The following is a 72,089-nucleotide window of genomic DNA, read 5'->3' as shown; positions in this document are numbered from 1 at the left end:
TATTTTTGGCAGTTTTTCGAGCCCTGAACTTTCGAAGCTGTTTTGAGGCCCTAAATGACGTCTTTTTAGAAAACGCGCCAATCCATAGCCCATGGGCAAGGTCTTTTGTGAGATTTTTTTTTACTTATATAGATATTTCTAACGAGGTATCATGCATGCAAACAAAGATCATATGGCCAAATTATGACCCCAAGAAGTTAGTGTTCCAATTAATCCCAATGGGGCTCACAAAATTTCAGTGCTTCATCTCTTAGGGTTAGGTTTTTGGATGTTTATGGTTTTCCATTGATTTTGAATAATAAAAAAGGCCTGTGAGCCTCATTGTAACAAAGTACATAAGGCATGTGGTTGTCACATCTCTTCTCTCAGAGGTAAGCTACTGTCACCCGAGATAGTTTATTTCCATTCTACATGTAAACAATTTCCCAATATTTTCTATTAATGAATTGAAGTTTAGCTTTTGATGTAGCTTCTATTTAAATATGTATTTCATTCATTTATGCATAAATATGGATCAAAAACTCTGTCTCTCTTTCTGCGTTTTCTACTACTCTAGGACATCGTAAAACTACAATCTGTTAGTTGGTTTGATCAGGACCAACTAATGACACTAGTGAGGGTCTTAATAAACATTGCCCATATAGTATACCTAGATTTATTTTCTATTCCACATGGGTATTCGGTAACAAGAAAACAAAATAAACAACAACAATAACATGAAATAAAGTGGTTTGTACCAAAAATATAAAAAATATGGGCTATGCGTACTCTGGCCTGGACTGTAGCTCCCGTGACATAATTCGTTGCATAATTCCTGAACCAGGAAAACTTTTTTTTTTCATTTTCTTTCCCACTAGAAACTGGGTATCACAACCTTCTACTACCACCACAATAGCCTTAGCGACCTCTCTCTCATAGTGAAAATGTCATAACACTGCCATAGATAAGGAGAGCCCCAGAAAAATCTAGAAGTAGCCACTGAACTAACAAAACCCAAAATTTTTTTGAGTCAAGAACCAATGATTTTGCATTCTTCTTGAAGTTGCAGGCTAACCAGACCCACAACCCCCCTTCCAACCACAATGTCTTCCTCCTAGGCTTCTCTCCATTGTTACTGCCACCCCACTTAAGAGGGGGACCGAACATTCCTGGTTGGCGCATTTGTTGGAGTGCTCTCGTTATGAGCGCCAACGATAGAAAAAAATGAAAAGAAAAATGAATTTTGACACACAGACATTGACAAAACTACATGAACATAAACAACTGCTACACGAATAGTGGTTGAACAGAGACAACTGCAACATAGACAACGATGCAAACATAGACAATGGCACAAACATTGACAACGACTGAAACACAGACAACTGCGACACCGACAATAGCAGAAACACAGACACTATGCCACCGCCATAAATAAAACCAAACACTACAAAAACACAACTATTGCAGAGTACAACACAAACAACTGCAAATGACCAAGGGTTGTTGTTGCAAATACACACTAAACTGGAAATAAGCACATAACGTTGATGTACTTAAAAAAAACATTGTTGCTAATAAAACACATAAAACTTTTCTTCTTAACCTCAACAAAAAAGCATTTATGCTAAACAAAATAAATGACACACAATTGCAAAAAATTGAGCGTACAACATCTATGAACAACAAAGTAAAACCAACACATTACATTTCATAAATTGTTGTACATAAAAACATGTTTCTACAACACAAAGTTGTACAACAAACTAACCCACCAATTCCTGCAATACCCACAAAAAATTATTGCAAATAAGAACATGAGACATGAATCCAGATTCATTTCATTGAGAGGAACAAAATGTACATAATCACGCAACCCTCGGTTAATTTTTGCAACTAGGGTCAAATTCCCCATTGGACAAATCAGATTACCAAGATGATGCTTGCATTAAATTCCCCATTTCGAGAGGACCATAATTGACCAAAGGATCACCTAATTTGTTTAAGCGGAAGTTAAGTTTTGAATTGTTATATTCATACATACGTTATGGAATGGGTCGACTCTAACCACATGTGTAACTTCTTGGGTCAATCTTAGCCCTAAATTAATCCTCGAGGAAGCCTATAAAAGGAAGCAACCTCAAGTTCATTTCAACATATCATATTTCTATTTTTCTATTTTGTCTTGGCTCGCACAAGTATGTCAGAAGGAGTTCACATAGGGTCTGAAACCACAGGCGAAAGGTTCTCTTTGAGTTTGGGTTTTACTAAATCTCAATCACTAGCCCAGAACAGGACATTTTCATCCCTAGTTACAGGCACATAGTAAGAAAGGGAGGGACTCTGGCTCCCTGGTCGCTCACACAGAGTAGTCCTGTGATCGACAAGACATCAGGGATGCTCGCACAACAACAATAAGGGAGCGACTTTGGGTTTTAGCTATATTATGCCACAATCGCATGCATAAAGGCTTCTTGAGAGCGACTCTGTAGCCATAGTTGCTTACATACAATATCTGAGAGAGCGACCTGGGAGTTTCAGTCGCACGCAGGCAATGTTGATGAGGGCGACCTAAGTTCATATCTAGGGTTTGACATCTTGGCTTCAATTTACTTTAGTGATATGGTAGATATGGATTTCTATCTACTATTACACATAACTATAGATCTGATTTGTTATTATCCGCTGCAATTATATGTATTGGGCTCATTGTGCTCTCTGTTGAAATATTTTTATGACGATCCACTAAAGAAGAAGATTTGAAAGGGTCCCCCCTTGTGGGGTTTTCCGTAGCCTGACCAATCTGTTGTCTCTTATGGTTGTGTTGTTGTCTTCTTTGTCACTACATATATTGTTCTTTCTTCAGTTACATTTATGATTGATTATACTGCTAATAATTAGATGCATTGTTAATGAAAAGATAAATTTGGCTAAAGTAACTGATACATCATAGAACAATCAGAAAATTTAACATGGTATCAGAGCTGAGGTGAAGGACAAGCCCAAAATAAGACAAGCAATGAAGCCCTCTCTTTCAGATAGCAGATTGTCTGGTCATGGCCAAGATGTCATCTTCTACCTTTAAGGTGCATGGAAAGTTGGGTGATGCATCAAATTTTTCTACATGGAAAGTCAGATTGGAGATCATAGATGACAACAATTATGTGCTGGAATACATCTAAAGAAGAATTCCCTAGCCTCCATAAAATGCTTCTGCTTCCCTCAAGAACAGGTACAAGAAAGGTGAGTCCAAAGCAAAGAAAATTATAGTTGATGGTTTACAAGATCATTTACTTTCATATGTAGGGAATTTAAGAAAGTCCAAAGATATGTATGACAAGATAACCGACATGTATGAAGTGAACAACTTGAATGAGATCATCACCTTGAAAGATCAACTCAAGGAAACTAAGATGAACAAAGGGGAAACTGTTCAATCCTACATTATGAGGATCTCTCGCCTTAGAGATCAATTGCAAAGAGTTGGAGAAAATGTGTCTGACAGGGAGCTAGTAGTTGTGACTCTTAGAGGTCTCCCTCCTATTTGGGAAATCTTCATTACTACAATTAGAAACAACAATGTCCTTCCGACATTTGATGAAATTGTTGGGAAGCTCACTCAAGAAGAGTCAAGAATGATTGCAAGAGGAAGGATTCAAAAACATGAAGAGGGAGAGCCCACTGCATATATCTCTTATGACAAAAGGAAGAAGGAAAAAGGAGGTCCATCAAGGAAGCCTCCTTCTTAGAATTCAAAAGGAAGGAATGAAAAATCGTTATCTCATGTTGAATGCTTCAATTGTCACAAGACAGGTCATTATGCTCGTCACTATCTCGAAAGCAGCAAAAGACCATGCTACAACACCAGAGGCAAATACAATAATAAAAGAAGAAATGACTATCAAAAGAAGAACAATGATAGAATATATGAAAGAATAAGAAGAGACTCCTCAAGTGACCGTGAAGAAAATCATCGAAGGCTCCAAGGTACGAAAGTAATGTTGTAAATAAATTTGAATACATTCTTATTTCTGCTCTTACTAGTTCTTCTCCACCGGATTCATGGGATAGTTGGTTGGTTGATAGTGGGGCCACTCAACATTTCTCTGGTTACCTTGAAGTCCTCTCTAATCCGGTAGAGAGGGAGACGAAGCTAAAGATCATTCTTGGAGACAACTCCACTCATCCCGTGAAAGGCTTTAGGTCCATCAAATTTTAGTTGAATTCGGGGAAATCAGTTCTGTTGCATGATGTTATGTATGTACTAGGATTAATGAAGAATATGGTATCTGTATCCGTATTGGAAGATAAAGGGATGAGGGTTTCCTTCATCAAAGGAAAAGTTTTAACTTGGCCTGTTGATTCACCTATGAAAGATGCATTCACATTAGGAACGAGATTTGAAGGACTCTATAGAGTCACTGGAAGACCTCTTCTAACATTGGTTCATAATACCAATCATTTGAGTGAATTATGGCACCATAGACTGGCTCATCTTCACTATGATGCACTTCCAAAATTGAATAAATTGGTCTTTGGTATTCCCGATGTTCAAGCTCATCATGATGGAGTTTGTCCAGGTTGTGCAAGTGGAAAGAAAATGAGGGGACCATTTCCCTCTAGTAAGAACAAGACAAATGACATCCTTCATCTCATTCATTCTGATATATGTGGTCTGATGCCTATACATTTTGTTGGTGGTAATCTCTACTACATCACCTTTACTAATGACTTCTCAAGAAATACATGGGTATACTATCTTAAGCACAAGGATGAAGCCTTCAAAACATCCAAGGAATTCAAAGCCTTGATCGAAAATCAATCAGGAAAGAGAATCAAAGTCTTCGGGTCAAACAATGGAGGCAAATACATGTCGAAATAATTCATAACATTTTGCAAGAAAGACAGAATCAAGAAGGAAACGATTGTGCCATATACTCCTAAACATAATGGTCTAGTTGAAAGGAAGAACAGGTCTATATTAGAAGTTGCTCGTGCTATGCTCCATGATCAAAAGGTGCCAAAGTTCATTTGGGCCGAAGCAACATCTGCTGTTGTATATGTTCAAAATGGGTGCCTCATCAAGCATTAGAAAACAAGACTCCTGAAGAAATATTCACAGGCATTAAGCCTGGTATGAACCATCTTCATGTATTTGGATGCCCCATATATTTTCATGTGTCGAAGGACAAAAGGAACAAATTGGAAGCTACTGGTAGAAAAGGTACGTTTGTGGGTTATTGTGAAAATTCTAAAGCATATAGAATTTATATTCCTGGTCAGAGGAAGGTCAAAATTAGTAGGGACGTAACATTTGATGAAGATGCAGCTCTTGGAAAAGCAAGAGATCTTCCTCCACCTCCTCCTCCCAAGGAAGAGAATGATGACTGGGATATTCTGGATGGTTTGTCCGTGCCTGAGTTTGATATGGTTGATGATCCCATAGAGCCTATGGATCTGTTAGATCCTCCTCCAAGTGATCCTCCCTCTAAAAAGAGACCACTTTGGCTCCATGATACTTTACAGGATACTGAAAGAAATGTCCCCATTCATAGATCATTTAGAGAAAAGAAACAACCATGAAGGTATCAGATATATGTTGTTGCCATGAGTACTATGATTCAAGCCGAACCATCCACATTTAAAGAAGTTATAAAAGGAAAAGTTTGGAAGGATGCTATGGGTGAAGAATATGAATCAATTATGAAAAATCATGTATGGGATGTTGTACCTAGGCCGAAGGGAAATCTGTTGTGACTTCAAAATGGCTATTCAAAATCAAACATGGAATTGATGGCAACGTTGAGAAATATAAAGCAAGGTTCATAGCTCGAGGCTTCTCTCAGAAAGAGGGAGAAGATTATGATGACATATTTGCTCCCGTATCTCGACATACAACCATTCGTATTATAGTTTTCCTTGCTGTGAGTTGGGGATGGTCTCTTCATCAAATGGATGTAAAGACCACATTCCTTCATGGCATGTTACAGGAAGAGGTATATGTTGAACAACCACATGGATTCGAAGTCGAAGATCGAATAACCTCATGTTTATAGGTTGAAGAAGGCATTGTATGGTTTGAAGCAAGCTCCCGCTTGGTATGCATGCATTGACAATTACTTAGTGAAGTTGGGATTCATAAGAAGCAATGTTGATCCCAACCTCTACTTCAAGATAGTTCAAGGAATGCCATTGATTTTTGTTTTATATGCTGACGATCTATTCTTGATAAGTAGTGAGCCTCTAACGATCGAGTGTAAGAGGAAGCTGGCCTCTGAATTTGAGATGAAAGACCTTGGTCTCATGCACTACTTTTTATGCCTTAAGGTGTGGCAAAGGCCTAGTGAGATTTTCCTTTCATAAGGAAAATATTTTGTAAAGTTGCTGGAAAGTTTTGGAATGCATGAATGAAAATCCATGGTTACACCGATGGAAATGAACTTCAAGAAGCTATGTGGAGATGTTTTAGGACCGACCTTAGAAAATACATCCTAGTATAGACCACTGATTGGGGCTCTGCTGTTCATTTTGAACAACCATCCAGATGTATACTATGCAGTAAACACATTGAGTCAATTCATGACCGAGCCCCTCCACGTACATTGGATAATTGTCAGACACATATTAAGATATTTGCAGGGCTTGATCACACTTGGCCTCAGAGATTTTGTCGGAAATGTTCAACTCCATGGATACACTAATGCTGATTGGGCCAGAAACGTTATCGACATAAAGAGTACATCTGGATGTTGCTTTAACCTTAGATCTGCCATCACATCCTAGATGAGCAGGAAAAAAAAGTCTCTAGCATTGAGCACAACCAAAGCATAATACATTGCTGCTAGCATGGCTAGCTGCGACGCAGTCTTGTTGAGAAAGCACTTTGGAGAGCTACTAGAGCAGGTCCTAGATACTACAGTGATATACTCTGACAACAAGAGTGGGATCCGTTTGGAAGAAAATCCCATGTTTCATGACAAGTCCAAGCATATTAAAATTCAATATCACTTCATCGGAGACATGGTTCATAGAGGAGCTATCAAGCTCCATCACATATTGACAGATGAACGGATTGCTGATATTCTCACCAAGGCATCACCAAAAGGAAAGTTATTGGTCTTCAGAGATCAGCTTGGACTGATAGATGTGGCCCCTCCAGATAAGGGGTAGCGCCGATCGAGAACAGTAAGCCAACTCTTCCCCCCTGTTTGAGCTCCCAAGGTGAGGAATTGAGGGAAAATGGCTCTCGGGATTGAGGGAACTTTGGACAATAGGGCACTCGCCTATTTGTTACCCATAGTGTTGACGGCTTTACTCCCTTGTTTGGTCTTTGCATAGTATACCCCAGTTGGCATCATACCCACAAGCAGGGCTTGTTGGGAATATTACTACTTCTTTGGCCAACGAGTTGAGGGTGTGCTTGGGGTGTACAAACCAAGGCGATTATGATGCAAGTGTTCTACATTATGACTAATAAGAATCATTGCTGGGAAGATTGATAGGCAATAGGATTCCGAGTTGATGGTAAATCTCCCCGATGAAATGCCAGGTCGAGGGTAAAGCGATGAGATTATAGGGTTTAGGGTTTACTTCCCTGTATGATGAGTTATCATATAGCTAGATAAGAGTGGAAGCTACTGATTCCCAATTCTTATTCTAGATCAAATAAAGTTTCAACAGATAGAGTTGAGCAAAGACAATCAAAGCATTACAACAACTTGACAGGTTGACCAACTCACAGATATTGACAGGTGGAATTCTTCCTAATTGAGTGGGAGTGTTAATTTTTTCAACTAGGGTCAAATTCCACATTGGATAACTCATTTTACCAAGATGATGCTTGTATCAAATTCCTCTTTTCGAGAGGACCAAAATCGACCTAAAGATCACCTAATTTGGTTAAGCGAAAGTTAAGTTTTGAATTATTTTTTTCATACATACATTATGGAATGGGTCAGCTCTAACCACAGGGGTAACTGCTTGGGTCAATATTAACCCCAAATTAACCCTCTGGAAAGCCTATAAAAGGAAGCGACCTCAAGTTCATTTCAACATATCATCTTTCTATTCTTCTATTTTTTCTTGGCACAAGGTCCAAAATCACAGGCAAAAGGTTCGCTTTGAGTTTGGGTTTTCTGGATCTCGGTTGTTGGCACAGAACAAGACATTTTCATCCCTGGTCGCAGGCACAGAGTAAGTAAGGGAGTGAATCTGGCTCTCTGTTCATTCAGAGCTAGTTTATTGAGAGTGACTCTGGGTTTAGAGGCAGATCAGAAGGTTCAGGTCCCCGGTCACTCGCACAGAGTAGTCCTGGGAGCGACCAGGACATTAGGGATGCTCACACAACAACAGTAAGGGAGAAACTCTAGGTTTTAGTTGTATTATGCCATAGTCGCACACATAAAGGCTTCCTAAAAGCGACTCTGCAGCCATAGTTGCTTGCATACAATATCCGAGAGAGCGACCCGGGAGTTTCGGTTGCACGCAGACAATGTTGATGAGGGCGACTTGAGTTCAGATCTAGGGTTTGACATCTTGGCTTTAGTTGACTTCAGTGATCTGGTAGATATGGATTTCTATATGCTGTTACACAGATATGTAGATCTGATTTGTTATTATTCGTTGCAATTATATGTATTGGGCTCATTGTACTCTCTGCTGAAATCTTTTTATGACGATCTACTAAAGAAGAAGATTTGAAAGGGTTTCTCCCTTGTGGGGTTTTTCCCTGGTCTTGGACCAATCTGCTGCCTCTTACGGTTGTGCTATTGTCTTCTTTGTCACTGCATATATTGTTCTTTCTTCAGTTACATTTATGATTGATTATATTGCTAATAATTGGATGCATTATTAATGAAAAGATAAATTGGGATAAAGTAACTGAGATAGTAATAGAACAATCATAAATTTATCACCCTCCTTACCATGGTGACTGGGAGGCTGCGCCCTCTCAAACATAGTCCTTACGCACACCAAAAACCCTATGCAACACACTACACCAAAAAGACTCTCCCCAAACCTTCCATATGTTCTCCTAAAAAAACCCCTATCCCTAGAGGGGATATTTTAATATTTTCCTAAAATTATCTCTAACTAACTTTCCCTCCGTTCACTTTTCATTACACAGGAATTTCACTTGTATTACATTTATGTTTTATTTGTTTCACATGTACATTGCACTGTGATTTTACATTTTCCTTTCACATTTACATTTATATTTTACATTTCATTTTATAATTAACCCAAGTTCATACTTGGGATCCAACACACCGCAATGACTCAGATTGCCCTGTCTAGGTGGTTAACAACTATACAACAACAACACAATGATTTGGTCATCCAGTGAGCCTCCCACTGACCACTCAAGCTTATACAACACAATCCAGTGGCCTCAAAATACAAATGCCCAAGGATTAACACCCAAGGTCATAGAGTACAGGCTCAACAATTAGATTCAATGTTTCCTAATCTTCTTTGTCATGCTCCGTAGCTCTACACCATCCAAAATCAATCTTGAATGCCTTCTATCATTTAGGAGAATGAAAGTGTCCACGCACCAAAAATAGAAAGAGAGAAATCTAATCTCCACACACACTCAATGATCAATCCTAAGAATATATATAAAAAACATAGAGTGCGAGCCAACAAAAGGAAAATATGAAAGCCTAAGAGAACCAAGACCCATCTCAGGACCAACCACCATGAGTTGAACAATGAATTGCTATTCAGATGAAGTCCAACCATTTACATTTATCTTTTGGTATACCTATATATAGATAACTTCCTCTATGTTCCTTCGTGTATCTCGGTGAGCATAGGCTTGGCTCTTCGATGCAATTTTAGAGGGCTTAGCTTGGCTCATTCTTTGTTTTATGAAGGGTCGTTCTGGTTGTCTCCATGATCTACGAGGGGAGAAGGGCGAATGGGCATCACCCTCTACTACCGCTTGAATCTAATCTTCATAAATGATTGTAAGCAAAATGTCATTCTTCCCAATTGCATCACAAAAATATATCAAGCAATGGCTTTTCCTAATTGCAAGTGGCTTCTGACATTAAATTCGGCTAGGCATGGCTTTTCAAAACATGCAAATAGGTAAGCAACTTCCCTTAGACTAAGGAGTCGTAAGTCCGCCATTCCTTCAATTAGTTTAATTAATTGTAAATAATAATAACAAATATTTAACCAGTGTATCAACCAATTATGGTTCTCCACGTTGATATTGCACACATTTAACATTACAAAAATCATGAGTAAAACGAGAGATATTACACATGCTATAATGAGAGGACAATAAAATAAAGTTAAAAAAACATGTAACAACTATATAAACCATAATGTCTATATCAACTCCTTAATAAATTCATCTTTATTGTATTTGTTTTCATATCCACAAAGAAAAGAACAACGCATAATCTTCACCTTATCATTAAATTTTCCCACATAAAATTTCCTTTATTCATCATATGAAAAGTGTGATAATTATTTTAGTTTCTTTTATTTCATTCTCAACTATTTCAAATTTTTAAGAACTTATTTCCACAAAGAAAAGAACAATGCATAATCTTCACCTTATCATTAAGTTTCCCCACATAAAATTTCCTTTATTCATCCTGCGAAAAGTGTGATAATTATTTTAGTTTCTTCTATCTCATTCTCAACTATTTCAAATTTTTAAGAACTTATAAAATAAAGAAAGAAGGGAGAAAAACAATTTTTTAAGACAAAGGCATAAGATGCCCATGTGCACATCCCATTTATTCTTCCAAAAAGAATATCAATTCATACTTATAACCATGGTACAAGCTTAAAATAAAAAATAAAAAACTACACACTTACCCTTTACAAACTTTTGCCTTGGAGTTTTGGCATAAAGTATCCAGTGCACATGATCTTACAAGCAATTCCAACGAAGTGATAAAAAACTCATGAGGGGCTAGAATTCAAGGATGATGTAGTGATTGTACCATAAACTAATAAGCCACGTGGCATACCAACTTATTTCCTTTATCTTACTCCCATGAAAACCCATGCTTTCTTTGAGTGTCGGTGGGGGGTCGTTGTGCAATAGGTTACACCCTTTTTATTTTATATATATATGTAGAAATTATACCATAATAAAAGGATAAAATTCACCATGAACCCACAATCGCTTTTATGCATCATATCTTATTAATCAAATACAACTCAATTACTTTTAAGACACATTTGGGAAGATTTGTAAACCTACTCCATTGCTAAATGATGTACACAGATACTAATAAAATAATTGTTGTCTTGATAATGTTTTCAGACAATATAAGTTTACAATTTGCCTTCATATTATATTTGCTTCAATTTTGTGGGTACTTATTATTCAAATCATTGAAAATTGGCTTGATAGGATCCAGAGACCTAATTATTCCCTATGCCCTTATATTTAAAAAAAATAAAAATAAAGTCGTTATATGCAAAAATTTTGATGGGCCCACACATCAAATCGAAAGCGACTCGCAACCCTGCGCTGTAGTTTTAAATGCTACGTCCGTCTGTAAAGTAAATGTCGGAGGTCATTGCTCCACAACCAGGGGGACATGGGTTTTCTACAAAGGAAGGAAAACACGAGTTTCAGTTTTCTATGTTTTCTTATTAAAGCAACAATGGTAAAACTCAATATTAAGCTTAAATTTGTTAATTTATTTGTAGCCTAGAGTTGTTCAACATTACAAGATATATACATTTATTAAGCGCAAAGAATGATTATAATGATGTATCTTAATTTTTGTTTTCAACCAATTTATTAAATATAAGACATTTTATCCTTTATCCATAGACAATTTTAGTTTTAATCCATTTCCTTTTAAAAATTAATATTATTGTTTATGTTTTTACTGGTTAATATTGATTTTGAAACTTCGCCAACATAGATGAAAGTGACAAAGTAATTCTGGTATTGCAGTTATTTTAATAAATTTTAATAATAAATATTATCTTACTTTTTAATATAAATTAGTGTAATTTATTAAAACTCTTTTAATATAAATTAGTGTAATTTATTAAATTGGAGTTTTAGTTTATTTTATTATTTATGTGTATATTCAAAGAAAATAAAGAGTATATAATTAACATATAAACTGTATATAATTAGCAAAGGATTTTCAGATAATTTTGGCTTTTTATAAAGTGATAAATAATTAAGTTTTAATCTTTATATAATTTTCTTGAGAAAAGTTTAAGTTGGTATACCTTCTCTTTAAAACAATAGAGTTTTGTTTCTTTCCATGCACTAACAATGTTGTAAGCCCCTTGTATTTGTTAAAAAAATAATGTTTTGGTTTCCAATGTTAAGAGATGTAATTATGGTAATTATATTGAGAGTGTATTTTATAGTTAACTTATGGAGGAGGTATTATGAATGAGTATATATTTATAATTTTTATGGTGTAAAAGTAGATAATACACTTTAATGTATTATGAATGGGTGAATATTACACTTATTTACGTCAAAATTTCATATTTAAAAAATTAATATATTTTAATTATAATTAATTTAGATTTATTTTTTTCTCTAAAATTATAAGAATCATATTTTTGAGTATGTATTTTTTTTTTTATAAATTTTTAAATTAAAAAAATGTTTGGAACTTAAGAAGTTTGATCTTTTTTAATGTTTGATTGATTCAAAGTTAAGACATATTTAGATTGAATAAAACCAACCTATATCTATTTTAATATTTGATCTACTAAGTGTATAGAGGTATCATATTTTTTTCACTTTAAAAGAAGTTTGCATCTCAAGAGATAGATTTGATTCTTCTCAACCATTGGTAGATTTAGAGTTAACATAGATCTAGATTGGTTTAATTATTAGCCTTTAAACGTGTCACATTAAAGAATAATACCATGGGAAAAATTATGAATTAAAAATACCATGGAAAAAAAACCATGAATTTTATGTTTTTTATTTTTATTTTTTAATTTTAATATTTTTTAATAGTGATTAAGTCAAAATGTTAAATATTACAACATCTCTACTATATTGAGCTGGAAAATAACTCTCTACACAACTAAAAACTTTTTCCCTCAATTTGTCTTGAAAATTGATGACAAAATTTCAAAACTTACTAATTTAGAAAAATACATCATTTTATTATAAACAATGTTTTAAGTTTAATTTTCTTTATCTTCTTTTATAATCTCACAATCTATGTACTTGAAAACCTTCAAAGCCATGGAAAGGTTATTCAAAATTGTTGACCATGTTTTAAGTTTAACTGTATTTGTGTTATTTTATAATCTCACAATCTATAAATGGTAAAATACTTGACAACCTTCAAAGCCATGGAAAGGTTATTCAAAATTGTTAACCATTAGATTTGGTTAGATTAAGTTAAAAAGGTTATCAACAATGGTGGACTATTGAGTGTGGTTAGATTTAAGTTAATTTGATGGGAAAAATAATTTAATAATTTGAACAACAATTTATTATTATTATTATTAATTATTTTAATGACGATAAAATTACTAATTAAAAATATAATGATTTTTTTGGAATGGATATTTATTTGGAAAGGGAAAACAAAAATAGGAGTTAGTTAGTTTAATTTTTTTTTATTAATAATTATTTTAATGACGATAAAATTATTAATTAAAGATGTAATTATTTTTTTTGGAATTGATATTTATTTAGAAACGGAAATAAAAATATGAGTTAGTTAGTTTAAAATTGGGAAACAAAAGTAGTATTTAAGTGTGACTTTTTGGAGTTTCAGGCGAATTTTTGGTTTGGATGAAAAAATTTGTGGCCAAATCTTAATTTATGTTGTTTAAATTGGTTTTGACTGTATATATGGATTTAACACCCTTTAACACCCTCAAACACTTAATGGGCACTTCGATTATGAAGAGTTCACTTATCAAATTTGTGATTTCAATGAATCTCTTAGACAAATATATGAAAAAATAAATAAGAAAATTTTCGAAAAAATCACATAGAAAAACTACTCCGAAACAAATTAATGGTAAAAATTTAAAAAATATATAACATATTAATAGGAAGAAAATATTTTTATTTTTATTATTGAAAATATAGTTTTTTTATAATGTAAATAATATTTGAAAATCTAAACTTTTAATAGAAACCTTTTATTATTATTATTTATTTTTATTAAAATTATTACCTTTTATAACGTAAATAATGATTTACTTTAAATTTATAAAATTATTTATCTAGTAAAAACAATTAGACCCGCTAATTATAAAATTGGATTACGTAAAAACAATTAGACTCCGCTAATTATAGATTACACTGATAATAAATATAGGTGAACGTGGATTGCGAATATGGGCATGGAATCTCGTTCAACGATGTTTAACTTGATCGGGGAGGGATTTATAATTAGAATTTTGTTGAGTTGGGCCATGTGGGAGAGAAGAAATGATTAGACAACTGTGGATAGGTGTCGCATCACATTCTCGTAAGATTGGCATCACATTCTCGTAAGATTGGTGAGGGGACAAGCGTGATTTTATAGACAATTTCTAATGAACCACCTATAATACAAAAGGTCTCAATGACCGAAACAAAAAGAACTAATGTATTAAATTAATTTTAATTATTATAAAAATTATAAGAGTTTCGATTGCATTTAATCAGAGAAGCTATAATTAGGGGCTACCTGTCTAGACAGTGGGAACCGGTAGTTCTCGGTGACACGTTGAATACATAGCCAGAAGCTTTTTCTTCCAGTGTCCTAACCTCATTCATTTTCTCGTGGTTTCGGACCATGTTTTCAGTTTAAATCCGCGGCGTTTTCGCAAATCGACCGCTAAGGCCTTGAAATTGCATGCGAGGACGTCCGCAGAGAAGAACGGGGCCTGTTTTACGGGATTCGGAGCTACGTTCTCGTACATTTTGTAGCCGCAGAGGTGAAGAATTTCTCCATTTTTTCCTTCGCAGATTTCTTTTACGTCATGGAGTTGCATTCCACAGATTCAGATGTTGAAGACTGTGATGGCTTCGATCCGATTTTCTTTCTTTGAGATTTGATGAATTAGGGAGCGTGGAATGTGAACGGCTCTGTTTTTTGTGAAGGTCCATGAAAATAAGAGGAACAGTTAAATTACTGTTCAAATTACGAATTTTTAGTGTCAGTAGCTCGAAATCTCACACTTTTTTCTATTGCTTGCTGAAGGTTTCATCACATCTTTGCTATTTCTTGCTGAAATTTTTATCCGTTTAGGAGTGTCAATTTCCAAATGTTGAAGTCTTTAAATCTTCTAAAACGATTGATTTAGCACTTTACATTTCCCGGTTAACATTTTTGGTCATTCTATGTAAAATTTCTTTAATTATTTGAAAAATTTAAGGCGATCAGTTCGTCGGAAGTAAGAGTAGAGTTTTGACGTGCTGTTACCGGATTTTCAATGGGAAACGGTAGAGACCTTGCTGTCAAGATCCGTGTTTTGTAGCTGTCTCTGGCTTACTTGAATTAGGAAACCTTGCGTGGAAAGTGTGACCCTGTTTTTTAGGCTTTTTCCTCGTTTTTGGCTTTGCATTTTGGTGTATTTTTCATTTTCCTGTTCGCTGATAATTTTTGGGGAGAAAACTGTCTTTGGTTAAAAAGTTACGCGTATCGAGATTTCTTGATAAAAGCTGAAAATTTGAGTCTTTACCTTATTTTTATTTTTAATTTTATTTTAGAGGAATAATTCGAAGGAACAATTGCAGATCAATGTGCACTGGCAACTGTGAAACGCTAAGATCCAGATCCACATATTAAAAGTGTTTGGATTGCCTTTTTTATTATTCTTTTTAGATTGATTTTCTTCTGGATTTGATCCTGCAGGGAGAAATAACAGTGTGCAGGAGAGATTAGGCGGAACTTCGAGGGTATCATGTTGGATCTGTGTGGCGGTATTTAGATAAAGCTTTAGGTAGCAATCAAAGTCGGAGAAGGTCACGGCTGTTTCATAGACGAAGTGTTTCAGGAACAATTTGTGTGCATTTATTTATTAAGGTGTAAGAAGAGACGGCAAAGCTGGCGGCTGCAGTGGCTTGGAGGTCTGGCAGTGGCAATGGCAATGGAGCCACAACAAATGGCATGGTATTTGTTCCTAACTCCTCTTTGCTCTCTTTTCAACTGCATTATCTCATAACATCTAGTTATATGTTATAAAATAACCGACGATCATGAGTATGGCAGTGAACTTCCTAATTCCACCATTTAATATAACTGTCTGAAGTCCGTAAGTGGCTTTGAAAACAGAAGGTAATCAGCTTGCTTTCTTGTTAACACGAGGGATGGGTAGTGACTTTTCACTCTGTCATGGATAAATATGGGCAATTCTATGAAGACTTATCTCTTCAGGTGATTGATATTTATGTACATGAATAATACTGCAATGCAGGTCAATAATGTTTAGTGGCTGCTAAAACGTGTAATTGCAATATAAAGAGATTAAAGCAGATGGTTTAATTTGGTTGCAGTATGGTGACATCAAATAATTTTTACAAGGGAGAGCTGTCAGTGTGTTATTAAATGTTAGGTTTCTTGCCTTCATTGATAAAATATAAAGCTATAGTGAAAGTATGATAACATTGGGTCCTGGTTACTGTAAACAGATTAAAAATGTTTTGAGGTGAAAATTTAACCTAGGTTTTAGCTAAGTCAGTGAGAAAAGTTTCAATTACTGATGACGGGTAGTGGACGCTAAAACAACTGAATTGGTGTTTTGCCAGAAATGACTAGATAACAACAGGATGAGCATTAGTGGAATGAGTTTTGCTTCATGAAACTGAAAAGAAATTCATAGTACTGTTTTCAGGAGTCGAAGTTAAATTGAAGCAAACATCTTTAAGCATTATATTGGATATCAAATTGTATTATAATTATCTTGATTTAATATGACGAGATTTGGCAGGGGATATCCTAGATATATGTATACCTCTATAACACATTCTCAGGAAGGGATGCTTGAGGAACTTTTAAATAGCCTTTGGATTTATTCAAATTTGAGGAAAAGATGTTGAGGAATTTATCACTAGCTTATATAATTATTCATTGCCATTCAAAAGGAAATGAAAAAGCAGAATTCAGAAAAGAAGAGGGTACATATCCTGTAAGAATTAGGGTATTTATCAGTAGCTTAAATAATTATTCAATACCATTCAAAAGGAAATAAAAAAGGAGAATTCAGAAAAGAAGAGGGTACATATCTTGTAAGAATCAGGGTATAAAAAGGAGATTTTGACATTCATCTGCTATAAACACATGATATTTGGAATTACGGATGCTCGCTGAGATTCTTTAGATGCATGAGAGGCTAATAAGTAGTGATTTTTGTATAGGTAGATGCTGAATATTCTCAGGTGCTTTTATACAGTTTTTAATAAATGCAAAGGAATAAGTGAGATACTACCAAAAATTCAAGTAGGATGAGAAAATCGACCATGCTCAAAGGTAGAGAAATGAAAAACTAAGAGGTTTTTTTTGTTACCCTTTGTCAAAAATTCAGGGCCAGATAGAGGTTACCTGATCTTAAAGCGTGAATATGTGTTAACAGTGCATAAATTCCAAGAGTCAAAAGTTTCAACACTCACAACAGAGAATCATAGCAGGAAACAAATGTGTTCTCGATTTTTCACAAAGAAAGATCAATAGAATACAGACAGAGTGAACAGATATTGGGTAGAAATCATACTTCTTTCTTCTTGCATTCAACTGTCTAGAAAATTGAAATGATCCATTTCCTGCAGTTGCCTTGTTTTACATTGTTTGAAACTTTACAAACATCTGCTGATAAAGCTTGAAATGTTGTGAAGTCATTCTTCCTAAACTTTTCAAGCCAAGCCTGCACATAAAGTCAAATGTGTACCCGCATATTATGCATATTTAGTTATTTATAACACCCTGTTACCTTTTCTTCTAAATAAAACCACTAAGTTTGCTGAAATGATAGATAAGATAATTTTATTAATGGTCAACAAGCGACCAAAAGAAATAGGACTATAAAGATAGAGTACTATAAAGAGAGTTTGCCGAGTGGAGACATTGGCCAATACATAGAGGATTAGTATTCCATGATTAAATTTGGCTGAATATTACAATCCTTCTGAGTTTAAGGAGGATAGAATCACATGGAATGTGCTTAGTTTCATTGATATAGCATTAGAGCTTTACAATTGATGCGTCTCAGAAGTCTTCTTGAATTCAATTGTGATTGTTATCGAAAACTTAATTCATTGTTACAAGGGGATGCATTCTTGAGGGTAGGGTCCTAGGACATGGTACTCCAAAGGGGATGTCTCTCCATGTCCCCTTTTGGGATGTCACAGTAGCAAACTTTATCCTCAAAAACCGAGATGCTCCAGGGTAGGGACATAGGACATGGTACTCCAAGGGGATGCCTCCCCATGTTCCCTGTTGGGGGGTCAAAGTAGTGAACTTTCCCCTTAGAAACCGAGATGCTCCCATGCTCTCTTTGGACCAAAGTCTGTCATTTTGAGGGAAACAGATACAAGCAAAAAAAATGAATGTAAACCTATTGAACGTTTAGATGAGGATGAATTTTATAATGCACATCATGATTTGGTTGGTGTGCCATTGAGTATGGAGAATGCAATTGATTTTGATTCAAATAGTGATATTACCATGGTTGGCCCTTATTCCTTCTTGCAGTAGATCGATTCAGACACTAGTGGGACATTGCCTGAAGCAACAATGCTTATTTGTCATTTGCCCTATTCTTAGATCATCTGTCTTCTTAGATCTATATCTTTTCTAAATATAGTGAGAAATACAATTGTGATCGATGATTGTAGAATCATGATTATCATGTTATGTAACTTATGTTACATCACTACAGGTATCATCTATGATTTATTATGCTACATGTAATGATGGATGTTATTGGGACATTGTTATGTATGAGATTTCAATGATTTATGTTTCAATTTCCATATATTTTAATTTTAAATTTTTGGTATTTTAGGTGGGGTCCCTTATCTCAGAGTCCATCCTCAGTAATGCTTCCAATCCAAAGCACATCAGAAGCAATATATTTAAGTGCTAAGTTCAATGAATGGACAATGCAAGATGTCTGTGGATATTTAGCTTCCACAATCATGCCAATAGCCTTGCAAACAGGTGCATTATCTATAATGATTTGCACACAATAATCAACACCTACATCTTCAATAACTTTAATAAACAACTCACCCATATATTGTGCATTCTTGTATTGTCCAAGTGCATCCACTGATTTCAAAAAAACTGGACCATTCAAGGAAGACACCATGAGGTTGATGAGTGGGTGCCGTGCTAGATTTGTCCATCCATCAGAAACAATGCTGACCCTAGATGTTGGCCATTTTGATTTAATAGGCTCAAGCATTTTGTCCACCTCTTTTTTTTCCTTTGTTAATAATGTGGTTCTAAGCTTCTCTGACCCAGGAGGCACATACCTTGATGGAGCCCCTTGAGTTAGAGCTCGACACATCTCAATAAATAGAGGTGAGTGTGCAACATTAAAGGATATGAAGTTTTGATAGAAAGAAGGGCAATGGTGAGATCAATCTCTTCCCGTTTCTCTTTCTGAAAAATCTTGTCCATTGGACCAAGTGAAATTGCCTTTCTTTTTGCTGCTTGTCCCCCTGCAAAACTCTCAAATGGGAATTTGTTGCTATTTTTCCTCAAGAATGGAAGGGGGTCATCATTCTTGTTTTTTAGATTTTGCAGCCACATTTGCCATACCAACATTGGCCTCTCTTTCCATTTCTTTCCTCTTTGCTAAAGACACCTTTGTACAAGCTGCAATTCCACAACTTGGTAAAGCCAACAAATGAGCTTTCACACGGAAATATATGCTCATGAAATGATTGTTGCAATAGCTGCATTTCCAAGCAACATTGCCTCCTCCCTTCATCTTGTTGCCTGACCCTTGCTCTCTTGTGACATATTTTCACAAGGGATATTTGCTATCTTGAGGCTGTTGTCTTCCCTCAACATTTGAAGCTGCTGTTGCAGCCCCTTTTGTAATAGAGGGAACATTTGCAGACCTTGATGAAATTGGAATAGGAGGGGCATCTCCAATGGGGACTTTCTTCCCCTTCCTTTGCCCCTTCCCTGCTGCCCTTGATTGAGCCATGGACGCTGTAAAAAAAATGCACAAATTTGTAAAAGAAATGCACATGCAAATTGCTATAATAAAAATGCAAAAAAAATAGAGAGAAAATGTACTTACCTGTTGCTTGAATTTCTTTGAAAATGCTCCCACACCCTTTGCTCTTTGCTCTCACACACTCGCAACAAACCCACAACCAATCCAAAAGGTAAGTGTGAAAATATAATGGCCAAATCAGCCTTTTAACGCTGCGTGGGAGTCCCTTTTTCGGGATTTGTGTCCCAGAATCGAGACACGATCGTGTCCTGATCGGAAGGATATGAATCCAATCGATTTGTGTCTGATTCGCTTGATTCGGGACATGAGAGGGCAGGGGGACAAATCAGGTTTCTTAGCATAGGCATAATTTTGAATTCTTAAAAGATACCTTGATCTTGAGTGATTGCATCCAATGTTTGCGTGTGTATGGGGGGTTGGACGATGATGCCTTCATGTAACTCTAGGAAATGCTCATGGTAGAAGGACATCTTTGGGCCTAGGCCCATTAGAGGGGAAGTCCAAGTGACTTGAATGTACAATCTATAAATATCCTCTTTGATGGATTGAATCAATACCTGTTTGGGTGACATGAGATGGCTTGGTGCAACAATGGAGAATTTGAAAGGTAGAAGACACTCTGGGGAGATGGTCAGGGTTTGGAGAAGTTGAGAAACATTTGATAACCAACCTTGTGTTTGGCCTAGGGGGTGGGCCAAAGCAAGGGCCTCCGAGGAACAAAGTGCAAGGTAGGGATTTTTGAGGCTTGGAGATCTTGTGGAGAACATAAAGTTTAGGGTCGGTTTCAAGGACATGTTGCACAAATGGAGCATAAAAGCCCATGATCTTTAACTCAATTATATATATATATGTAATGAATGAATGAATATTGATGATGATTTTACTATGTGGGGTCCTTGTATAACTATTTCAAAATGGGTGCCTTTTTAAAAGGTCATGTCTTTTACTAACATGACCTTTCATCATCATCATCATTATTATATTATTATGTATTGTACTTCTATGCTATTTTATTTTTGTTTTCTTATTATTATTATTTATTATGCTTATTTTATTTCTTATTTATTATTGTCCGCAACGGTCTTGAGGATAGCAGTTGGCCTCCCAATGGGGGAGGGGGGGCCGAGGGGAGACTTGAGGTCATTTTGTTCTACTATTTGAAATACTTTGGAAGTCAACTTGTTGCTTATTGCTCCGATCAACTGGATCAACTTGAAAGTATGATATGATCGTTGAAATCGTCCCCAAGTGAGGCGAGCTATGTAGGATCTATGTCTAAATATTTCCATGATGAAAAGGTCTAGGCATCTTTGGTTAGCATATCGAAAGAAGGTAGAGAGGAGTCCTCCCAAATCACTATAGAGCCAGTGGTAGCAACCTCTAATCTTGTAGTATAGGGGGCAACTAAAAATGAGGTGTTGATCTATCTCTATTTCCTAAAGGTGACACACTTGGAAAATCCTATCAGATCTTGGTGTATGGTGGTCAATCTCCACTTGGAGATGATGAGAACCAAACCGAAGTTGGCCCAAGGGGATCCTAAGTGAGTGCATTGAATACCTGCGTGTGTATGGGGGGTGGATAATGATGCCATCCTATAACTATGGGAAATGCTCAAGGTAGAAGGACATCTTTGGTCCCTAGCCTATTGGGGGGGGGGAAGTCCAAGTGACTTGAATGTACAATCTGTAGATATCCTCTCTAATGATTGATTCATTATCTTTCTGGGCAGCATGAGATGGTTTGGTGCAACAATGGAGAATCTGAATGGGGGAAGACACTCTGGGAAGATGGTCAGTGTTTGGAGAAGTCGAGAAACATTTCAGAACCAAACTCGTGTTTGGCCTAAGGGGTGAGTCTAAGCAACGACATTTGAGGAACAAAGTACAAGGTAGGGATTTGGGGCTTGGAGATCTGGTGGAGAACATAAAGTTTGGGGTTGGTTTCAATAATATGTTGCACAAATGTAGCCACCCATGCCCAATCTCGTTACCTTGCTCAGAAACTTCGACCCTTCACTGGTCAAACCTCATCATTTATTAAAGATTCCATTGATTTCATTAATAAGACCAAACACCTTCAGCTTGATGAACATGATATCCTTGTTAGTTTTGATGTTGTCTCCCTCTTTACCAAAATCCCCACTCATGAAGCCATTGATATCATTTCTAACCTGGTTGACTCTAAAACCCTTAACCTTATCAAAATTTGCGTTTCCTCCACCTTTTTCCTATAAAGGTGTTTGTTATGAAAAAATCAAAGGAATTGCTATGGGCTCATCCCTCTCCTCGGTGGTTGCCAACGTATTGGTAGAGTTGTTTTCTGTAAGCACTATAGGAATTTGGGTGGGGAGTATCATAATCATTCCTCCCAACCACCCAAGATAAACCCAATTGACATTGCAAATTAAACTATATTCTAAAGCGACATACTATATTAGCTTTCGGTATGGAGTCCCTCAATTCTTGCTCCAGACTAGCCAGTTCACCTAAAACAGTCAAATGTTGAAAAGGAAAGGGTCAAATTGAGGGACAAATCTGCTAATGGTGCCTTCTTTAAAATCTGTATATTTGCTTTTATTGTTGGATTCATTTAGCTTACTAATAACATAAGTGCACACATATGAAAGAGAGTGGAAGAGGAATTGTATGTTAAGAATTAATATGAGAATAGAAAATAAAGTGGCGGAAAAGGCTTAACGCTGTTGTATATTGCACATTGTATTCATGTCAAGATATGAATTTTATAAATCATCAATGACCATTCTAGATCTTCTAGATCTAGATCTAAATCTCACTGAACTCAGCAGTGCATCATGACAACACGACATCAAGATAAGGATTACAACTCATGACAAATGGTCTCAGACTATGTGATTGTCTAGGGACTCACAGCCTAACATTGTATTCAGTGGCGCTATTTGTTTCCTATACAATTCTGAATTCCATCATAGCGCCTGTACATAGAAGCTTCAATTTTTCATCTTGATGAATCATTTCTTTGTGGGTCTTATCCATGTTAAATGGGGGGATATGTTGTCTGCCTACATTTAGCATGATGTTCTTATATTCAACATATTTTGGGTTGTGCAAGGCTTCTGCTTAAGGAATGGTTTGATATGCTTTTGCTCTGCTTCTTGCCATAGTTCTGAATCAGCAGCAGTGACATAGATTTGGGTATAATGAAGTGCAAGAGTTTCTTTTCAGTCTTTAATAATGTATTGCCCATTTTCATTACAGGAAAGGCAACAGACACTGCCTAGCTCGAAGTCTCAGGATTCAGAGCCTCCTACCCCTCGCTCAATTGGGAAGACAGGATCAAGGTAAAGACTTTAATTCAGTACTTTCTAGGCATTTTGAGTTTCATATCTATTTTCAACATGTTTTTAAAGTCATTTTATATTATATACATATTGCGATAATGGGATGCCTTCATCTCATTGTCTAGGTTCATCCTGTTGTAACTGACACAATTCTGATTGTTTGACCAAGTCTTGAAAACTTTGCTTTAATTTGCACTTGGATGATTTCTAGGCCTTGCTATAGGATTCTAAGCTTCTGCTAATTTACTGTCTCGTTGGCCATAGCCCTGAAGTCATTTCATCTGTTGGCAAGGTTTAGGGTCACTGATGATCCATCAACTAATGTCTAGTAAGTTATTATGTACTATGTATTGAAATTTTTAGACAAACAGCTATTAATGCAAAACAGAATTTCACCTCTAACCTTCAAGGTTTCCCCTGTGAATTTTCAGCATGAGGGATGTAAAATATAGAATAAAATTGCAGCGGAAAGAGAACAATATTTCAATTCCTAACAGTTGCTTCCTAGGCAATCCAAGGAGAAAAAATGCCAAACTGTCTAGATAATTTGCAGCCCTCTAGGGTAACTTATCACACATAAACCAGATCTGAAGATTCACTTTTATGAAAATTATAGCATCAGAAAAACAGCCCTTAGATTCTTTCAATGATGATGTCAAATTGTTCAAGAAATTGCCCTTTTACTTATGTCAAATCATCAAGAGATATATAACTGGAAATAACAACACATGGAGAGCATATATGGTTGAAATTCTAGTCTAAAAATTGTGCAAGTTTTGGATGTCCCAAGACATCATGTTATAAATTGCAGCATAAATTTCACAGGATGTGACACATTAGCTGGAGCTAAGAACGCTACTTGAAGCCCCATTCAGGTCACTTGTGATTTCAAGAAAGATGGGATGCGAATAATGCTAATTGATCCAGATTCCATTGTCATGGTTGGCTAATTATCTGCAGAAACAGTTAGCATCAAATGTTGTCAGTCCTATGGAAATATTTCAAATTCAAAGAATTTTTAGCTCGCTGGAGAAGTTTTAAAAGCAAAGCGATCCTTTTGATGTGATTGGTAATGGTTAAAACTTAAAATCATAGTGGCATTGTGCTAGAAACTCAAATGTGACAATATCATCAACTTGGAAAAGAGGTTCGTTTGACCCAAAAAAGAAAGACAACTTTGAAGCTATAAGTTAACTATTCAATGATCCTTAATAGGTTAAAATCTACAAAACTTCAGACTTGTAATTAATATGAGTATGCTAGCACCATCATACAAATGAATCATATTCACGATTACTGATCGTATAAATGAGGGTTGGAGCAAAGTGCCAACTTGAGATTTTGGTAGCTTCTAGATCATTGAACAGTTGCAATGAGAAAAAAATGAACCTACGTTGGTTAAGAAATTAGAAGTCATATTTTAGTGTATTTATTGGTTTTGTTAATAAATTTGAAATAGGTTAAAATATCTATGAGTCACTTGCCAATATCTCAATGCCATTACTTACAGGGCCCAGGACTATCCCGTTTCTACTGGAATAAATGAAGTGAGCAAATTAGATGAAGAAACATAGTTCCAGAAGTTCGGTGTATTTTTCCCTAGCTCACCTTATTTGATTACTATGGTTAAAGCACCTTTTGTTTGTCTCAATTTTCGAGGAGAATTTTTCACTTATGCTTTTCAAGTCTTGTCAACTATCTATAACTGTTCTATACTGTTTCTTTTGTTTTGTTTTGCATTTTGGTATATGCTTTTATCCTTTTATCATGCAAATGCTTGTGATTTCTTCCAGGTTGTGGTTTTATTATGTTGAGTCTCTTTTTTTTGCTGGGGGGCGGTGTTTTTTTAAACAAGATGTTAATTAATTTCATGATCTAGATTTCAGTTGCACTCACTCTTTGTAGTCCCTTTGACCTAGTTTGGTTTCTAGTGGACATTAATATAAATATAATAGTTTCAACTTTCAAGTGCAATTTCTATCTCTCTTTACATTACTAATAGTCTAGTTCATATTTATGGGAGTCTTATGCATTCTACAAACTGTGTAGCTTTGCATTCTTTTGAAATGCAGAAAGACAAGATATAGTTGTGTCAAACACTTTTTATTTGCTTTCTTCTTGATTAGAAAGAATGTTTTGCAAATCCTTCTTATTCTCCAGCTTTTGGCAGTCTCCAACATCTCTATTGCTTACAATTACCAGTGTTTATTTGATACCTAGTTCATGTTACCTCCCTTTTGTTCAGACCTTAGAAATGTCATCTGGGCAAACACTAAATTTTGTGTCAATCCATTTGTGAAAGAACAACTTATTGTTGAGAAATCTAGGGCATTAGGATTAGGTGATTTCTCTTGAATGATAACTGCTTTTTAATGCTTTTTACTTCAATAGATTAGGATATTCTCTTTAGTTAGATTATTATAGTGTTCTTTTTCATCAAACAACTAACAAAGCATAAACAATAAAAAGACAAGAGACACAGAATATAGGTTATCATCCAGGGCCAAACCCTCTCCAACTTGAGAGGAAAACCCAAAAGAATTCTTCGTAGAAGCTTCAATTGACGAATACCAAGACCATGACCTAGACCCTTGACATAACAACCTCTCCAAGACCAAGTCACCAGTTCCCTTTTATCTGCTTCTCTTCTTTGTGCAAGTCAAACTATCTTCATGTACTGCACTTCTTGTCTATCTGAAATTTTCGGTCCCTTTACAACAGACTTGCAGTTTGTACTTTCGCAATTTCGCACTTGGGAGGAGAGAGAACAAGCTTGGAGATACCTTCCTTCCTTCGCTATACTTGGAGGCTTCTTCTATTTCAACTCGGCTTACTTCTAGACTTGTCTTTTTCCTAATTCGGTTACCTTGGATGACTTGCAATATTCTCGGCTTCTCCTGCAGCAGATGATGCCTCTCCTTTTCGCACATGTGACAGAAAATAACCCTAAAGGCTAAAACAGATCCAGACTTACCACGACTTCTAGTTCCTCTTCTTCGGTTGGAGATGAGGGTTTCTTCTTGAGCTTTTCACACTTCTTTCTCACTTCAAATCTTGACCGAATTTCTGTGTCTCAAATGAGGTCGAGCTGCCCGATTTATAGTAGTCTGCCCATCCAAAATAAGCCGACTTGAATAGGTGCCTAGGTCGACATGTCCTACTAGAAACATCTTTAGGTCGACTTGAAGGAGGTTCTTGAGCTTGGTCTTGGAGGGTTTCTTAATGACTCATTTACATATGTAACATGCCCAACAAGGGTCTTCAAACTTTGACATTGACTCAATGAACTTTATGACTTGATGACTAACCCTAAAGGCTCACAATGGGAGCCTTAACTAAAAATAAAATTCCTTGCTCATGAAACCCATGAGACAAGCATTACAAAAATAATTTTATTTTCTTCTTTACATCAATTACATAAAATCATAATTACACATGTCATTATGAAGACCGAACCTAGTTACACTTTTCAACACTCCCTCTTAACTAGGGAGGTATTCATAATCCATATAAGGTACTTGGACATTCTCAGTCTAAAGAATTCTCATAAGAAGAGTTGGATTGGTAACCGATCTGTATAACATCATATCAACTAGCATTGTCACATAGCAAGGCCTTGGCTAACAACTCTATCTCTTGACAAGATTAGAGCACAATGCTGGCGAGACCAATGATGTATAGACACCCTCATATCATTGTCTCTCTCGGAACTTACCCTACTTGGGTTTTCAGAGTGTGTACCACCAAGACTATTCTTATCTTGGATTCTCAGTCTTCATAGAATATCGGTCCTCTACGACTACTCTTATCTTGGATGCCGTAACTCATTATAAAAAAGTATCAGATGATAGATGTTTAGCCAATCCTCCATTCTGTCTTTTCCCAAGTGAAGACAAGAATGATGTACCTATCTCTCCCTCTTAATTAGGGAGGATATATCTATTCCAATGAAGGAATGTACTCATTCCTACAGAAGAAATGTACCTAAGCTCCCTCTTGGCTTAAGCATTTGCTTCCAAGTTTCTACTAAGTTAGAAACTTGTTTCCAGGCTCCCTCTTAATTAGGACCTACAACAACTCTTTAGGTGGAGACAATGGGACAACCAGTTGCTTGAAGAACCCCTCCGCATGATGTCATGAACTTCTTTTCTTTATTCATGAGTCTTCATGTTTTGGGACTTCTTCGTACGGCACAAAACATCCATCACTATCATCCATGGGTCAGTGATGTCATTATTTCTTTCATCAGAAAGTGATCCATCAATTTCCATATTGCCTTCCTTCATGCCACGTTGTCTTCTTCATGCCATGTTTTCTTAGAGATCTTTCATCATACTACATGGACATCAATGGGGGAAGATATCCATAGCTCTTCCCTTAGCAACCCTGCATAAGCACATCTAGATATCATTCAATAATAAGGAACGAACATCAAATCAAAATTACCTTTGTGATGATCTTTCATCATGACATCTCTTTCGCATAAGCATCCTGCATACACATTGAAACATCTCCAAAAGATATATACTGTCAAGGGTCTTTTTCTTTTTCAGACTTCATCAAAGTCTTCATATCTTTTATGGAGATATCCCAGTCAAATTTCTCAATCCTCAGATGTTGATTGCCTTTTCCATAGTTACATATTTCATGATCTCTTCCTTTCTTTCTTCACACATTTCCTCCCCACGAACTTTCAATCAAAGTTCCTCCAATTATTGTCAACCACCTCATATTTCATACGAGGACATGTTATGTTGATTTCATCTACACAATGTGTGACTCATGCCTTCTTGCATCCTTTCAAAGGAGGAGATCATGCTCTCAAGATAGAGAATTTATCCATGATACCTACAACCATATGACATGACTTTACAAATATCGAAGACAAGCATACATACCTCATTTTCCTTTAGGTCATCTAGACTTCCTTTAGCAACTTCCTTGATTGAAGGAACTTCAATTCCTTGATCTGCTTTACCTCTGTTGTGATGCATCCCATGAATTCCCACAAGTTGGAATTCTTGATGGAAACACTTACTTCCTTTTGATTGGTGAACCTTTTGATGAAGATTCCAATGGAGGATCTCGAGTATCCTCATTTAGCAGATGTTTCCTTTTGTCTGATGTATGATGAGCTTTTGTACTAGATGACTTTTCTCCCTTTTCCCATAAGTACCACTTATGCTTCTCATGAGGTTACCAAGAGCTATATCCTTCCATAGACTTCTATTTCACCATCTTTCATGCTTCTCTATGATGATGTCATGAGCTCTTGCTTTTAATGCTTCTATGATGCCATGATGCATCCTATCATTTTCTTTAGTGAATCATGATTAACCATATCTTACAACATAAAACTTTGAGAACAAAAACTTGAAAAGAACTAGGCGAGGAAGACTATCTCAATCATAGTAGAGATCTCTTACTTCCTCTTTCTTGGACCTCTTTTTAGCTTCCTCCACTTCTTCGGTGATATGGGATTCTTCTCTACCTCTTTTGTTATTGCCCTTCTTGAGCTTAGGACAATCTCTTTTGTAATGCCCATATTCTTGACATCCATAGCATTGAATCTTAGGCATGTTCCCTTTCTTTTTTTGAGGACCAAATTTCCTAGACTTTCCTCTTTTCTTTGTCATAGCAACATATGCTTGATTTTGCTCATTTGATCCCACATCAGTTTTTTCCTTCAGTCCGATTTCTTCAATTTTGCATAGAGACCATAGATCTTGGAATGGAGTAGCTTCTTTCTTCCCATAAATGCTTGAAGTAAAGTTGCCCCACTCCTCTGGTAGTGCATTTAGTACTACGGTGGTCATCTCCTTGTAAAACATTATTTCTCCCAGATCTTGAAGTTGATCCCTTATTTCGGATATCCTCATATAGTATGAGACTATCCCTTTTTCTTTTATATCCTTAGCTTGTAGAGTTCTTGCCTTAGAGAGATAACTTTTCCTGTAGTGCTTATAGAAAACAACTCTACCTATTTGTTATATATTTCTTTTGAGGTGTCGAGTTTAGATACTTATGGAATGAGGGGATCCTTGATGGATTCTATGAGAATCCTTTCAGCCGTCACTTCCCCTTTCATAAACTTTGCAAGTGCATGAGCATTTTCTTTTGCTAGTTTGGTGATAGATCCTTTGACATGATCCATAACCTCATTTTCAGTGAGATTCAGAGCTGTCCTCTTCTTCCATGCAAGATAGTTTGAAGCCCCAACCAATTTGTTGGTTTCCTTGCAAAAAGGCATTTTGACAGATTCAAACATAAATATACTTACTTGTGAAGATGCTTCTTCCACTTGCTGCCTCCTTGAATTTGATAATAAAATAGACGATAGAGAACTTCTCCTTGATGAAGATAGATCTCTTCAAGAGTGATCCTTGACTCCACAAAGAAGGAGATCAATTTTGATTCGTTGATGGTGTTGTCCTTGTTGATGAAGATCAATGATGACTTCTTGGATGATCTTCTTCAAGGATGAAATCCGTACTTCAATGAGAGGGAGATTTGCCTTTTGATGATGATGCTGATGTCCTTGATCTTGCTTTTCTTGGATGAATAATCTTCAAGTGACTTTGATTTGTAGATCTTATCAACTTGAGTAGGGCCTTAAAGGTCTTTTGATGATGACTTGAGGATCCCAAGACTCGCTGGTGTAGACTTCTTCTTCGATCTGAGATTTTTGATACTACTTTGAAGATCTTGACTCTAAGATGATCTTCTTAGATTTGCTTCAATGTCTTTCTCGAGATTTGATACTTGAGTGTCCCTTGATAAGATGCACTTCCTTGATTTTGTTACTTTAGAGCTTTGATACCATGTTGAGAAATCTAGGGCATTAGGATTAGGTGATTTCTCTTGAATGATCACTGCTTGTGAATGCTTTTTACTTCAATAGATTAGGATCTTCTCTTTAGTTAGATTATTAAAGTGTTCTTCATCAAACAACTACCAAAGCATAAACAATAAAGAGACAAGAGACACAAAATATAGGCAATCGGCCAGGGCCAAAACCTCTCCAACTTGAGAGGAAAACCCAAATGAATTCTTCTTCTTATAGATACTTCAATTGACGAATACCAAGACCATGACCTAGACCCTTGACATAACAACCTCTCCAAGACCAAGTCACAAGTTCCTTCTTATCTGCTTCTCTTCCTTGTGCAAGTCATACTATCTTCATGTACTGCACTGCTTGTCTATCTGAAAAGTTCGGTCCCTTTACCACAGACCTGCAGTCCGTACTCAATGAACTTTATGACTTGATGATTAACCCTAAAGTCTCACAATGGGAGCCTTAACTAAAAATAAAATTCCTTGCTCATGAAACCCATGAGACAAGCATTACAAAAATAATTTTGTTTTCTTCTTTACATCAATTACATAAAATCATAATTACACGTCATTATGAAGACCAAACCTAGTTACTCTTTTCAACACTTATTGAGTCATCTTGTTCTTTCTCTTCCCTTCCTTTCAAACCTTGGACTTCTATTATATATTATATTTAATTTTCTGTCTGGTTTAGTATTTTATCATCAAATCAAATGCTGTTTGTGCACAGCATAAAGTTTGATGATGGAATGAACGTGTATATCAACAAAAGATATTATATTTGGAACCATCTGCAACAGCCTGGTTGTGACTTAAACATTGACAAAACCATTTATTGTGTAGCCATTCTCTGTTAGGAACCTGATGCAGTATAACTAGCACCTTTTTATTACCTGAGAATAAAGGACCTGCAGGCTGTTACTACCTGAAACCATACTGATGTTAGCAATTACTATAAATTGTTTCAATTCTCTTACAACTAAATGCTCACATAAATCTAGGATTTTGGATTTTGAATTTGTAAAGGACTGAGTTGTTCAACCTTCCCATTTTCTGGCAGGGATCGCAATAACATGGAAGATGCAGATGGGACACTGGCTAGTGTTGCCCAATGCATTGAACAATTGCGAAAGACTACATCAACAGTGCAAGAAAAGGAAAGTTCCTTGAAGCAATTATTGGATCTGATTAATACACGTGAAAATGCTTTCAGTGCTGTTGGTGCCCATTCTCAAGCAGTGCCTATATTAGTCTCTCTCCTCAGATCGGGATCTCTTGGAGTGAAAATTCATGCAGCTACAGTTTTAGGATCTCTCTGTAAAGAAGAGGAATTAAGGGTCAAAGTGTTGCTTGGAGGGTGCATCCCACCTTTGCTTGGTCTTCTCAAGTCTGGTTCAACAGAAGCTCAACTCGCTGCAGCAAAAGCAATACATGCAGTCTCCCAAGGTGCTGCGAAGGATAATGTTGGTTCAAAAATTTTTTCAACTGAAGGGGTTGTTCCCATGGTCTGGGAGCAGCTCCGACCAGGCCTTAAGATTGGGAAATCTGTGGATGGCCTTCTTACAGGAGCATTGAAGAATCTTTGTAGCAATACAGAGGGGTTTTGGCCAGCAACAATAGGAGCAGGAGGTGTGGATATCCTAGTAAAATTACTAACAAATGGCCATTCTATTGCTCAAGCAAATGCATGTTTTCTTCTTGCCAGTATGATGTTGGCAGAAGAGTCCGTTTGTCCCCAGGTTTTGCATGCTGGAGCTACTAAACAGCTTCTTAAACTTTTGCAACCTGGAAATGAAGTCTCAGTTCGGGCAGAGGCTGCTGGTGCTCTAAAAGCTCTCTCTGCTCAGTTGAAGGATGCAAGACGTGATATTGTAAATGCTAATGGTATTTCAAATTTGATAAATGCAACAATTGCTCCTTCAAAAGAGTACATGCAAGGAGAATTCGCACAAGCATTGCAAGAAAATGCAATGTGTGCTCTGGCCAACATATCAGGTGGACTATCTTCAGTAATTTCAAGTCTTGGTGAAAGTCTTCAGTCTTGCACATCAGATTCCCTGATTGCTGACACAATAGGGGCATTAGCTTCAGCCCTTATGATCTATGATGGTAGTGCAGAAAGCACAAAAGCAGCAAACCCAGTATTTATTGAACAAGTATTGCTTAAGCAATTCAAGGGTCAAACATCTTTTCTAGTTCACGAGCGTGCAATAGAAGCCCTTGCTAGCTTGTATGGTAATAGCTACTTAAGTAGCAAGCTCCAAAATGCAGAAGCAAAGCGTTTGCTTGTGGGTTTAATTACAATGGCTGCAGATGATGTTCAAGAGGAGCTCATAAGGTCTCTTCAAATTCTCTGCAACAGCACAAGTAATCTGTGGCATGCCCTTCAAGGCAGGGAAGGAGTTCAGCTCTTGATTTCGCTTCTTGGCCTTTCTTCAGAACAGCAGCAGGAATGTGCTGTGGCATTGCTTTGTATGTTGTCAAATGAAAATGATGAAAGCAAATGGGCAATTACTGCTGCAGGTGGCATACCTCCTCTAGTCCAGATTCTGGAGATTGGATCTTCAAAAGCAAAAGAGGACTCTGCAACTGTTATTGGGAATCTTTGTAATCACAGTGAAGATATTCGTGCATGTGTTGAAAGTGCAGATGCTGTGCCTGCACTGATTTGGTTGCTGAAAAATGGTAGTCCAAGTGGAAAAGAAATTGCTGCAAATACACTGAAACATCTCACCCATAAATCTGATAGCAGCACTATTAGCCAACTCACTGCTTTGCTGACTGGTGACTTACCAGAATCAAAGGTTTATGTTCTGGAGGCCTTGAGATCTCTACTTTCAGTTGCACCCTTAAGTGAAATTTTACTGGAAGGCAGTGCTGCAAATGATGCAGTTGAAACAATGATTAAAATCCTCTGTTCTACTAATGACAATACGCGAGCTAAATCTGCTTCAGTTCTTGCTGCATTATTTAACTGCAGGACCGATTTACGTGAAAGCAATATTGCAATTGAAAGCATTGGACCAGTCTTAAGGCTTCTCAACACACAATCAGAACAGATTTTGATTGAGGCAGCGCGTTGTCTTGCTGCTATTTTTCGTTCAATAAAACAGAGCCTGGAAGTTGCAAAGTTAGCTAGAGATGCACTTACACCATTAGTTAACCTTGCAAAATCTTCAGTGATTGAAGTGGCAGAACAGGGCATAACAGCTCTAGCTAATCTTCTGTTAGATGCTGAAATTGCAGAAGAAGTGCAAGTTGAGGATATTGTTTTACCTATAACTAGGGTCTTGCGGGAGGGAACTCATGATGGGAAGACACATGCTGCTGCAGCAATTGCACGTCTTCTTCAATCTCGACATGTTGATGATGCGATGTGTGAAAATATCCATCGTGCTGGAACTGTGCTTGCCTTAGTTGCACTTCTTGTGGCTGCCAATTTAGAAGATGATGCTACATCAGAAGCATTACATGCCCTTGCTTCATTAGCTAGGGTTAAAGGAGGGGTCACATATAGTCGACCACCATGGGCAGTTCTTGCTGAAGCTCCCTACAGTGTAGAACCTCTTGTTTCATGCTTAGCTGCTGGATCACCTCCTTTGCAGGAAAAAGCTATAGAAATCCTTTCAAGGCTTTGCCTAGATCAGTCTGATGGATTGGGAGACATGATCAGTGGCACATCTGGATGCATTGCTGCAATTGCAGGACGAATCATAAACTCTACTAACATAGAAGTCAAAGCAGGAGGAACTGCCCTTCTAATTTGTGCTGCAAAGGTGCACAAAGAGAAATCAATGGAAGCTCTCAATGAAGCTAACCTGAGCTTTGAGATTATACAGTCTCTAGTTGAAATGCTTGGATCTGGGACACTAGACACGGGTTTGGATAACAACAGTCAAGAAAGTAAACTGGAGAGAGATAGAAATACATTCAAGACAACTAAAGAACGTCCGGAAAGTGATTCAAATATTGAAAGTTTTACAGCTACTACTTCAGGGAGCTCTGTAGCTATATGGTTGCTTTCTGTGATGGCATCTAATGATAGCAAAAGTAAGTTTGCTATAATGGAGGCTGGTGCAATTGAAATGCTCACAGAGAGAATCTCACAATTTTCATCTCAAGTTGTGCAGGTAATTGCATTATCTCGTATTGCATCTGTTTCAGACTAAATAGAAGGTGGAATAACTAAACGAACATTGAGAACTATGAGAAAAGAAATGGGCCACTATGTACAAAAGTTGGATAAAATATACCATAGGTAGTGATTGTTTATAAAATTGCCTTTTGAGCTATAGGATGGAAAACATAGAAAATAAAGAGTCTATGCGGTCTCTCTAGTGAATAAACATGGTGCAATTTATTGAAACTTTTTGTTAGATGCTTCTCTGCCTTTCTCTATTTGCTCAGATTTTTGTTTCCCCCCTTTGATTCTTTTTCGGCAAAAATGAAGTTCTATCCTTTACCTTGAGTATCTTATGTAAACTAGATTCTGCTTGCACTTTGTTTTGCTCCTCCATCTCTCTAGGTATTTGGTTATTCTATTTAAATTTTATAGTAACATTTCACTTCTGATCTGTTAATTTGCTCTATCTCAAGCTTTTAGTGACGTTTCTCTTCCTATATGCTCTTGCAAATATAGCATTTTATTGTTCAGATTTGGTGACAAGGGAAACTGTTTGTTGAGCAGACTGACACTGAAGAAAATGGCAGTATATGGGTATGTGCTCTCTTACTGGCAATTCTGTTTCAAGATAGGGATATAATTCGTTCACCTGCAACAATGCGAGCCATCCCTGCACTTGCAACTTTACTGAAATCCGAGGAAACTGCAAACAAATACTTTGCTGCACAAGCTCTAGCTAGTCTGGTCTGTAATGGCAGCAGAGGTACTTTGCTTGCTGTAGCTAATTCAGGTGCTGCTGGTGGACTTATACCTTTACTTGGTTGTGCTGAAGCAGACATCTCAAAACTTGTAGAGCTGTCTGAGGAATTCTCACTGGTTCACAATCCAGACCAAGTAGCTCTGGAGCGATTGTTCAGAGTTGATGATATCAAGGTTGGTGCAACTTCTCGCAAAGCAATACCTGCCTTGGTTGAACTGTTGAAACCCATTCCAGATCGTCCAGGTGCTCCTTACTTGGCACTGGGGCTTTTAACTCAACTTGCAGCAGATAATAATTCAAACAAGCTTGTAATGGCAGAAGCTGGGGCTATAGAAGCCTTAACAAAGTATCTCTCTCTTGGTCCTCAAGATGCTATAGAAGAAGCACTAGCAGAGTTATTAAGGATTCTTTTTAGTAGTCCTGAGATACGACGGCATGAATCGGCTGTTGGAGCTGTTAATCAGTTGGTTGCAGTGTTGCGCTTGGGTACTAGGGGATCAAGGTACAGTGCAGCAAGAGCTTTGGAAGGTCTTTTTGCAGCAGATCACATTAAGGTTGGGGAAGCGGCCAGGCATGCTGTCCAGCCTCTTGTTGAAATTCTTAGCTCTGGGTCAGAAAATGAACAACGTGCTGCAATTGGTGCATTGATCAGGTTGTTGTTTGAAAATCCTTCAAGAGCGCTTGCTGTTGTTGATGTTGAAACAAATGCAGTGGATGTGTTATGCCGAATACTCTCGTCAAAATGCTCCATGGGGCTGAAAGAGGATGCTGCAGAGTTGTGTTGTGTTCTCTTTGGAAATTCAAGAATTAGATCTACACTAGCTGCAGCCAGATGTGTTGAACCTCTGGTTTCTCTTCTTATTACTGAGTTTAGTCCAGCCCACCTTGCTGTAGTCCGTGCTCTTGATAACCTATTGGATGATGAACAACTAGCAGAGCTTATTGCTGCACATGGTGCTGTTGTTCCACTTGTTGGACTTCTGTTTGGTGGGAATTATCCTCTTCATGAGACTGTTATTAATGCCCTGACAAAGTTAGGTAAAGATCGACCACTTTGCAAGCTTGATATGATTAAGGCTGGGGTGGTTGAAAACATACTAGAAATTCTGCCAGAAGCACCAGACTCTGTGTGTGCTGTGATGGCAGAATTACTTCGGATACTGACAAATAACAACAGCATTGCAAAAGGAACATCAGCTGCAAAAGTAGTTGATCCTCTTTTCTCAGTTTTAACACGACCTGACTTTAGTCCTGCAGGGCAGCATAGTGCAATGCAGGTGCTGGTCAATATCTTAGAGAGTCCTCAACGGCGTGCTACCTACAAGCTTACACCTTCTCAGGCAGTGGAGCCGCTGATTCCTCTATTAGATTCACCATCCCAGGCAGTGCAGCAACTTGCAGCGGAACTGCTTTCTCATTTACTTCTGGAGGAATACCTGCAGAGGGACATGATCACTCAACAGGCAATTGGTCCTCTGGTTCAGGTTCTTGGATCTGGTATGCCCAGTTTGCAACAGAAGGCAATCAAAGCTCTTGTAAGTGTTTCATTAAGCTGGCCAAATGCAATTGCAGAAGTAGGTGGAGTCCTTGAGCTTTCAAAGGTGATTCTACAGGCTGACCCTCCACTTCCCCATGTACTCTGGGAATCTGCAGCTTCTGTACTATCAAGTATTTTACAATTCAGTTCCCAGTATTATTTGGAGGTACCTGTTGCAGTCCTAGTAAAAATGCTCCGCTCTGGTTCAGAAACTACTGTTGTAGGTGCATTAAATGCCCTTCTTGTTCTGGAGACTGATGATGCATCTAGTGCTGAAGCCATGGCAGAAAGTGGTGCTATTGAGGCACTCCTGGAACTTCTTAGGTGTCATCAGTGTGAGGAGGCTGCAGCAAGACTGCTGGAAGCCTTGCTGAATAATGTCAAGATCAGAGACTTGAAAGTTGCAAAGTCGGCAATTTCTCCATTATCTCAGTATTTGCTTGATCCTCAGACTCAGACTCAGCAAGCAAGACTGCTAGCTGCTCTTGCCCTAGGGGATCTGTTTCAAAATGAGACTCTGGCAAGGACAACAGATGCAATCTCTGCTTGCCGTGCACTTGTGAATCTGCTTGAGGACCAACCAACAGAAGAGATGAAGGTAGTTTCCATTTGTGCTCTGCAAAATCTAGTTATGTACAGCCGCTCAAATAAGCGGGCAGTTGCAGAAGCTGGTGGAATTCAGGTTGTCCTTGACCTTATCAGCTCTAGTGATCCTGATACAGCAATCCAGGCAGCTATTTTTATAAAGCTTCTGTTCTCCAGTACTACCGTTCAGGAATATGCCTCTAGTGACACTGTCCGAGCTTTGGTTGGTTAGTACCTGTTTCTCTTATTTTGTTATTTTGCTTGATGTGATTGTAGATACTTGTCTATGGTTTGAGCATATGACCTGCAAGTGAGTGCAGAGACCAGTCAAAATATGATGTTCTTGAAATCCTTTAAAGCGTTTTGTCTACTTCCTAACATATATTTAACTTCATTGCCATCTCAAACATTCCTTATAGCTGTTGTTTAGAGCCATCAAAAAGGACTTTCCTACAGAACTGTATCATGATTCATTACAAAACATACCTAGACTGCCCTAATACACGCCAATATAGTGATACATTCTCAAGACCAATACTGTTCCTCTTAATGTCTAGGTTGAACTACTATAGTTTTGTGGACAATGGCGAATTAGGCTCACAAATAGACAAAATGAAACACATACAATATTCTGCATATGGATAGAAGAAATCACCTTCCTTATGTTATAAGGAATGCAGCTGTCACCTCCTCAACAACTATTGACAAAAGGACTATTTTACAGTCCATTAATGAACCTTAATGTCTATTGTTCAAGACTAGACAGAATAATTTGTCATCAGACTGAGAAATCTTTCACAATGTTCTGCAACACACAATTTAAATCACTACTGCTGGAAATACCTCATTTTCCACACATGGAATGAGGGAATGTTCGTAGATATACATGATGCATGCTCTGTATCATGCTTAATCAATTGTGATTCTAATTGTACATTTATGTAGGAATCTGCATCCTAGTTCAGTTTATCGCCAAATCTGGGGAAGTGATTTGATTATAAGCATGCATGGCCTTGGATGTTGAAGATGAATATATCCTTGTTTGATGATTGGTTCTTGTGGCCTTATGACTGTCTTGTATTCTAATACTAAGTTACTATGTTTGCTGAATGTGCAGTTGCCATTGAAAATGACTTATTGGCCACGGGTACTGTAAGTGAAGATTACTTGAAAGCATTAAATGCTCTCTTTGGCAATTTTCCAAGGCTCAGAGCAACAGAACCAGCTACAGCTTGCATTGGTCATTTAGTTGCCGCCTTGAAGTCTGGGCCAGAAGCAACTCAGGAAGCAGCCTTGGATTCACTTTTTCTTCTTAGGCAAGCTTGGTCAACATGTCCAGCTGAAGTTGGCAAAGCCCAAGCTGTTTCTGCAGCAGAGTCTATTCCAATTCTTCAGTATTTGATTCAATCAGGACCACCTCGTTTTCAAGAAAAGGCAGAGCTCCTCCTGCAGTGCTTACCAGGAACTCTATTGGTAACTATCAAGCGGGGCATCAACCTGAAGCAGTCAGTGGGTAATCCAAGTGTGTACTGCAAACTTACACTTGGGAATGGTCCACCAAGGCAAACTAAGGTGATCCCCTGCCAATCAACTTTAGGCTTATTTTTTGTTGTTTTTTAGAAGGTAAAATTCTACGGAGGCTTTATTTTGTGGCAATAAATTACAACGTCTGTAGACATCGTACTCACAGTTATGAATTAGATATCCTTTTCTTGGAATGAGCTGCTTGTATGTGTTTTTATTTTCAATTTTCTTTCCATTATGTTCTTATCATTTAAATGTAATATATCATATTCTTATATGGACGGTGATCAGAATTGCCCTTTTTAAATTTGTAAAGACTTTTATGTTTTACTGGAACAAAATAGTATGCATCCATGCAGGGCCAAGGAATCACACAACCTGTGTCTGAATCTTTTCGAAGGGTTTTTAGAGCCATAACAGTAAATTCTAAACACAGTTAACTTGTATATCAAGGCTAAATGAGTATAATTGTCCAACAGCTTAACATAATAATAAATAAGTCATTTCCAGAGCACCTATATTGTGCATTTGATAGGGTATTTTCCTACTGAAAGTCGAACTCTGATTGCTCTGCCCTCATTTTTATCAGCTAAAAAGCACCCCTGTATAACAGTGGCATGTAGATTTTGTTCCAATTTCTCAGATCTGTTGCAATTTAGCGTTGAATCTAGATGCCTTGGGAAGGACCTGAAGACAAAATCTAGATGCCCTGGGAATCATCTGTAATCATTATATAGTATCTTATAGTACTTTGTAGACTGTCTATTCATTGGGATTGCTTTGGGAATGTCTTCAAATGGCAAGCAATGTGTTCCATAATATATTAGCATGGCAATTTGGTAAAAATGTAATATGACCAACCCAATTGCTATTGAGCTGTCTTTACATCTGTCCATAGACAATTTTCAGCCAATCAGTAATGGGGGATCACTCAAAAACCTGGATAGATTTCTTCCTACCCCTCCTCGTTTCTCAAAAGTGGTCAATCATATATGGATGTCGATACCTCCTAATATATAGAGAGATTTCACCTATTCCCAATACCAGCTGTTGCATTATCAATTGTTACCCAACCTTAGGAAGAGGAGATTACCATGGATCCCAACCCAATCAGAATTGGCATATCCCTATAACCTCACTTCACCACTTAGACATATTTAAGACCATATCCAATTGTACCATGCAGGTACCTCAATACATGTTTAACTGCAACCCAATGTCCATGCCTTGGCTCAACCATAAACTAGCTTAGGGTGCTCACTACAAAGGAAATATCTGCCTCGGTGTTAACCAGGTACAGCAAGGATCCAATAAACTTCCTATACATAGTGGGATCCATAGGTGTAACCGTGGATCAGCGTCTTCAACTTTGTCACGATAGGTGTAACCATGGATTTGCAGTCCATCATACCGAATCTCCTCAAGATCTAAATTGTGTACTTCTCTTTCCCAAGGAATATCTCACCTGGTCTTTGCAACACCTTTAATCCCAAGAAATAATGCGTCAAGCCAAAATCCTTCATCTTGAATTCTGAAGCCCATTCCCTCTTGCACCCAACAAATGATCTCTACCCAAGTAAGGAATAGGTCAAAGGATCAACATTAAAAACCATGAAGTAAAGGTCAGGATTTGCATCACTTGGTGAAGCCCAAACTCATAAAGTATCCATTAATCTTGGAATGCCATGCCGTGGGTTCCTGCTTGAGTCTGTACAAAGCATTCTTCAAGTTGCAAACATGGGATTCCTTCTCATGTCTCACAAATCCCTGAGGTTGCTCTATGTACACTTCCTCCTTAATCACACCATTGAGGAATGGGTCTTTACGTTCATTTGATGTAATCTCCAACCCATAATTGAACCAAAGAGAAACAATAGTCGTGATAGAAGTGTACCTGACGACTGGAGCAAAAGTCTCCTGATAGTCCACTCCCTTTTCTCAAAGAGCCCTCTCACCACAAACCTTGCTTTGTACTTCTCGATGCTGTTATCCACTGCATACTCATCATCCTTACTAATACATACGTGATTCATCCATAGACCACGAGATTGAATAATGAAATACTCCAATCCATATTCATTATTCATTATTCACCATTCTACAATCTACATTGATTTAAAATTAAATTCATCATTCATCATTCTAGATTCTAAATTGATCTAAAATTAGAATTCATCATTCATCATTCTAGAACTTAATTAGTACTAAGCAAAATAGACTATAATAGATACTGAAATCTGAACACTGGAATAGTAAATTGATATAACTAAAACTCAAAAACAGTGGAGTGGTGAGTCTAAAAGTCACTCTAAAGTACAAAGAGGGCTTGGTTCTCTTGATTAAATACTAAATCCATACTCTTGTACATGACAAAATGCAATGGAAACATTGCAATCCATCGAATCCTGAATTTTTGAAAAACTGTTAAGTTCACTGGATTTTGAGCGAGATCTAGAATTCTACTTTCTCCATATGAAATCCAATGAGCTCGGAACCACTCTCAAACATCCTGAGTCATTTCATGGTAATGTTAAAAATTTAAGTAAAAGGATGAAAATGAAAGATAAAGGAGAATGTCACTTTTACTTTGAGAATTTAACATTACCATGAATTGCATAGCATTAGTAGGGAAATATGGTCAAATACTAGGTTTTCCTTGTCATAAATCATTGTTTACAAGTAAATTTAACAGGGGACGCATAGCCCATATTGAGGAGGGACGCCCAGGCGTCCCCCCCTGCGTCTCCCCAAAAGGGGGACGTGGGGAAACGTTTCCCCAGACGTCCCCCCGTCCCGGGTGCGTGGGGTGCGAGGGGTGCGCGCACCCGACCCTGGGTGTAAGGACTTGCAGTCCTTGCACGTGCTCCGGGTGAAGTGCGATGACAAATAACGAAGGAACGAGCTCGGACCATCAACGCGGAGGTGTTATGCGATGCGTAGGAAGGGAGAGCGATGGGTATATGTATGCATGGGAGCGTGAATGAACCACCCACGGGCCGACCAACAAGTGGAGCATTTGGGGGAAGGCCGACTCACGTTTAGTAGCATATGCGATGGAGTTTGAGGGCGTGGGCAGGTCGGCTGGGCAGCCACGACCTTGCCTTACCGCCCGTATAAACTAGCAAGGCGCAGAGCTCATTTGAAGACAACGAACTTCGCTCATGAAGAAGAGAAAGGCGCAGAACTAAGGTGTGGACGCAGCAAAGGAGATAGGCGCAGTTTTGGTGATGCGCCCATTCTTGGGCAAGGCCGCACGGAAGTAGCGTATTCTTGGTTTGGGTGAAGGGCGCGGGTAGAGGAGCGCCCATCGGTTGGAGTGAGGCGTGCACGGGTGTGGCGCCCGGTGATGTGTAGGAGCACCCGACGGTGAAATGAAGGGTGAACGCTCGGTTTGTGCAACGACTTGGCACGGGTTCTTGGGTGACTCGGGTGAGCACCCGCCCGTCGCGCAAGTGTGCACGGTGACTTGGTGAAGTGTTGAGATTGTGAACGGAGGAGTGTCTCGTGCAGAGGCGCCCGTGTGTGGCGACTTGGAGGCGCGCCCAAGTTGGGTAAACAACACGATCGTGTGATGAGGTGAATGAAGGGTTGGTGAGTCATGGGGCAACCGTGCAGAGGCGCCGACGAGCTGGGCAACCGAATTTGCCAAAGATTGTAAATTTGGCTAAGTATGAAACTTGGAGTTTCCAAGTATACTTGTAAAGCAGTGTAAAATTGAAAGACTATATAATATATTATTCGGGCAGACTCATTGTTCCGGGAGTTGCCCCTCCCTTTATATAGTGCAATTGTGTTCTTCATGTATAATTGCTGATGTTAATGAATGTGTATGGGTGTTCATTGGTATAAAGGAAACATTAATAATACTTGGTTGCGAAACACAAACTAAGTAGGATAAGTGGTTAGGCGTAGTCCGCGAACATAAGTATTGGTGAAAAGAAAGTGTTCGGTGGTGCCGCACCTCGCCTAGAGCGGTTGAAAGACTACCGTAGGCTTGGGGGTGTGACACTAGGGGACGTGTCCTTGTGGAACATTGAAAAATAGTAAATTATGCTACAATTATGGAAACTGAAAAAGGTTGTGGGGGTCCAAGTGGGATAGGTGGGTGGCCACCAACATCCACCTGGATCATTCCTCCCCCCCTTAGGAAGCAATGGTCCCCATCGCGTTGAGTTCCTCCATCTGCTGAACTTGGTCCCTGGTGAGCTATTCTGCAATCTTTGATGTGTCCAATAATGGTGGGAAGCATGGTAGAGGGCGGTCCACATTGAACACTCAGTGTAAGCGAAGGAATGGGGGAATGCTATGCTCCAAAGCGTTGTTCCCCACAACCTTGGTACTAGTGTAAGGACCACGTTGCTTCTTGTACTTGTCATTTTTTAGAATGGAGCGGTGATATATCGGCTCGTTGGGTAGAGGTGCTTTGGGAGTCAGATCGAATGAATGCTTGACTTGACAGTGCAAGGGTATCCCTGTGGGTGAGGAGAAGATGTTCTTGTCTGCTTTCATGACCGTATTCATCTGCTGTTGCTGCGTGGAGGAACTCTTCGCGGGGGATCATGGATGTGGCGACGATCTTCCTCTTACTTTGGGAGTGAAGCAGACAGAAAATGAACTTTCTAGTCTGGGAGATGAGCTTGCTGCCTTTCTTGGCAGTGTCAAAGAGGTGGCAGTAGGTGGGGCTACCTCTGGTATCCTGTATAATGAATTATTCAAAGAAATAATGACAACGCGAGGCCTTGACTCATACACAGCGTGTCACCTCCACAAGTATGGCTGGCCTAATAATACATCACAAACATCCAGAGGTGTAACATCACACAATACCTCGTCTGTGAATGGTTTGATGCTGTAAGGAAGGCGACACTGCCGGCAAACTCAGAGATTTCGTCCTTGGTGAAGGCACCCAATACTGTACGACTGCGGGTGTGTTGTAGTCAGTAGGCCCAACTGCTTCACGATCTCTGTTGAAATGAGGTTCTTTTGGCCGCCACTATCAACAATGAATTGCAGCGGCGAACCCTTCACCCACATCTGTGAGTGGAAAAGATGCTCCCCCTCTTTTGGATCCTTTGGCTCATTCTTCTGGATCTTGGCGGTGGCAACAGTGGCGTTGGGCTCCACGTCAATGATCTGCTTCCCTTTGCCATTCCCCTTGTTGAGTTCTGACTCAGGGTCAGAACGTGCATCTGATTCGGAAGCCTTCAACTTGGTCACCGGTGACTGCTTGGTCCGACACTCACTTGTGTTGTGAGTGGGGCCCTTGTGGAACTCACCACCACTTTCCTGTGTTCTTCTTTGACTTCATCGTGGTGTTCTTTTCTTGCGGCTTCGACAGGTTGTCTTGGGTCACCCCGCCTTGGCTTTGTCCTTTGGTCTTCGGATTTGCATATCCAAAGTCTCGCTTCTTTTGTTTGAACTTTTGCTCACTTTTGACAGCGTATCGGTACGCCGCGCCGAGCGAGGAGATGTTCAGGAACTCCATCTCTTTCTGGATGTATCTGTGTAGGCAGCCGCGGTACTTGAGTACCAAATGCAGCTCAAAATACTTGATACCCAACTGTGTGCGAAGGGTATGAAAAATGTTTGTGAACTTTGGCACATCTTGGTCCCTTCCTTGCCGCAGCGTGGTCCACTTTATGTATTTGTCCTCATAGCTTTTGACAGGGTAGTACTGCTCCTTGACGACATCTCGGAATGAATTCCAAGTGGATGCGGCTGAAAATAGTGACCCTGTACTTTCATCCTTTTGCTCATAGTAGGTTTCCCACCAGTCCTTGACGTAGGGGGCTGCTTTGAGAAGAGCGAAAATAATCTTTTCTCGACTGGAAAATCCATGAACAGAAAAAGAACCCTCTAGCAGATTTAACCATTTATCTATGACATCTGTGTCTATTTGACCCTCGAAGATGGGGATTTCAAAATTAACTTGTACCTTAAAGGGCGCAGCGTTTCCAGAGTAGCTGTTGGAAACCGGTGCGTCGCCTCTGGGTAGCCGCTGAAGGATTTGCGCAAAATTGTCCATCATCGCGTTTCTTTGTCGCTCGAGGGCTTCTTCGAGCAAGATTTTGATAGGATCTCCTGTCCCCTCGTCTTTCTTCTCCTCCACCATGGGAGGCCGTTGAGATTTGCGAGGTTGGTCTTGCAAAGGTTTGACCAGTTCAAGCCCTAACGCCTTATATCTCGACCTCGTTGAGGACATGCAAAGAAAAACAGAGAAAAAGCAGACTGCTCTGATACCACAGATCCGGATTTAAACATGAATGCAACAAATTACAAAGATAACCATAAACACGGATATGCAACGGAAATAATACTTCATTTCATTAATGTAAAATACTGAAATATGCTTACAAACAGAAATGGAAGTAAACTAGCTAGGGCGATGGTAGCTTATCTCTGAGAAGAGATGTGGCGCCTACATGCCTCTGAACTGTGTTACAATGAGGCTCGAAGGACTATTTATTGTTGAGAAACAATGGAAAACCCTTAACATCCAAAAACCTAACCCTAGAAGATGAAATGCCAAACTGTGGGCTCCGTTTGGGTAAATTGGTACATCAACTTCCCGGGGTCATAACTTTGGCATACGATGTTTGTTTGACGCATACAATAGCTCATTGGAAAGATCTATTCGAGCACTAAAATTTTGGGAAGAGCAACATCGGTCCATGGAACCATGTTGCTTCCAGATTTCCCAAAAAAAACGTCGTTTAGGGCCTCAAAACGACGGCTGCTGAAGTTCAGGACCCGAAAAATTGCTAAAAATAGTAAATTGTGCTACAATTACGGAAACTGAAAAACTGAAAGAGACAGTTGTGGGGTCCAAGTGGGATAGGTGGGTGGCCACCAACATCCACCTAGATTCGTTAAGCAGATATAGTAGTAGTCCAAGTTGGTTTTTATTTTGTGACTTGGGCACACTAATACAAAATTTGCGTGTGAATTCTCCTTATTCCCTTTGTTCACTAGATAACACCAATCCTCAAATTGGAAATCCGAACTTGATGAACACTTTTAATTATCACAGTGTTTGACAACAGAATTGTAGGTGGAAACAGTGATAGCAGACTGGGACAACGATTACATAATAACTATAAGATTTATATAGACAGGGAGAGCTCAGGGTTGTTGCAGGTCGGATGAAAACTCAAGCAAGGGTAGAATCAATGCTATGATTGGCTGCGGGGTGAGCTTGTGGCTAGTGGCGACTGGAATGGAACAAGGATTGAGCTGTGAATTGAGCCGTGACACGTTGGATGGAACATAACAAGGATTGGCAGCATAGACGACTTCTATATAGAGGGGCCCTGGTGGTGGTCTGAGGTAAGACAAAGACTGACGAAGGCGGATCCTGTGCACGATGGAAGACAGGTGATGGCTGCGACTAGAGTGGCGACCAGACTGAAGACAACAGGGTGATCATATGACTTATATATATATATATATATATATAGATTGACCTTCTTTTATTTATTATTATTATTTATTTTCCTTGTTTATTTATTTATTTTTAACTCTTAAATTTTGATTTTGATTTATTTTTATAAGTTTATATATATATATATATATATATATATATATATTTGATTTAATATTTCCCTATAAATATCTTTTTTATAAGATTATTTTTTAATAGTCTTTTCTTTTAATGAATATTTTTTTTTTGGGTTTTTCTTTTAATGGAGAACCTCCAAAAGCTTGGGTAGCAAAACACTTGAATTGCAACAACAACAAAGTTGACGAAATGTCAATGGCCAAAGACTAGGATCAGACGTGGCTCTGATATGCATTGTTTTCTGTCATATGAGTTGTTTTTTATGAATCCTTATTGGTGGGATGATGAATCATTGTCATTTGCCATCCACAATTCTTAGACAGTCATTTGAATTGTTGCATCACATGTGATCCTAATTGGAAATCCCTAGGGTTGATGATTTGATCCCACGTTTTTTGCTTTTTCATGCTAAAAAACTCAGCCCCAACAAGGGAACATTTAATTTGCAAAGGAGGTTGGATGGGAGTTGTTATGAATAATATATATATATATATATATATATATATATATATATATATATTAAATAAAAATAAAAAATAAATATTAATAATTAATAAATTAATTAAATTAATTTGCCCATTAATTATGAAAGGGCACTTATGTCAAAAGACATGTTCTTTAATCTTTGTGGCCAGTCAATTCCTATAAAGGTGAACCACCCAAGGACATGTAAACCATCATCTGAGTATTGAATAATAAAATATATATTGTTTATGGACATAAATGTGTCTGCAATTAGTAAATTCCAGTGAACAAGGCTTCTTTGTTCAGTGTTATAAGAGCATCGAATCCACTTGCCTGTGCTGGTTTCACCCATCCATCCCACACTTCCTTCACAGTCCTGACTCTACCATCGTGTCCCTCTCGACCCTTTGTCCACCGTCACTGTTTCCCCGTTCGTTGTTCCATGTACGCTGTTCCCTTGCTGACACCCTGCCTGCCGCTTTCTCCTCTGCATCGGGCCATTGTTGCACTCGTTGACTTGTTATGTTGACTGTTCTTCCCCCTTGTTGCGCATGTTCCAGCACCCCGTCACATGCTAGTCACCACCCCGCCGCTTCTCACGAGCCTCTGTCTCGATTCATCCTCGCGTAGTTGCCAAACTCTGTCCCAATCGATGTTCCATTGCAACTGCATCTACCCACTGACTGGGCCTGTCTAGCCGCTCCTCTGTCTCCGCGTCCCATGACATCCACTTCCGCTGCCCGACCAATCCTGCTCGACCGTGAGCCGGTATCCCCTGTTCCCCTTCCAAAGTCGTGTCGAGCTGCCGATTGAACCCTTCGGTTGACTTTAGTGTCAATTTGTTTTTTTCTTATTGAATCATATATAACATACCTTATATTAAAAGCAAGGTTATATATAAGTTTTCATATAGATTAATTATATAATTAATTAAAATATAACAATTAATTATATAGCTAATCAATAATATAATATATATATATATATATATATATATATATATATATTTGTTAATTGGGTTTACTAAGAAAAGGAAGAACCAAATGGGGAGTAGCAATGGCGATGCGAATTCAAGAAAATTTAAGGAGGAACTCGATAGAATGCGCTAGCGCCTTGATAATGTCGAAAAGAAGCAATATGAATTTGGAAAAGGCCAAGATAGGATAATTAGTACTCAAGACCAAATCACAAAAAAAAATAGAGAACATGATGAGCCAGTTAATGGGAGGAGCCAATCCATCTTTTAATCCCTTAATTGCTCAAGAATTGCCACAAAGTCCCAGGACTCCAAAAGGCGAAACTTTTACTAGTCATGAATTTCTGTTGATGCACGAAGTCCCACAAATACCGCATATATAGTTTTGAGGAAGTCAGTACTATGCAAAGTTTCTTGAAAGAGATTACCAAAAAATTAAAAGGGAATTACCTAAGTATGATGGTAAGGACCATAAAGGCGCCATTGTATGGGTAAATAAAATGGATGCCATTTTCAGGGCAAACCCACCGATAGGAAAACAAGAGAAGGTCATGACTGCATCCAACAACCTGGAAGCTGAAGCATATGATTGGTTCTCGTGGTGGTCCAACAGATGTGAGGCTCGTTCATTCAATTGGAAAATTTATGTGGAAGTCATGCTTATCAGGTTTCATGACGAAGAAGAAGACGGTGCTTATGAAAAATTCATTCACCTCAAACAAAAAGGATCTGTAAGCGAATACACCCACGAGTGGGAAGTATTAGTTATAAGACAATGAGGGTTCTCCGATGAAGAACTGCTAAAAATGTATTGATGTGGGCTTAAAGAGTATGTTCGAGAAGAATTAAAAGTATATAAACCTAAATCCATTGAAGAAGCTAGACATGCAACAATAATTATTGAACGAAAGTATAAATTACATAAAACACAATATGTCAGTAATGAAAAATCAAGCAACTACTCAAAAGGAAAGTCAAGTAAGTCTTCGCCAGAAAACACTGGTAAGTATGTTTCATCATCGATGCGCGAAGGAGGAAAACAATAGTCAAATTTTGAAAGAAAAAAAGATGGCAATTGTTGGACATGTGGAGATAAATCATAAATATTCTCCAGGACACAAATGCACTATGCAAAAACTTTACAACTGCGTAGCAAAGCAAGAAGAGGGATCTTCAGATGGTAACTTCGATGGGGAAACCAACGAAGGAAATGAGAATCCTAATCTAGATCCAGAAGAGGAAAATATGCCAAGAATTTATTTGGCAACTATCACAGGGATAGCTCAACCACAAACATTAAAGCTTAAAGGACATATTAAGAAGCATAATGTTATTGTGTTAATAGATTCAGGAATTACACAATTTTATAGATGTCAATGTCGCGAAAAGGCTAAATGTTTTTGCCTATCCTGTAGCAGATTTAAAAGTTATGGTGGCAGATGGGAAACAAATAGATGGAGTAGGAAAGTGCCATAAAGTTAAATTGCAACTAAACAAATACGAAATGTAGTCCAGTTTTTATATAGTCCCCTTAGGAGGTGTAGATGCTATCTTAGGAGTAAAATGGTTGCAATCTCTAAGGACATATTCTGCAAATTACTAAAAACAATTCATTAAGTTCAAAATGGATGGGAGAAAGTATATTCTGTTCGGAATCCAAGCTTGACCTACCCAAATCATTTTTGCTCAACAAATGAAGAAGCTTATTCGCAAGGTAGCTTTGGTATTTGTCGCACAATGCCAACAATTAGAGTTATTATCGATGGAAGGGATTCACCAACAACCTAAACTTACATCCCTAATCCAGAAATATGACGAGGTATTTCAAGAATTGCCGATGAAATTACCTCTTGAAAGGAAAATTGAACATATCATTGAAGTCAAACCAGATTCAACACCGATAAATGTAAAACCATATCGCTAACTCCATCATCATAAAACATAAACAAAAAGGTTGATACAAGCTCTGTTAAAGTGTGGAGTCATTACGGAAAGCAAAAGTCCATATGCTGCATCAGTAGTATTACTTAGGAAGAAGGATGGATCCTTCTGGTTGTGTATAGATTACAGAGGATTAAACAAAATTACTATTAAACACAAATTTTCCTTTCCATTTATTGATGAGATGCTAGACGAACTCCATGGCGCAGAATATTTCTCAAATAGATTTGAGATTAGGCTACTATAAAATTCGAGTAGATTAGAAGACGTCAAGAAGACTGCCTTCAGAACTCATGAAGGGCACTGTGAATTTAAGGAAATGCCATTTGGTTTAACAAATGCATCAACCACCTTCCAAGCAACCATGAACGAACTCTTCCACCCATACTTGTGAAAATTTGTATTTGGGTTTTCTTCGACGATATCCTTGTCTACATTAAAACGTGGAAGGAGCACCTCAATCATCTAGAGGAAGTACTTTTCGTATTGGAGAAGAATCAATTTTATGCAAAGTTATCAAAATGTACCTTTGGGCAAAAGGAAGTTGAATACCTGGAACACATTATATTCAGAGGAGTCAAAGTGGACCCCAACAAAATTAAAGCGATTAAAGAATGGCCAAAACCCAAGAACATATCAAAACTGAGAGGATTTCTAGGTTTAACTAGATATTATAGAAGGTTCATAAAGAACTATGCACATTTGACTGCACCACTGACAAACTTGTTAAAAAAGAATGCCTTCCAATGGAATAACTAGGCAGACGAATGCTTTGAGAATCTAAAAAAAGTAATGTCAACCACACCGGTACTGGCAACTCTAGATTTCTCCAAACCATTCATAGTCGAATGTGATGCTTCAGGATTTGGAATTGGAGCAGTATTAATGCAAGACAACCATCCTATAACCTTCGAAAGAAGGAAGCTTAACAAATGAGAAAGCTTGAAGTTGACTTACCAAAAAGAGATGTTCGCCATCATACATGCATTAACTAAATGGCGATAGTACTTGCTTGGAAGTAAGTTCTCAATTCGAACCGATCACAGTAGTCTTCAATTCCTACTTCAACAAAAAACATTACCAACAAAACAACAAAAATGGATGGAGAAACTTTCGGCATTCGACTTGGAAAAACTGCACAAAAAGGCAAAAGAAAATGTTGTAGCTGATGCACTCTCACAAAAAGATGATGACAACACAACATGCGCCGCCTTGGTAGTTGTTCCTGATTGGTTAGACGAAATACGAGCTGAGTATGCCAAGGATTTGGACTGTGGTTCTATGATTGAGAATATTAGTCAATATGCCAACTTTGATTGGAAAAATGACTAGTATGGTTCAAAAGTAGAATTAATCTAACTCCATCATCCAAATTTAGAATGAAATGTCTAAAAGAATCTCATAGTTCTCCTGCAGTTGGGCATGTTGGATTCTTCAAAACCTACTACAACATTCGACAATTGTTCTACTGGAAAGGTATGAGTAAGGAAATCCAAAAGTATGTCGCTGAATGTGATGTTTGTCAGAGAAATAAGAGTGAAAATATTCCAACTCCTGGTTTACTACACCCATTACATATTCCAAATAAAAAATGGGAGGAAATCTCGATGGATTTCATTGAAGGACTACCTATGTCTGATGGTAAGGACAAGATATTTGTCGTAGTTGATAGACTCACCAAATATGCCCACTTCATGGCGATCAGAAAAACTAGAACAACCAAGCAAATTGGGGAAGTGTTTTGTAAAAATATTTACAAAATACATGATTTCCCAAGGTTATTGTCAGTGATAGAGACACAAAATTTAAAGGCAATTTTTGGAAAGATTTCTGTCCCCAAGCAGGAATATCTCTCAACATGAGTTCGGCATATCACCCCCAGATAGATGGGCAAATTGAAGTTGTAAATAAAACTCTGGAAACATATCTCCGCTGTTTCGTCACCAACAAACAAAACAAATGGTCTCAATGGCTACACTTAGCAGAATGGTGGTATAATACCACCTATCATATTTCGACTAAAATGACTCTCTTCCAAGCCCTATATGGCTATGAACCACCCAAGTGGAAAGATTTTGTGTTACACGATTCTAAGGTTCAAGCAGTAAAGAATCACTTAGAAAAAAACCAAAGAATTATTAACTTGTTAAAAGAAAATTTAACAATGACACGCAATAGAATGAAGCAACAAGTCGACCAGCACCGCACAGAAAGAGAATACGAAGAAGGAGATTGGGTTTTCATCAGACGTCAGCTCTATAAGGGGATGTCATTAAAACAACAAGAGAGAGTGTTCGTTTTACTTGTGTATAGCTTGGACTATGTTCCAGCTATGACACCTTTTTTATTCCAGCAGAGTAGACATCAGTTGCATACAGCGGTAGCATACGGCCCTCCTTCAGTTGTTCTGTACCACAGTAATGAAGGTGCATTGGGCATTTATGGAAGAGAGAGAGAGAGAGAGATAGGGGGGCACATTCATGCCAAAAACATGCATGCACCATCATTGGTTCAGTTCCAGTTTAGATGTTTTTTTCCTTCTTTAGCAGTTAAATTCTAATTCTGAGTTTTTGCTTTATTTAGTATCTGCATGCACAATTAAAGGGTGTAGTTCCCTACTTTGTAGATGCAGTCATGCATGTAGATTTCGAGTCTTAGTTAAGAACACTCATCTCTAGGGGAATACATACTTGCATGGCTCAGTCCATATCCAGTAGAGGCACTCGCTCATCTATCCATACAAGTTAGGTGCACTAGGGTTCGGATTTGATACTGTTAGTTGAGTTGCTGTTGTGCATGTGTCCAGATTCATTGTACCTTCTCTTCTCTGCACCAATGGTTTAAGTTTTGAGCTATAGCATTTAGTATACTGCTTTCAGATTTAATACAAAATTCAGCGACACTGTTTCGAGTTCAGATTAACGAGTTTGTGGTTCTTATTATCAGCAGTATGTGTTTGTAGGTTAGAGTACTCTCTAGCTGTAATTTTGATTTGTGCTTTCAGCTTTAGCTATATAGGGTTTTAGGTTAGATTCCAGAGTCCAGAATCTGCTTACCATGGTTTGATTTTTGACAGTCCATTCATAAAGCTATCCGTTTGTATAGAAGAAAAAAGCTTGCTGGTCTGTCAAGTGTCCTGTTGCTACATGTCCATGTGACACTACCATTTCCCAAGGTTTTTGGAGTCACAGCCTCTTCTTGCTATTGGATATCCTCAAAAGCACCCATTGCTTTGGTGGGCATTGTGGATCATTTCTACACCTCTGTACAATGGCCCAATTGGTTATCGGAAAGATTTCTGACCATGCTCTGAGTGGTTTATTGATTCAATGTTTTATTTGGGTTTTTTCGCCAACTTGCATTCCTCTGCTTAATTGAGCCCAGATAGATTCTTCTTGCTTTCTTTTCATGCTTATGGTGATATTTGGTTACCTTGTTTCTTAGTCTCCGTCTCCTATTATTGGTAACAGCCTCAACTGCAAACTAGACATTCCTTGTCTCAGAATAAAACTTGTATGAGAGATTAGGGAGAAGTGCCTCTCACAATCTTCCATGATGCTGGAGTCAATTGAAAGCCTAAGCTAGTTGGGCCAAATGTTCTCATTAAGATGAAAGACAAGGCTTTCCTTTCTGTGCGAGCTATGTAAATGGACATTGTTTCTTGCTTGTCTGTAGTGGGAAATATTCCCTTGTTACATAACCTGTTATTGCAATTTCATTTTGTTTTTCCTTGTCCCATCATTTAATTGTTCTTTTTCTGACCCCCATGTTATGTTCTATACAAAGAGCCAGATGGAATCCTAAGAAGTTGGCGCGAACGATGTTTGCGAGCTCTTCTGCATTCCTTTTTCTTCCCAATGAAATATTGGGAAAAAATTGATCTCATCTTCTGTATTCACTTGTTGGAGTGCAGGTTGCATAAAAGACATGCGGATATGTTGGAAGTTTAAGTTTTGATTTATGAATTTTCCATTAACAGTTACTATTGGAAAGAAACATATGCATTGAATCAGTGATCTATTGTTATAGGGTTCTAAAAGATGACTATATTTGCAAGAGAGAATTTCAGTAAAAAAATATATCAATTTATTAGAGGCTTAACACGTGTATGGATCTATTGTAGGTTGTGTCAACTGGTCCCTCTCCAGAATGGGATGAAGCTTTTGCTTGGGCTTTTGACAGTCCACCAAAAGGTCAAAAGCTTCACATATCTTGCAAGAACAAGAGTAGCTTTGGGAAGGTAAGGGGAACTTTCTGTATAATTATTGAAAGCAAAAGAACAAGAATCTATAGTATTTCTACCATTTCTGTTTCTTGCGTCATGAATCTGTATTATTTCTATCTGTTGTGTATAGTTTGTTTTTTGTCGTCTTTATCGTATGTGGTAGAATTTCCTCTTCACTGATAATGTGAAATAAATCGATTATGCCCGTAGTAGATTTATAATATGCAGCGTTGGATATCTCATAAAATGGATTACATTTTTGCAATTATGGCAGAGCTCATTTGGTAAGGTCACCATTCAGATTGACCGTGTTGTCATGTTGGGAGCAATTGCTGGCGAGTACACTCTTCTACCAAACAAGAGTAAGGCCGGCCAATCACGTAATCTAGAAATTGAATTCCAGTGGTCGAACAAGTGATTGCGGGATAAGTGTGCGCATTGTTGTCTATATTTGTAAATCTAATTGTTAAGGTCCGCACTGGAAGGGCTTTTTGTACTCTAGTGTTTGCCTTTAAAAAATGTCCCTTGCAACAGAGTCATGCATCCAATTGTTGCAATGTGAATGGATGTGTCTTTTTCTCAGTAATACAGCGAGTGTTCTTTTGAGTCACAAGATGCTATTGTTTCTCAATATTCTTTCATTTTTTTGAGTCGGCAAAGCATTCATTGTATATGGATGACCTTTCAAGTTTCATCTATAAGGAGGTGCATGAATAAGTCCAGTTGTTGCATCTTCAGGTAACTTATCCTTGTTGAGCCTGCCAGGGGCATCCCATCCTCTCTATAGCTGCTTCTTACCTGAGCAGTGAGTTTCTAAGAGTGCAATTTGGTTCCTGTCTAAATATTATTGGAGTGTTTTTCCAAGGCGATTGAAATGCGTAAATGCAGCTGCCCTTCATGTATAAATGTGGCTATTCTATGTGTTGTGTATTTTATGTTATTTTAAGGGTTATTTAATATGATGAACTAGAACGTTATAGCTAGCCAAGTTAGCATTGAATAAATTCAACTCTTGACATCCAAGGGCATAGAGATGTCAGCTCTTGAGGTGCTTTGGTAATGTTTATCTTAAGGCTGCTTGTAGATCGATCTTATTGGTTGACAGGAGGTGATGAGTTCAGTGCGAGAACTGTAGGTGAGTGCGTTGTTAGAAGTTCCTCCTATGCTGGATCAAATCTCACTTGAATACTGGTCTACATTTATCACAAAATGTGTTCACAAAGACAGCCATACTATTTTAACTTTTTCTTCCTGAAGATGGGCCGAGTTAGCATGGCTGGAAATTTCAACTATTATTTTTAATACAAATTAGTAAGAAACTATAAAAATACGTTGTCATCTAATGCTCAATTCTATAAGATTAATACGCACATGATTTCTAATGTTAAATGCCATTGTCTTGGTCCAGTGCTCCCACCATCAATGTAAAATTAAAAAGAACGAAATATGTTGCTCCAACCATCAATATCAAATAAAAAAGTGCAGGTGATTAAGCATCTTTGTTTAACTTTTATACTCCAGGCGGATTGTGATGTTTAGACGTGTCCAGAAACTCCCTAATGATGTAGACTTGTCCAACAACTTCCTCATATGTTGTTATCATCATTGATGATGATATCCTTTGGAATATGCAGTTTTGTAAGTCTTTTGAAGAACAAATTTTGTTGTACAATATTAAAAGATATAATAGATATCTCATTTTCCGACCATGATGAATTTACAGTTATTAGGCTTTCGTTGGTCCATATGTGGATGTGGTAGATAATGTGGGATTTTAGGAGGTGAGAAACTCGAGTAAGATTGGGTGAAGTTCTTTGTATATAACTTAGATTTGTATATAACTTAGATTTGAAGTTGTGCAGAAAAACAATATTAACACTATTAATATGTTCTAGACGATTTATTTTGTGGAAATACACTAGATTTATTCTCGGAATTTTTAATTGGGAACTCTATTAATCAAAGGATTCGTGAGCATGTTGCTGATATCAAACATGGCAGGACCCACTCCTTTGCTTTGGCAGAGCATGAGATGAATCTTAAGAATCATATCTGTATTGAGGGGGCCCAAGTTGTTGCTAGAGTTAGTCATTTCCATCATCGTAAATTGAGGGAGACCCTAGAAATCGAAAAAAGACCCAATACTTTGAAAAGAAACAATAGTTGGATTATTAGTAGAAATTGAGTCTATCATGTCCTCCTAGTTTTTTAGGTTTCTTTTTGGGATTTATTTTGTTTGTTTATTTATCTTAGTTTTTTAGGTTTCTTTTTAGGATTTATTTTGTTTGTTTATTTATTTGTGTAGGTATTGGTGACTTTTTTTTTATAGTATTTGTTATTGGTTTATTTATTTGTTTAGGTATTGGTGACTTTTTTATTTTATTTGTTGTTGGTTTATTCTTCATTAGAGTTTATATTCTTGATCCTAAGTGTTTTCTTAAGTATTTTATCACATTATTCGTTTTTAATTCTTTTTAGTATTTTTGTTATTTGTCTAATGAGCCTCATTATTATTTATTTATTTATTGATTACTTTTATTTATTGATTTATTAATTTTCTTTGAATATATATATATATATATATATATTTTTTTTTTTTTTTTTTTTAACTGTAACGGTTGTGGATTTTATTTATTGCAAAAGGGATAGTGGGTCTTTGCTGTAGCGACCCCTATTACATGGCTGTTTTCCTTTTTTGCAGCCTTTGAGATATTACAATTTCACAGTTTTTGGAAGAAGCTTTCCCCATTTACAATTAAACTCCCTTTCATGAGAGTGCATCCAATGTTCGCCATCCAATCAGCTTCATTATTGGAAGTTTTGAGGATATGGTAGAGCTTGTATGAGTTGAAGTCTTGTAATGCTCTCTTCAATCTGCACATAATTTAGTTGAGACCAACATTGTTGAAGAGTTCACCCTTGATTAAATTTTTGATTAGAATTTCTGAGTCTCCGAAGACTTGGAGATCTTTAACACCTTTCTCTCTAGCAATAAGACAAGCTTTGAGCAGCCCAAGGATCTCAGCTTGATTGTTAGTTTTCAGGCCAAGGCCCCAGGCGAATGAATCTCTTTCAGTCCCATCCGTGGAATAGATGACCCCATCAGCACTTGCAATTCTGGGGTTCCCTTTGGATGCTCCATCAAAGAATATGGTAGTTAATTTTTGGGCCCTCCACCATTTCTGGAAGATGTCATCTGGCTCTCTTTTTCGCCAGTACGATTTAACTTTTTGTGGGGGCAGGAGATACTTTCGGGGATGTGGCTCTAGGGCCAACCACCTCTTTTCTTCCGGCGTGAGCAGAGGATCCTCCTTGTAGTACTGCTGTTGGGCTATTTCCAAGAGTGGAGACTTTGCTTTTGCTACAACTTGAATCGGAGACTGCTGTATGTCTTTGAAGATCTGATGGTTACGAGTCAGCCAAAGCTGCCAACAAACACATTTTGGTATCGCTATCCATACCTTGCGCCAAAAGGACTTGGGAGGGATACGCTGAGGGTAGCAGGCACTCCATGTAGCAAAGAGGTCAGGAACAGAAGTCTGAGAAGGTAGAGAGACCTGAAAATCTTGCAGAATGAGTCCCCACACCTCTTTGGCGAAGAGGCACTCCAAAAAAAGGTGTTGGGTAGTTTCAAGATTACTTCTGCAAAGCACACATCTATGAGGCCCTTCGATCTTCCTCTTTACGAGATTGTCTCCCGTTAAAAGTTTGTTGTGCACCAAAGTCCAGAAGAAAAAATTTACTTTTGGAAGAGCTAGCGGCTCCCAGACATGTTTCCAAAATGTGGGCGAATGATTACTGTTCTTCGGGCCTTGAAGCACTCTATAGCCCTAAGCTGAAGTGTAAGTACCTGTCCGGCCCCAGCCCCAACTATCTCTCATGTTTCTATTGACCGGCGTGGCTTCTTCGAGCAGATCCTCAAGCTGATTCTGTTGGTCGGTTAAATGCGCAGGGACTCCGTGGAGATCCCAGCCTGCCCACTCACCGCGACTGTCCCAAATTGACAAGTCATAAACGTTGTTTATGCTTGCTCTTTCTAACCAGTCCCTGAGCTCTGCGATTTTTCCGTTTTCAGCTAAAGGATCGCACCCCATTATGTGATCTTTCCACAGATGCGTGCACTTGCCATTTCCAGGGATTCTGTACAAGTGATTCTTGAAAAAATTGCTACTTTTGCAACATAGCCTCCAAACCTGCGTGCATGACACTGTGCTATCTAATTGCATTTTCCTGAGGGCGACGTTGTCTGCGTATTTGGACCGTAGTGTGACGCTGATGGGGTGAGAAGGGTCGTGGATCATTTTCCACAGAAGCTTGCCTCCCAGCGCTGTATTAACTAGGGAAGGGTCGCGTATTTGCAATCCGCCCTCAGTGATCGGCCTCTTGACCAAGTCCCAGTTTACTAGATGCATTTTTTTGTCATTGCCTTTCCCTCCTTGCCATAAGAAGTCCCTGAGGAGTGAAGAGATCTGTTCCATAACGTTTTTGGGAGCCAAGAGGAAAGCTGCTTGATAAATAGGAAGGGCTGACAGCTGAGATTTGATTAGTATGGTTTTTCCACCTTTTGTTAACCAGGGACCTCCCCAAGCTTTGATTTTAGATTTGATTTTACTGATGATGTAAATCCAGAGGGACCTCTTATTCGCGCCTGAGGTTATAGGTAGGCCAAGATACCTGAACCTGTCCCATTGTGCATGCCCTTTGAACCCTAAGATCTTTGCGATGTTAGTGATCTCGTGGTGTTCTGTATTCCAGTTGAAGATTTCACTTTTACTCTCATTGACAAGAGCGCTAGATACCCTGCAATAACTTCTCAGGACTGAGTCAAAGGTTTTCGCTATTATGGAGGAAGCACCACCAAGGAGAAGGGAGTCGTCCGCAAAGAGTGCGTGATTCAAGGGGGCTGATCCATAGGAAGGTTTGAGACCCGGGAGGGAGCCAACATTTCTTTCAGCTGATAGTTTTCTGCTAAGGGAGTCCGCCATGAAGATGTGCAGAAAGGGAGAGAGGGGGCATCCTTGCCGAATACCTCTCTGAGCTTGGAAGAAAGTAGTTGCGCGACCATTGATAAGGGGAGTGATCCACGGGGAATCAATGCATGCTTTTATGAGCTGGACAAATTGCTGAGAGAAGCCAAAAGACAACAAAACTTTGCAAAGGAACAAGCGATTAACTCTATTGATTACTGGCGTATATTCTTGTTTATTTTATTTTTTTCCATTAATTATTTTTACTTTACTTTATTTTATTTTTATTAATTATTTTTATTTATTAAATGATCTTGTCTCGATTAGGGTCTTGACTCCTTTTTATAATTTTTGACTTCTTTTCTTGTTTGGAGTTTGATTTTGATTTTTTTATTCTTAGGTTTTTTTGTTTTTGTTTTTGTTTTCTTTTTAATATTTCCTATTATTTTGAGTGATAGAATTTTTTAATAAATTAATTTAAACATTATTTCTCAAAAACTATTCCTCACTCGTTAATATTTGTTTTTAATAAATTAATAAATTAATATTATTTTTCAAAAACTAACCGTTATTTAATAATATTTGTTTTTAATATATTAATAAATTAATATCATAATTTAAATATTATTGTTCAAATATACCTTTTACTTGAAATTATGGTCTTTGCATTGCTTTCTATTTAAGCCTTTGCCATGGTCTTGTTTTTAATATATTAATAAATTAATATCATAATTTAAATATTATTGTTCAAATATACCTTTTACTTGAAATTATGGTCTCTGCATTGCTTTCTATTTAAGCCTTTGCCATGGTCTGCCTCTTCATCTAGTCCTGATGATGAACCACACTTGTTGGTTCGAAAAGGAGCATCGCCCAAAAATTTCTCTTATGTGATTTCTACGAGAAGGCTATTCTTAATTCATTATGGATCATAGAAAGCCTGAATACAAAAAAAAATAAAAAATAAACAAACAATTTTATTTTTTTCCCTAGGAAAATTTGTAATTTTATTAAAGATAACAAAATTACATTTTGTAGATGCTGAAGCACATATCCAAAAAGCAAGTTAGAGACTGTTGGACAAAAGACACAAAAAAATAGAAAGAAGATAATGTACAAATGGGGAGAAATTAAACTTTTCTCCCATTTTTCTTCTCGACTTTTCACCACTCCCCTTGAGTCGGCAAGGACAAAACAAGTGCTAGAGAAGAGTCCTCCACGGGGTGGGGGTTATCATTATCTGAATCTGAGTGATCTGAGGTATGGTGTCTTTTGGTACCATTGGTATCCATTCTATCTATTTAAGCCTTTGCCATGGTCTTGCTTTTAATATATTAATAAATTAATATCATAATTTAAATATTATTGTTCAAATACCTTTTACTTGAAATTATGGTCTCTGCATTGCTTTCTATTTAAGCCTTTCCCATGGTTTGCCTCTTCATCTAGTCCTGATGATGAACCACACTTGTTGGTTCGAAAAGAAGCGTCGCCCAAAAATTTCTCTTATGTGATTTCTACGAGAAGGCTATTCTTAATTCATTATGGATCATAGAAAGACTGAATACAAAAAAAAAAAACAAACAATTTTATTTTTTTCCATAGGAAAATTCGTAATTTTATTAAAGATAACAAAATTACATTTTGTAGACGCTGAAGCACATATCCAAAAAGCAAGTTAGAGACTGTTGGACAAAAGACACAAAAAAATAGAAAGAAGATAATGTACAAATGGGGAGAAATTAAACTTTTCTCCCCTTTTTCTTCTCGACTTTTCGCCACTCCCCTTGAGTCGGCAAGGACGAAACAAGTGCTAGAGAAGAGTCCTCCACGGGGTGGGGGTTATCCTTATCTGAATCTGAGTGATCTGAGGTATGGTGTCTTTTGGTACCATTGGTATCCATTGTATCTGGGATCTTCCCCGGTAAGGTGTCCATCAGATCTTGTAACACTGTTTCCTCTATTTCTGGTTCCTTGAATGTCGAATTGTTCTCTTTGGGAATGGGGTGTTCCTTTTCCTCTTCTTCCTCCTCATCAGGGGCCTCGGGGTCTGGTGGAGGGAATTGCTATCCCTTGGGCTGTTTGCCTACCTTCTTCTTCCTACGCATATCTTTTTTAGCTTCTGGGCATGTATTTTGTAGATGTCCTGTTTGCCGGCAAATTTTGCATTTGAATGCAGTATTTTCGTAATCTAGTATGTGAGTCGAGCACCCCTGTTTATACTTGAGTTAAATTTGGTCCGTCAATCCTTTACTGAGGTCTACTTCCACACAAATGCGTGCAAATGTGTATATTTTTTCGTCCGTTTTTTCTATGTCCATCTTAATGAAATGCCCAATGGTGTTGTCTATACCAACCAGAACTCGATGGCTTCAAAAATGTAATGGAAGATTGTGAAGGCGAACCCAAACCGGCATCCGAGATATAATCATTGTATTAGGATCAAAATCTGGAAACCATGGAGTAATGAAGAGACTCGTGGATCCCATGAACCATGGTCCTTCCCTCTTGATGATGTCCCTTTCCTTTGATATACGAAATTTAACAATGAAGAAACCTTTGGCACAGAGAAAAATGTCACATGTATTAGTCCAGGTTGTGAAGACTCAATGGAAAAGGTCCAAAGATTTGGGCCAAAAACAGTTGAATCTACATATTATCGCTTGTTTTTCCATTAAAGAACAGTGCTCATCTGTCTCTGGAGTATCCGTGTTTAATTCTGGGGTGTAACTCAGTTGATCCACAATGTATGGAGCAAGTTCTGTACCGGCTTGCTTTGCTGATGTTGTTGTTGTTTTTTTTCCTTCCAAAATGTTCATGAAGGATAAATCTTCACTTTTTTTTTTTGTTGGTGCGTTTCTGGGGTTTTTGCTGTGCTGCATCCAATGCCACTGCCTGGAGGATTTGTTTTGTTTTGCGGTGGTGTTTCACCCCTCCCCTCAGTCTCAGATTGAGAGTAATAGTAGACTCAGGAAAAATTTTGTAGACCATAAGAGGTTTGTGGTCTTGTAGTACCCTGCCTCCAAGGATCAAACCCTGTGATCCAGTGGGGTAACCAATACGCTGGAATATACTGTACTTCATGTTCTGTACAGTTTTGGTAACTTGTACCCAAGCCAGATGTGTCCTCCCAGATGGGGTTTTAATGAAAATTTGAAAGGGAAAACGGTTTACCAGTGATTTAGGTTCTGTTTCTGACTGAGTGAAAATTTGCTCGCTCCCTTAGATTTGCTGCATAGCTTTGTATTCTCGGTGCTTTCCTTCTACGACTGAAGATGGCTAGAATGGGCGAGATCTGGTTCTCGCTGAGGTGCATCGATTGCTTTGTTGGGCAGATACGAGAGAGGAGGTCGGGGAGAACCCATGGACACCCCATTCGCCATTTTATCTAGCCATCCCTCTTGTCCTTTGTCCCTGGGCCTGTTCAGCTCCGCCATATCCATGTCGGTGTTGTCAGCCACCGCGTCCTCTCCTGCTATCGCTGAAGTCAAATCCCAACCCCCGCAAATATCCTCTCGTGCCCCGGTTCGTTCATTCCATGATTGGCAATGGGAGGCTGCGTTGCAGTTATGGACTCCCAAAGTGATCTGGCCAGTCCAATTCGCGGGGCTGAGCCAAGCTTGGCATCATAGAAGAAACGCAGAGGCACAGAGCAACTGGTTGCAAATGGGATGTTAGATTTGGGAACTTCAATGCGTTCTTTGTTTTTGGGCCTGATTTGAGTCGCCGCGCCCTCTTCTGTTTCTTCTATAGCCGAAACCCTAGCGTTGCATAGGCCCTTTCGAACCCCTGTTCATTCCATTCATTTTTTGCATTGGATGGCAACGTTGCGGTTTTATAAGCCCGCTATGGTCTGGCCAAAACTGCACACAGTGCCGAGTCGATCTTGGCACCATGGGAGAAAGGCAAAGACACAGGGCAGCGACGAACATCGATGCGATCAACAACATATATAGTGGACGCCATGTCTTCTTCATCCGTTTCCGTCCTCTTGGAAAAACCAACAAACAATCTTATTATACAACATAATGTTAACAATAACACATTTCACAAGATTTAATTAATCGGGAAAATCAATCTCATTATACCAAATTTATTTATGAAATACACTAGATTTATTTTGGAAATTTTAATTTGGCTATTTGAGAAATGATTTTAATACAATTTTATTGTATAAACTTTATCATTCATAATTTTATTCTATTAATTTAGATTATATTACAACTTTGATTTTAACATAAGGTAGTTTTTGTTTTGTTTTGTTATTTGTGAAAACGCTTGAAACCATTACATTAAAGTTCATCATGTTATTTGCGAAAGTTGTGAAAGTTAAATTTGAGTGCGGGGATTAAGCATATTTGTTTGAATTTTATACTCCAGGTGGATTGTGATGTTTAGATTTGTCCAAAAACATGTAGATTGACGTGTAGATCTGTCCAAAAACTCCCTAATAATGTAGACTTGTTTGATAACTTCCTCATAACTCCCAAATAATGTAGACTTAACCAACAACTTCCTCATATGTAGCTATCATCATAGATGATAATATCTTTTGGATTATGCAGCGTTGTAAGCCTTGAATAACAAATTGTGTGATGCAATATTAAAATATATAATAGATATTACATTTTCCAACCATGATGAATTTATAGTTATTAAGCTTTCATTGGTCCATATATGTGGATGTGGTAGAAAATGCAGGACTTTTATTAGGCGAGAAACTTGATGCAGATATGTAAGTTAATTGTATTTTGGGGAAGAATTCAATAAAGTTGCGCCAAAAAAAGACTATTAACATAATCTAAAACATAATGTCAGATTGGTTGAAGGTCTGCCCTTGAGGGACTCCTCACATTCGACAAAGCTTGAAGCCATTTCATTAAAGTTTATCATGTCATTCGCAGAAGTTGAACTTGGGTGAAGTTGAACTTGGGTGCGATGATAACAATCATTCCTTGTAACCACCTTACAAAAACACCAATGACTAACAAAAAAATAAATAGTTTACAACGGGTCAACCTTTTTGCATCGCTTGTATTCTTTGTAGAAATGAGGCTGTCCACAAGGCATTCAAATATTCAGATATTAAGGGCAGCAATGTCCATCGATTCTCTTCACCAAGCCAATTTCTCAATATGAATACACTTGTTAATGAATTTGTAACATTGTTCAAGGTGTTAATTTTCTTCAATGACACTTTATTGTGTTCAATCATTGTCTCCAACAAAATGGCATTGTATATCAATATGCCTTGTTTTGGAATGATAAGTAGGGTTAATTGTTAGAAAAATTGCATTTGAGTTGTCACAACCTATTTTCCTTGCTTTTTGAACCAAATCAATGTTTGAATGCGATCTTTGCAACCATGCAACTTTTTTTTACTTCCCCACTTGGTTGACATATACTCAATGTTTATAGATGATAGTGCAATTACAACCCACCTCTTTCTCATCCAACTCGCTACTTCATCGAAGAGGTTAAAACATAATACCCTATAGATCTTCTATGATCAACATCTCCAATGTAGTGTCAATAAAAAATGTCTCGAGTAGATCTATCTCTTTGTGAGGTTCATGTTTTCTTGGGTGGTAGACTTGCCTCTTAGTTTTCCATTCTCTGCATCTGGGGTTTTCATTCTCGTTGGTCATTATGTTCAACCTTCAAATAAGTCCTAATCATGATGCACCTTCTTGCTCTTCTCTTATGCATTTAACTTTGCCACTCAATGCATCTATTAGATCTAGAATCATGCATTTCCTCTTTGAGACTTGGGTATCTTTCTTTACGTATCACCTTGGTTCCATGTTATTCTAATGTGCTAATTTCTTCTCTCCTTGGTGTCGTTAGAAACCTTGATCTTTTGTCCACGATTTTTCCAATTCCCTTGGTCCTTTGTCTTTTGTGATTTTGCGATTTGGTGCCTTGACACATCCAACACTAGCCATTGCATTCCACGAAGTATGTTGTAGTTGTTGTACTTGTAAAAAGTGTCAGTGAAATTCAAGCTTCACAATATTTTCCTTAGATGGGGTTTGAATACACAACCCTTATTGTTGTGTGTGCTTTTGTAAGTTCATACTGCTATTGAGTATCAAATCTATGTCAATAAATTCATTGGAATCTACTATGTTAATAATTATATAGAACATCAACAGAGCAAAATTACACATAGAGCAAAGAGTTCAAGAACCAAATGATCAAAGAAGTGGCCTTCAGGAAATATTCTCTTTCTCTTCAGACTGACAAGGTTATTAATATTTTTTTTTGTAAGCTTGGCAAGACCTTTTCATTCATTTTCTTCAAAAAAGCAGGTTACATCCATATTCTTATGGTTAGGTGGCCTCAACCTTTCCATTGGGAGACCAGATCTGTTTGTCACCTAACTGCATTATAAGCCATCCAAAAATAGAATAGTTTAAAGCTGTCAGAGCTATATATGTTTGAGTATTTTAACTCTCCTAAAGTCTAAATAGCAAAACATAATATCAAAGTCTGCAAAGTTTTCATCTATACATAGCAGTAATTAAAGCCAAAAACTATGCAAAACATGCTATCATCTGAAGAGTCCACAGGCGTTGGGTCTTTCGCACTTGAACCAAGTAGTTTTTTCTGAAGGAGACATGGAATATGTTTCTAATTGCGGTTGAGGCAGGATTTTATCGCTGAATCTGGAATTGAATACGCTGAAATTCCTTATGAATTTCCTAGAGACTAGGATTAGTTTTGGATGGGACAACTGAAGGATTCATCAAATCTCTAGCCACAATGTTCTTCATCAACCAATACAAGTAAACAATTTGTGTGTATTGAGAGGACCAACCTCTGGGATGCCTAGGATCTGACACCAAATCTCACCATTCCTCCATATCAGGCTATGCATCAGCTACTGGTTGATTTAATTCTTATTCCCAACTCGAGATTAACGAACAAACCTGAGCCGATGTGTCGGTCTAGTATGACTTGGCTAATTGCCGAATGAGTCTCGAAATGGATTTGTGTCTCCTACCTCGGACCTAGCGATGCTGGTGTGGGCTACTTCCATGTCGTTGCCCTACAGTTTTGTTGTGCCCACGACAACCACTCATTAAGGGAATTTTGAGGTCTAAAATGGGCCTCATAAGAAAAATGTACAACCAAAATAAACTTTATAAGAACCAATAGGATTCAAGATGATGATGTCAACCATGGGGAATGATTCACATTTTTTTGAGTAAAAAAATAAAAATATAAAAAAATAAAATAATAAAATAATAAAACTACTTTTCAACTCGTATTTTAAACTTATTTCCCTAAGGTTTTACACAATTTTTGAGCGGGAGTACTCGTTGGATGCAAAATTTAATTCCTCATCCAAGGAGTACCCATGTTGCATACTTCCGATGGACCTTGCTACGTGAAAAATGAGAAATACATGAAAAAACATTATTGCAATCACATTTTTCATGTAGCAGGGTACATCGAAAGTATGCAACATGGGTACTCCTTGGATGAGGAATCAAATTTTGCATCCAACGAGCGTTGCCGCTTGAAATTTGAGTAAACTCATAAGGATATAAGTTGAAAATACGAGTTGAAAAAATAGTTTTTTTCCTTTTTCCCCCTAAAATTTGATGATGTAATCTAATCTCATTTTATTACCATTATTATTTTATAATTTCCTTAGGAGGCCCATTTTAGACCTAAAAATCCCCTAATGAGCCATGGATCCTCTGCCGGAGGGAGAACACACCATGTTACGCTTCAACCAAACACTACAAAGAAATGAAACCCTGAAAGAAAAAGTCAAGTCCTCGAGCTCGAAACAATTGACAAGCTTAAGGTCCTAGTACACACATTGTAAACTTAAACCTGTAAGGATACCACAACAAAAATCCATACATTAATGAGCGATAAGGCAAAAAAATAAACAATTTCTCATGGGTTTGAAATGTGCTTGCCAATAAATGCCGAAAACATCAACCTAGGGATACCCAAGCCATCTTAAGCCAAAACACAGAGTCAATTCAAGTGATTCCATAGCCAAGAGACCCTGTCTCTTAAATACTAGTAATTTCATCGAACAAACAAGGAAATAAACACAATAATCCATGCAAGAGATACATGTTGAATTCCAATACATAAACTTCAAGTATATGCCCATTCGAGACAGTGAGATTCCATAGTAAACTAAAACAATTTTACAGTATTCATACAATCCATTAGAAAAAAAAACACTTTCCTCCCAGATTTCATGGATGGGTATCCTTCCAACTCCATGCATTGGTTCAGAGACTCGACTCCAATTTAATGACATATGGATTTGATTCGCAGGGGGAAGAGTATAATAGAAGCACATTGACATACCAAGGAGAGGCCAAGTTGTAGTAGACGTGAGCAGCAAGTGCTAGAAGATACTGTCTCAAGGAGCCACTTTACTGAACAATGAGAGGTTCTCGATCTTCTTTTAAACTCTATCTTTATGGTATTAGAGCCCTGTAACGTTTCTAATGGCTGGTTTGGTTAGATCTTTTTCTACTCTTGAACAACGCGTTGTTACTGAAGTTGATTCTAGATCTCTTGAAAGGGAGATCGATTCTGAAAAAGAATTAGAGACAATATAAAATCCTGAAAGTTGGAATCCTCCAACTCTTCATGCAACCGATGTAGATAAAAACCCCTCTCAAATATCTTTCAGAAAAAGATGCTTTTAAAAGAAGTGGAAGTAAAAATCAAAGTCTCTGGTCCTTTTGTTCAGATTGTTTCTCTCTCTTTGTTTAACAATGAAGAAATCAAAAAATTTCGACAACATGCAAAAGACAAAAAATATTCCTATTTACATTTTGGAGGTATAAGGATAGGCTTGGCCCCTTTGTTTAGACATAGCTTAAATACTCCGTGCATTGCTGAAGTCTTTGATACTCGACACCAGAGCTATGATCATGCGAGAATAGGTACTATTGTAGGTAACTTATCTATTGGTTTTCAATATGGAACGAACTTTCTAGATTTCTCTATTAGTCTTACATATTCTCATTTGAAATACTGTTGGAAACTTATGGTAGGAGTCCAAGGGTTACAAATGGTTGATAGCAGTGAATTCCTATATGTAATGATTCAAACATCCTTTCAATTGACTAATACAGTACATCCAAAATTAAAACAGCGAGTTCTCAGAGATTGTGTGTCGGTTTAAGTAATGCACAAGTAGAAGGAGTATCATATGATTTTATAGGTCTACCAAACGACCGGTATTTTCAATACAAATATTTAGCTGATGAAAAGAAACCAAGAAGCCTAACAAGAAGAGCCTCGTTGCAAGATGGCAAAATTAGAATACTTCAAGAAAAGCCTTTTGTCCAGTGTCCTATTGTTCATACGAGAAAATATGCATTACTAGTCTCTGACTCTACAAAATCCTCATCCAAAATAGCCAACAATTCTAGTTAGCCTGTACTATTTTCAAATGAATTGTATATACCTGAAGTTAAGCCTTTTCTTGCTGTAAATAAAATGTTTAGAATTTCTAGTTCTCAAGTTACTCTAGTTGAGGAATGACAATTCGCCAGTCGTCGCTTTGTCAAAGGAGGAAAATGGCCCCCAAAGACTAAATTCTGTACTCCTTCTTCCTCAAAGCAACCTCCAATCCGAGTTGATTGTGCCCCCTTAGTTGAACATAGTTCCTCAAATACAAATGATCTGGATCAATTGTATCAAATTGGTAATTATATTACTACATGGTGTTTCTATGCTGAGAATGCCATAGATGATCTGGGCGCACAGAATGAACTCATTCTAGCTACATGATGAACAACAAGAAGAAAGAGCTGAGAAAGAAGCTAGGATGCAGAAGAAAGAAAGAAGAAGAATATCAAAAGCATCCCAGAGCTCAAAATTCACTATAGATATGTAGACCCCAAATTTTTGGGATCAAGAAGAAACAGAAGCTAGCACTTCTGAAACATCTTTCAGGCCAATGAAAATAGAGTCTGTTCCAGAGAAGCGAAGAAAAAAAAAGGCAAAAATCATGACTCTTGAAAATGCAGCTTCTAAGTTCCCATCTTTCATCGTGCCATCAATTCAAAAAGCAAATTTTGTCAAAGAAGTCCAAAAATATCCTAGGCTAGAAGAAGATTTGTTTGCTTCTAATTCTAGTGGCTATATTTTAGATTTGGACAAATCAACAAATCCAGCTGAATCAATTAGAATATGGATTGGAGCTTTATACCAAATGCAAGTAACCACAAAGCTCGATAATGTATCCATATTTGTTCTAGCAGTAAAGAGGATGGCTGGAATAGTCTATGACTGGTGGATTGGACCACCTGAGTCAGAACGACAAGTTGTCGTTGTAGCAGGACTATCTACTGTAGAAGTACTACTGAAAACACAGTTTGTCCTCGAGCCAATTGATGAGAAAAAGCAATCATTACAGATCTTTCTAGAATGGAGCTGAAAGACTTAAAATATCTTGAATCCTTTGGTCAAGATTTTATGGCCAAAGTTTACAAAGCAAATATTTCAAATGATTCAGTTCAGAAAATTTCTTTTTTATCAAAATTACCAAGAAATCTAGGAGATCTGATCTCTAAAGATATTGAACTTCAAAGAAAATCTATTGATCAAATTTATTGGGTAGATCTTTTATTTCGGTGTCAAGAGAAGGTTAAATATCTCTGTTGGCAAAACAAGCACATGATATAACTCCCAATGCTAATGTTTGTCGTGCCACTTTGCCTTGGACACCATTTAAGAAAAAGAGAAAGCATAAAAGGTATGGAAAATTCAAGACCAAGAAAATTGCAAATCTAAAACGACCTTTTAAAAATTTCAGATTTCTCAAGAAGAGGAAACAACCAAGAACCAAAAATAATTGTTGTTTCATATGTAAACAAGAAGGACATTATGCTCGTGCATGTCCAAAGAGCACATCAAGTAAATTGAAAGCCTGTGTTGATATTGAAGAATTTTGTGATGATTGGTCTGTTGTGCAATCAGAAGAAGAACCATTAGATGTATATATGTTGATTGATGCCTCTTTTTTAGAAGAAGAAGAATTAATCAGTTTTGTTCAAAAAATGAATATTTGCTATGATTGTTCTACTGATGAGTCCTCAGTTGAAAATGAAGAAGAACTTCACTACAGTGAAGAATTTGAGACTAAGACCGATAGTTCTGAAGCAAGTGAAACTGAATCTTTATGTTGGTCTCTACAGTTAGACAAAGACAAAGGAAAGAAAATAATTCCTATTCTCCCTCAGTTAAATTCTTTTTGCCCGTATAGGAAAAATGTTGGACAGACATCTTCAATGCCAGTTCCTGAATTCGACCCGACAGCAGAACAAAGTTTTTTAAAGAAAATGGTCAAAACACATAATCTCTTGTATATACCAGTCTCTGTGCAGGTTAGAAATAGTTGGATAGATCTTGATGCATTTATTGATACTGGCGGCTCGAACAATCTTGCCAAACCGTCGTTATTCAAAGGATTATGGAAACCTCTCCAAAACAACCTAATTTTTGAAAAGGTCGGAGGTACAATTAATCTCACCCACTATGTAGTTAATGTGTCCTTAAAAGTAGGTGGGAAAATTGTAAAGATATATGCTATCCAACATTATGATCCATCAGCCAGTTTATTTTTAGGCATGCCATTTATAAATTCAGTATTACCAGTAACAATTAGTGAAGATAAAGTTATCTTCAATTTTAAGAAGCAAGCAATCTCTGTTCCGAGATTAAAATTTGCAGATTCAGAAGTTCGAAGAGAAAGCCAGAAAAAGACCAGTACAAGAAAGCCAAAAATTGATTCAAAACACTGGCAGGAAGTATTGCAAATTTATGAGAATAAAGAAGCTCTCAAAACAAAACATAAAGCAACCATAGACCCCCAGTGGTCCCAAGAACAAATTTCTATATATCAGCGATTAGTCAAAAGCTGCTCAGAAGACCCCCAGAAGTTTTGGGAAAAAGAGAGCCCCAAGAAAAAAATTGTAACCATGCATGATAATGGAGTAAAAGGTAAGTTAATTCCTTGCACCCCCTCCGATGAACAAGAGATCAAAAAACAGATTGAAGAATTGTTGAAGTTGAGGTTAATTGAACCTAGTGTCTCTCACTATTCATGTTCTGCATTCTTGGTTCGAAATCATTCCGAAATAGTTAGAGGTAAAGCAAGAATGGTGATTAATTATAAACCATTGAATGCAATCACTCAAAGTTTTCATTATCCATTACCTCGTCAAGAAGTAATAATGCAGAAGATTCAGAAGAGTAAAATCTTCAGTAAATTTGATATGAAATCTGGTTATTACCAGATTCAGATTGAAGAAGCAGATAGGCACAAGACAACATTCACATGCCCTGTAGGATTTTATCAATGGAAAGTTGTTCCATTCGGATTAAAGAATGCTCCTGCTTTCTTCCAGAAGAGAATGGATTTTATCTTTGGTAAGTATGATTTTATCATAACTTACATTGATGATATTTTAATTCATATTCCAGATTTACAAACACATTTGGCTCATCTAGAAATATTCTTTCAAGAAGTTCAAGCTCACGGTATTGTCCTCTCAGAAAAGAAAATGGTGTTATTTCAAAATGATATTGATTTCCTTGGAATTCATGTAATAGATGGACATATACAAATGCAGCCTCATGTTCTGACAAAGCTTGCTGAGTTCCCTGATGAACTTAAAGACACCAAAATGATTCAGAGATTTCTGGGTGTTTTAAATTACATCCATAAATACATTCCCAGGCTATTCGAAAAAACTGCTCCTATCAGAAAACATTTGAAATCAGGATGGTCTAGTCAAGCAACTACAACAGTCAAAAATCTCAAAGAAGAATGTAAATCCCTTCCAAAGTTGCAGCCCCCAGGAGACGGATTGCTAATCTTACAAATAGATGCCTTTAATGAATTTTGGGCAGCGGTTCTTTTTGAAAAGAAAGAGGAAGATAAAGAAGAAGAATTATGCGTCTATGAATCAGGAGAATTTCTCTCCAATCAGAAAAATTATTTTGCTGCTGAAAAAGAAACTCTTGCAATCTTTAATGGCATTCAAAAATTTGAATTGTATCTTATGCCAAGAAAATTCTTTATTAGGACTGACTCAATGAATTTTAAATATTTCTTGTCAGCAAAATTATCA

General features: G+C 37.7%; 1 protein-coding gene across 1 annotated transcript; it reads left to right on the top strand.

The window, feature by feature from the left end:
* The first annotated feature begins 14,668 nt into the window (after window positions 1–14,668).
* LOC149163954 (protein CELLULOSE SYNTHASE INTERACTIVE 1-like) lies at window positions 14,669–54,975 on the top strand. The gene is made up of 8 exons (XM_089431917.1): window positions 14,669–14,886; window positions 15,807–16,064; window positions 23,379–23,461; window positions 31,359–34,428; window positions 34,986–37,530; window positions 38,421–38,875; window positions 53,891–54,007; window positions 54,267–54,975. Exons 2-8 carry the CDS (start codon window positions 16,062–16,064, stop codon window positions 54,408–54,410), a joined length of 6,417 nt encoding a protein of 2,138 aa, XP_089288043.1. The 5' UTR covers window positions 14,669–14,886; window positions 15,807–16,061; the 3' UTR covers window positions 54,411–54,975.
* Window positions 54,976–72,089: the final 17,114 nt, after the last annotated feature.

The sequence above is a fragment of the Pinus tabuliformis genome, chromosome 5_1, assembly GCF_031772625.1.
Source record: "Pinus tabuliformis cultivar Carrire ecotype Pingquan chromosome 5_1, CPIR1, whole genome shotgun sequence".
Lineage (NCBI taxonomy): Eukaryota > Viridiplantae > Streptophyta > Pinopsida > Pinales > Pinaceae > Pinus > Pinus tabuliformis.
This window is presented reverse-complemented; position numbering and strand designations above follow the sequence as displayed.

Bases quoted from the DNA above. Each gene is read 5' to 3' on its own strand.
- LOC149163954 (XM_089431917.1), top strand. The intron at 34,429-34,985 runs GTAATTGCATTA...TTTGTTGAGCAG, and splicing joins TTTCATCTCAAGTTGTGCAG to ACTGACACTGAAGAAAATGG. The intron at 37,531-38,420 runs GTTAGTACCTGT...CTGAATGTGCAG, and splicing joins CACTGTCCGAGCTTTGGTTG to TTGCCATTGAAAATGACTTA.